This window comes from Eleutherodactylus coqui, chromosome 1 (assembly GCF_035609145.1).
Source record: "Eleutherodactylus coqui strain aEleCoq1 chromosome 1, aEleCoq1.hap1, whole genome shotgun sequence".
Taxonomy (NCBI): Eukaryota; Metazoa; Chordata; class Amphibia; order Anura; family Eleutherodactylidae; genus Eleutherodactylus; species Eleutherodactylus coqui.
This window is the reverse complement of record NC_089837.1, coordinates 123,219,048-123,291,136: the sequence shown is the minus strand read 5'-3', so window position 1 is coordinate 123,291,136 and position 72,089 is coordinate 123,219,048. Positions and strand designations below refer to the sequence as shown.

Below are 72,089 nucleotides of genomic sequence, written 5' to 3'. Positions count from 1 at the left end.
GCCTGTGTCCTGAGAGGGGGGTTGGATCTCAGTGGCAGGTTGGGGCACAGGGGGAGAGGCAGTGGTGCAAACCGGAGGCGGTGAACAGCCTTCGTCCCACCTTGTGGGGTGCTTGGCCATCATATGCCTGCGCATGCTGGTGGTGGTGGCTCCCCGGCTGATCTTGGCGCGAAAAACCTTGCACACCACAGTTCGTCGGTCGTCTGCACTCTCAGTGAAAAACTGCCACACCTTTGAGCACCTCGGCCTCTGCAGGGTGGCATGGCGCGAGGGGGCGCTTTGGGAAACAGTTGGTGGATTATTCGGTCTGGCCCTGCCTCTACCCCTGGCCACCGCACTGCCTCTTCCAACCTGCCCTGCTGCTGCACTTGCCTCTCCCTCTGAAGACCTGTCCTCAGTAGGCTTAGCAAACCAGGTGGGGTCAGTCACCTCATCGTCCAGCTGCTCTTCCTCCGAATCCTCTGTGCGCTCCTCCCTCGGACTTACTGCAATTACTACTACCTGAGTGATAGACAACTGTGTCTCATCGTCATCGTCCTCCTCACCCACTGAAAGCTCTTGAGACAGTTGCCGGAAGTCCCAAGCCTCATCCCCCGGACCCCGGGAACTTTCCAAAGGTTGGGCATCGGTCACGACAAACTCCTGCGGTGGGAGAGGAACCATTGCTGCCCATTCTGGGCAGGGGCCCGAGAACAGTTCCTGGGAGTCTGCCTGCTCCTCAGAATGTGTCATTGTAATCGAGTGAGGAGCCTGGGAGGAAGGAGGAGCAGCAGCCAGAGGATTCAGAGTTGCAGCAGTGGACGGCGTAGAAGTCTGTGTGGTCGATAGATTGCTGGATGCACTTTCTGCCATCCACGACAGGACCTGCTCACACTGCTCATTTTCTAATAAAGGTCTACCACGTGGACCCATTAATTGTGAGATGAATCTGGGGACCCCTGAAATTTGCCTCTCTCCTAATCCCGCAACAGTCGGCTGCGATACACCTGGATCAGGAGCTCGGCCTGTGCCCTCACCCTGACTTGGGCCTCCGCGTCCTCGCCCGCGTCCACGTCCTCTAGGCCTACCCCTACCCCTCAGCATGGTGTATTACGAGTAGAGCAGAAACAGAACGCTGTAATTAAATGTGCCGCTTATTAGCCTGTGGTTGGAGGCTGACTTCACTTACGGAACGCACAGCAGAGCCAGCAAACAATTTTGCGCACGCCTGCACTGTGACGTAGGTGCGTATGACTCAGTTAGTGGAATTCACAGCACAGAAGCAGTCAAGTGGCCAAAGGCCACTAGTAGGCCCTAAGTATTTTGCTTCTATTTTTTTAAATGCAGAGCTGGTACAGCAGACAGATACTGTATGCAGCGCATATTATGTATACTGTTTCCCTCTGGCGGGATGACGGCGGTGATGTAGCGGAACGCACAGCAGAGCCAGCAAACAATTTTGCGCACGCCTGCACTGTGACGTAGGTGCGTATGACTCAGCTAGTGGCATTCACAGCGCAGAAGCAGTCAAGCCTGCTGTAACGCTTAGCTGCGTATTAATTAGGACTACTACCCCCAGCAGACACGCAGTACACTGAAGACGGTCACAGGCAGCCCAAATATACTATTTTTCCCCAATGTTTTTGAAAAAGCCCACTGCCTATATAGCCTGTATATCTCTTTCCCTGTACCACTGTCCTTGCCTCACCAGTATTGGCCCTATACTCTGTACAATGACTGCAGACTGAGGACGCAATGCTCTGCACGCCCGATATACAAAAAAAAAAATGTGCAACACTGCTCACAGCAGCCTCAACAGTACTGCACACGGTCAAATGTGGCCCTAAGAAGGACCGTTGGGGTTCTTGAAGCCTAATATAACTCCTAACGCTCTCCCTATAGCAGCAGCAGCAGCATCAGCAGCACTGTCCCTGATCTCTGTCAGAATGCATCTGTGGCGAGCCGCGGGCGGGGCAGATTTTAATACACGGGTGTCACCTGATCTCCCCAGCCACTCACTGAAGGGGGTGTATAGGGCTGGAACATCACAGGAGGAAGTTGTAATGCCTTCCATGTCTTTCTATTGCCCAGAAAAGCGCACTAATGTCTCAGAGATGAAAGTGAAAGTAACTCGAACATCGCGTGGTGCTCGTCTCGAGTAACGAGCATCTCGAACACCCTAATACTCGAACGAGCATCAAGCTCGGACGAGTACGTTCGCTCATCTCTATACAATAACATAAAGTTTCTACACATGCACAGAGCAGGGGAAACAAGCTCACGGACACTTGGTGGGATGATACACATGATTGGAATACAAAGCTTGAAGGATACAACTTGTTATTAAAAAAACAGACTTAAAAAAAGGAAGGAGTGAGGGTTCTCAGGTAACTCTAAAACGTAACTTTTAATTACAGTCTTACATAAAAAGGATTCTGTTTAGTCAAAGTCCTAGCTTACAGACACACAAACAAAAAATGTTAAAATGTCTAACCCCTAGCAACTTCTGGGGAAAGAACAGCCTATGAGCCACCCTTGAAAAAAGTGTATAGTTACACAGTATCGGGAAATCAGGAATTCCCGACACTTCTCAAGTTTAATATCGTATACAACTTGAGACAGAGTATTTAAGTTTGGCTCAATGGAACTAGCTAGATTCTGTGTAACTATACACTTTTTTCAAGGGTGGCTCATTGGCTGTTCTTTCCCCAGAAGTTGCTAGGGGTTAGACATTTTAACATTTTTTGTTTGTGTGTCTGTAAGCTAGGACTTTGACTAAACAGAATCCTTTTTATGTAAGACTGTAATTAAAAGTTACGTTTTAGAGTTACCTGAGAACCCTCACTGTGACGAAATAAAGAATTATCCAGGCGTTCCCCCTGCTACTGCGAAACCTAAAAAAGGGAAGGATGTGTTGACTTATATGTAATGGACGATTTACATTGGACGATTATCATTCAGACTCACTCAAATTACCGTGCTCTTGTGGGAATCTGAACAATAATTGACCTGTGTAAATGCATACAGTGACTGAACGAATTAACAGTTGTTCAGTCATTCAGTTTCTGCATGCATAAAATTCAACAACACGCTGTTAACCCTTTCCAATCCATTTATTTTCTTCTCATCCATTCTCCCCAGCTCCAAATAAATCAGAGCTGGGGAGAATGGATAAGAAAAAATAAATTTCCCCTGCACCCTCCTGAACTGATAGAGTTCAGGAGGGTGCAGGTGCTCACTGCACCATGGAGGGACCTGCTTACCTGTCCGGCGTCTTCTGCATTCTCCTTTCTGCCTCCCGGCTCGGTGATCATGTGACCGCTGGGGTCAGGTGGCACCCAGGGGTCACATGATCGCCGGGCCGGGAGGCAGAAGGGAGAATGCAGAAGATTCCGGACAGATAAGCAGGTGCCCCCACGGTGCAGGCTTCCGACTTGGCGTTCATGTGACCTCTGGGGGTCAGGTAACACCGGCGGTCACATGATCGCCGGGCGGAATCTCCTGCATTACATAGCGCTAATTGAGCGCTATGTAATGTGTACAGGAGAAGGCAGAAAGGGTTAAAAACCCTTTCTGCCTTCTTCTCGAGGGTCCTTGTTGAGGATCGGGTGCAGACGCACTCCTGCACTGCAGTGTCGGGCCTGCCCCGACATCGGAGCTGTGCAGGGAAATTATGATGTCGGGGCAGGCCCGACATTGGATTGGAAAGGGTTAAGTGAAAATAGCAGTTGTTCAGTTCTGAACGACTATCTGCTTACTGCAAATGTAGCCAAGTGGGAAATAAACACTCCCCAGTCCACTCTGCCTCTATTCCAGCAGCGCCCTGAGCAATGCTAGTGATACTTGGGGCATTAGGAAAGCAAAGATCTCCACAGAGATCGGAGCTTCAGAGCATGGCAGTTCTGTAGAAACTGTTTGCATAAGAATACAAGGAGAGAACAACAGAAAGGACTCTATTATAGGCATTTACTATAGGCCGCTGAGGAGATATGGATGAACTCTTTCTGCATCAGAGGGCCAAGTTCTCAAAAAAGTACAACATTGTGATCATGGGAGATTTTAACTATCCAGACATTTGTTGGGAATCTCTAAGACAAATATAATGGATCCAACAAATTCTTATCTACTCTTGCTGACAACTTTATCTTCCAAAAGGTAGAAGATAAAACGAGGGATCTGCTATCTTTGACCGAATTCTTACCAACAGGAAGAAATTGGTTGAAGTACGGGTGGCTGGGACCTTAGGAGGCAGTAATCATGCTATCCTTGAATTTTGGATAAAAAGGGGAGGAAGACCAGAGAAGACTCAGACCTCAAGGTTGGATTTCAGAAAGACAGATTTTAATGAACTCAGAAAGAAGAATCCAATGGCTGGATGTTCTTAAGGACAGAAATGTCCAAGAAGGTTGGGAAATATTGCGAAATGAGATTCTCAAAGCACAATCATTAACAATCCCTAAAAGAAGGAAGAATGGGAAGCATTTAAAGAGACCAGGATGGATGAACACAGAACTTAAATACATGCTTAAAAGAAAGAAAAATATGTTTATCAAATGGAAAGAAGGGGGAATATCTAAAGAAGGATATAATAATACTTTTGATTTATATAGCGACAACATATTCCGCAGCACTTACAAAAACAGGGGGATACAGAAAGACAAAAATACAAAAACCACGGTTACATGTAGTTATCAGTTGATGGAAACAGTAGGGATGAGGGTCCTGCTCCAATGAGCTTACATACTACAGCTAATAGGGTGACATAGAAGGTAAAGGGGCTGGAGATGTGCATGGTATGGCGAGGTGGAGAGTGTGGGATGCTATACACATAAACAATGGTCAGACATTAAGCCTTGTGCTGGCTGAATTGGTGTCACTGCAGGGGGCGGATGATGGCAGCTAGCAGGGATTGCAGTCACTAGGACAGAGAGCATGTTATTAGGCGGAGTATAAAGGGGTTTGATTTAGGAGATGTGGTATGTCTCCCTGAAGAGGTGCATTTTTAGGGCACTCCTGAAGTTTTGTAAGTCATTCATTGCCCGGATATTTTGGGGGAGTGCGTTCCAGAGAACTGGTGCTGCTCTAGAAAAGTCTTGGAGGTGTGAATGAGAGGTTCGAATTAAAGGTGCACTCAGCCTGATTTTGTTAGTGGAGAAGAGGGCCCGGGCTTTGTGGTGAATTGAGATGAGGGAGGCAATGTAGGGTGGCGCGATGCTGTGGAGAGTTTTATGGATGAAGGTAGTGAGTTTAAATTGAATTCTGTATTTAACGGGCAGCCAATGCAGTGACTGGCACAGGGCAGAGGCATCCGAGTAGCAGCTGGACAGGAAGATGAGCCTGGCTGCCGCATTCAGGATGGATTGGAGAGGGGAGAATCTGGTGCAGGGGAGGCTGATCAGCAATGAGTTGCAATAATTGAGCAGAGAGTGGATAAGGGCAACAGTGAGCATTTTTAGCGTGTCTACAGTAAAAAAGGGTCGGATTCTTGCGATGTTCTTGAGGTGCAACTGACATGTTCAGGCTACAGATTGAATGTAGGGGGTAAAGGAGAGATTGGAGTTGAATGTAACCCCAAGACAGCAGCACACTGAGATAAAGATGCCTGGATGAGATCGGTTAGTAGAGGGCAGAAACACCAGTATATCAGTTTTTGAGAGGTTCACTTTTAGGTAGAGAGAGGACATAGTGTTAGAGACAGTGGACAGACAGTCGGTGATGTTTTGGAGGAAAGGTGCAGAGATGTCACGGGAAGAGGTGTCTAACTGGGTGTCGTCAACGTAGAGGTGGTATTGGAGCCCAAATCTCCTGATGGTTTGTCCAATAGGGGCTGTGTAGATGGAGAAAAAGCAGGGGCCAAGGACCGAGCCCTGGGGGACTCCAATAGCAAGGGGAAGAGGAGGGGAGGCAAAGGAGACACTGAATGAGTGGTCAGTTAGGTAGGAGTAGAACCGGAGCAGTGTTCTTTATGCCGATGGAGCAAAGCATATTGAGGAGGAGTTTTGTGATCAACAGTGTCAAATCCTGCGGAGAGGTCGAGAAGGATCAGTAGGGAGTAATCGCCCCTCGATGATTTGACACATTTGTAAGGGCGGTTTCTGTTGAGTGTAGGGGGCGAAAGCCAGACTGTAGGTGTTACCATACAGCGCGGCGCGTCGCTCCGGCGTCGGCTCCGGCGGCCTGGAGCCCTGTGTCGAGGTTATCCCAGCAGCTGTGGGCGGCGGCATGGGCGTGTCCGCCCGTAGGGTGCCGCCCGCCCTCCTCCGTTCTTCTTATACAGCAGTGGGCGGAGTTGCCTCCTCCCACTCTCCGCCCCTGGGCGGAACCTGGTGGTTAAAAGACTGGCAGTGAAGTGAGCTCATTGCCAGTTATTGGTTCTGCATGCACCTAGCCAGTCTGTCTGCGGTTCACCTCAGCCAGTCCCTAGTTGTCGGTCAGCTCCCTCTGGTCCCCTATTACTCTGTCTGTTTGTGTTGGTTCTGTTTGCCTCTAATCTAGTCTGGCCCAGTCAGTACTAGTTGCTATCCAGCACCCTGCCAGTTTGCCTGTGAGTCCCATCTCCAGCCTTGTAAGTTTTGTTGGTCTGATTCATCTGCCTCCTCTGTCGGCACTCTGTTCCCCCCATTAGGTAGTTTCCTGCTTGTCAGTCGCCAGGTCCCTAGCCAGGGCAGGGACCGCCGTCCAGTTGTCCGCCTGGGGTTAGCCAGGGCCGAGGCAAGTAGGCAGGGACAGTGGGGGTGCGGGAGATCAGGGCACCCCAACTGGCGCTCGGGGGGCAGAGTGCCGTAACATAATAACTGGCCCTTAAAATACTGTTTTTCTTTTCATGGCGGCGATCAGCGCCCTTGCAAACCAGCTGCAAGACCTGGTGCCGGTGATCCGGGATTTGTCAGCTCGCATGGTGGCCCAGGAGCAGTGGGCGTTGTCGCAGGAGCAGAATGCCGTTACCAGTCCCGAACCCAAGTGCCCTCTTCCCGAGGTGTTCTCTGGGGAGAGGAACAAGTTTTTCGTTTTTCAACAGGCGTGTCGCCTGTTTTTTCGGATGCGTCCCCGCTCTTCCGGCTCGGAGGTCCAGAGGGTCGGGCTCATAATGTCCCTGCTGCGGGGCTCTGCCCAGACTTGGGCCTTTTCCATTCCCGAGGGTTCCCCCTCCCTGCATTCGGTGGACTCCTTTTTTCAGGAACTCGGGGGCATCTTCGATGAACCGGACAGAGTGGGGTTGGCGGTTTCACGGTTGCTGGCGCTGCATCAGGGGTCGCTTTGTGTGGAGGATTATTGCTCCAGTTTCAGACGCTATGCGGGTGATACTGCATGGAACGATAGCGCCCTGAAAGACGTTTTTATGCAAGGTCTCTCGGACGCGGTCAAAGAACTGTTGATCTCCCATCCCGTTCCCGGGTCCTTAAAGGAGGCTATGGAGTTAGCAGTGAAGGCAGATAGGAAGCTCAGGGCTGGGAAGCAAGATAGACCGACCCATAGAGTCAGGGAGGTCATTTGTCCTGTCCCCTCCCCGCCCGTACCAGTCTCTGTTCCCGAACCTATGGAACTGGACCTGCTGGACCCCGAGGAGCGACGCCGGATTCGGTTATTACATCATCTCTGTCTCTACTGCGGGAAAGCTGGACATCGGGTGATAACCTGCCCCCGGAGGCCTCAGCGTCCACAGTCTGAATCGGCAGAAAGACTTCCAGTCCTAGGCGATTGCAGGGAGGGTCGCCTAGGACCTCAGGTACGTCCTAGACTTCTGATACCCTGTCAGGTTAGATTCCGGAACTTCTCCCGCCTAGGGCAGGCGTTTATTGATTCCGGAGCAGCTGCTAACCTGATAAGCATGCGTCTCGTTGAGCCCCTGAGGGCTGAATTTGTGGCGCTAAAGACGCCAATTCGTTTTGCTAGCATTGATGCTACTCCTCTTGCTTCGGGCTTGGTACGATGGAGGACCCCAGGGTTACAACTCACGGTGGGGGGTCGCCATTCGGAAGGTCTATCGTTCCTGGTAATGGAGAAAATGTCGGTAGACATGATACTAGGGATGCCGTGGCTGGCGTTGCACAAGCCCCAATTCGATTGGGCCACTGGGGAGCTAACCCAGTGGGGGCCATCCTGCCATAGCCATCACGCTTCCCTTCCTCCCTGCCCAGTCGATACCGCACTCAGTCCCCGAGGTCTCACTTACCTTCAAACCCCGTCCGCCCGCCCTGCTGCTGATGTCGCCACCGATGCCCTGCATAGGGGACGGAAGAAAGGGGTGGGGTCTCGTAGGCAGTTGCGTTGTGAGGAGAGTCTGTCGGTATTTGAGCCGTACAGGGTGGGACAGAAGGGGTACCGGTCCTCTGGAAATCGCAAAAGGAGGGGTCGCAGGGGGTTCCATAAGTCGTTGTCGAAACCTGTTGTCTCTTCGGTGATGAGCAGAGGAAAGCAATCTTCTTCTGTTGTTGGTTTGAGTACAGAGAGTGAGCAGGAGCTGTTACTGATGAGACTAGGGTCAGGGCTAGTCTGAGATTGGGAAGTTATTTCCTGATGGATATCGTCGATTTTCTTTTAAGTAAGCAGCCAGCTCTTCAGCACTGAGATCTGTCATAGGGGGCTGCAGTTTAGGGCTGAGAAGGGAGTGAAAAGTATCGAACAGCTGTTTAGGGTTGTGAGATAGTGAGGAGACGAGAGAGGGGAAGTAGACTTGTTTGGCATGATGGAGGGCTAGGTTATAGGTTCTGAGCATGAATTTGTAATGGAGAAAGTCTGTGGATGTTTGCGACTTTCTCCATAGCCATTCAGCACATCTAGAGCACTGCCAGATGAAGTGCGTTTGATGCATGAGCCGAGGTTGCCGAGGTCTTCATCGGATGGCTTCAGTTACAGGGAGTGCCGCTTCATCTAGGGCATGTTTGAAAATGGTGTTGTAGTGTGCGGCATCTAGGTTGGGGCAGGAGGAGAGAGAGATAGGGGACAGAGAGGACTGTAGAGACTCAGCAAAGTAATGAGTGTGAATGGCCTGAAGGCACCTATATGTACGGTAGGTAGGAGGGTCTGGGGAGATACTAGGAAGCTTGATAGAGAAAGAGAAGAGGTTATGGTCAGAGAGCGGGAGAGAGGAGTTAGTGAAGTGGAAGCAGAGCAGAGATGGAGGAAGACCAGATCAAGAGTATTACCATCCTTGTGAGTGGGAGAGGCTGTGAGTTGTGGAGACCAGGGAGGAGGTGAGTGATAGAAGCTGAGAGGCAGATGGGGAGATTGGATCATTTATGGGGATGTTAAAATCACCTAAGATAATGGGATGGAATTTCGCAAGATAGGAAGTGGCGGAGCCAGGCGGCAAAGTGCTCCAGAAACAGGCGAGGAGCACATTGGGTATGGTAGATGGAAAGCGCAGCCCCCCTGTCTATGAGCGGAGAACTATTGCGATTCTCCGCTCGTGGCCAGCAATTCGCAGCATGCTACAAATTGCGGCGATTCTCAGATAGGCTCACAGCGGAGATCCGTCTACTGGCTCCTGCTCCCGAGCAGCATCTCCCGTGGCTATTTCACAACACCCGTGGGCAGGCAGCCTTAGATCCAAAATCGATTGTAATGGGTAATCTGTACCTGAGATCAAGAGACAGACTACACTTGGTAGGAATGCAATGCAAGGAATGGAAAATATCTGGAAAAGCAAGGATATTAGCATTGCAACAAAAAACAGACTGGTCAATGCAATCGTCTTTCCCATAACGACGTATGGTTGCCAAAGTTGGACACTCAGAAAAACAGACAAAAGTAAAATTGATGCGTTTCAACTATGGTGCTGGAAGAGAATGCTACGGATACCTTGGACTGCCATGACAATGAACAAGGTAGTGTTAGATCACATCAAACCAAAAATGGAGGGCAAAACCATCAAACAGCGACTCTCTTTTTTGGACAAGCGATGCTCCGGGTCCTCTTCTGTCGGAGGTCTCTCCTGCACAGCTTTAGAAACATGTGTTGGACCTCGCTTTACAAGGGAACTATGCAGATAAACCTCAATGTTGGACGAGGTCCAACACTGGAATGGTTAAGAGACTATCCAAAGTGCACTGCTATGCAGGAGGACAGGATACTATTGGTTGAGGGAATCTCCCCAACCCCATCCTGAGGTGTCCAGTCTCTTGATTATAATATGCATTAAGAAAATCCAGTAGCGCACAACGTTTCAACCCAGCAAGGGTCTTTCTCAAGTACATAAAGGATTTTCTTAATGCAATAAAGAGGCATCCATTGATGCATTTTTAAATAACAAGTAACCATCTCTGGCGCTGCTCGCTACTTTATTCTTTTGAATCTTGATTATAATATGGCTGGTATATCCTTGTATTGGCAGTATTTTATAGGCAATATTTGGGTGCTCAATAGTGTATATTCACATGCAACACATTTTTTGCGGACATTTTCTGTTCATGTAATGGGGCGTGATGTAACACGAGTGTATGATGAAGAAACAACTCAATTTAGACGAATTGAGTGGATTTTACAGTCATAGAAATTTCTGCAACAAATCTGCACCTAATGTTTAAACAGAGTGGTAAAAAGGTTGTAAAGACTCACAATCTCTTACCGCCATTACTCTAGAATGTGAGTCACACTGATTTGTTGGAAATCTCTAACCTGCTGAACACCAGGTTACCTGCCTGCTCCTTGACATTTAGGGAGGCCATTGGGTACATTGTAGACACATACAGCTTGGCACATAATGTACAGCTAAACAATAGGAAATCCTCTGGCACACACAGCCAAGGGGAAACAGAGCCCATTGAAGGCTCAATACAATGACATAAGGAAGGCACAGACAGAACAAAGCTGCACGTAGGCCAGGAACATTGCATCACAAAATGTACTATAGACACGCACATGGATACACAGGGAGAAGTAGGGAGTGAGAACAAAACGTAATCAAGAAATATTGCTCACATGTTTTATCTTAGGCCAGGGGCACACGGGTGTAAGTGCATTTACACTTGCATTTGTGCAGTAGGCGTTGCATATTTGTGCGCGCAAGTGCGTGTTTTAGGGATCCCCATGGGCGTATTTGTGAACATTTTTGCATGTGGAAATACGTTCACGCAAACCGCAGAGCATAGAATCCATTGATTTCACAGACGGTCCAGCTGTTCCCTGCTCGCGATACAGCCGAGCGCTCGGAGTGGAGGATGCAGAAGACACGTGGGGTGTTCCCGCTTGTCTTCTGCATCCAGCTGTTATACAGCAGAGCCCTCCATGCGGGGTATGAAGAACGCAGCTGGACCGCTCTGTTCTTCATACCCCGCTTGTCATCAGGGAGTGGGATACAGTTGAAACAATAGTATCAGCTGTATACGGCTGTGAATCCCTGATAAGGTTTATCGTTGTCTTACAGCGCGCTGAAAGACAACAATGAGCGGTGGCTTAACGAAAACTGCACGATGTCGGTGCAGTTACACACAACGATTATAGCTCAAAAGATGGCTTTTGAGCGAATTTTGAGCGATATTCGTTGCGTCTAAATGGACCTTAAGTCAATTAGTTCAGTATGTGCCATGTTAATGCGCAGAAAAATAAAGCATGCTGCATATTTATTTGTGTAAACAAAAGGTGCGCGCAAAAGACGCTTATGTAAAGAAACATAATGAAATGAGCCTATTCACTGCCTATTGTGCGCTCAAAATTTGCACATGCAAAACACTGCACAATACGATCGCGTGACACCAGCCTTAATGCGTTTTTTACAGAGACTTTGCATAGTTTTTATATAGAAAGCACAAATTTATTAAAGTGGTTTGTCATTAAAATGAAGTTTTGCCATCTGCACCTTGTTCCCCGCTGCCAACAAATTCTTACTGCTTTTGTGTTACATATTCTTCCCCTTTCCAGCAATTGCAGGATGGGCCATGTGATCCAATTCACGCACTTTTCCCATATCTGCCAACAACACTTGGATATCTGTCTTCTACTTCTGTCTGGGGCAGTTGACGCTATGTCACTAGTGACGTCAGTGCATTGACTGTTTTGGAAAGGTAGAGTCTCCGACCGTCTGTGAAAGCACATGCGTGCGCTGTACTGCTAGATACAAGCGCATGCGTGGTTTAGTCAGGAGCCTGGGTGGGACGGAGCTGCACAGCAATGATAAGGGGAAGCACAGAACCTGGGCTGTAAGGGCAAAAGTAGCGCTGGCATAGAAGTAAGCCCTGCTACTGCTGAGAAATGACTGCTGCACTGCGAAAAAGCAGCGGTGCCATGACAGATGAAGTAAACAAGGAACGCACTAAAAGAAATGGCAAAAGGGTGAGAAATGCCAATCTGAAGAGCATGCACTGGGGGACATGCTGACCGCGAATGCATGTCTTGCAATATATCCCAGTTGGTGATAAAACCCCATTAATGTATTTGTTGTTACTTTTCAGCTTAAATATGTTGATATACAGGGGCGTAACTATAGAGGGTGCAGGGGATGCGGTTGCACCCTGGCCCAGGAGCCTTAGGGGGCCTATAAGACCTCTCCTCTCCATATAGGGAGCCCAGTACTATGAATAAAGCATTATAGTTGGGGGCCCTGTTACAGGTTTTGCATCGGGGTCCAGGAGCTTCAAGTTACGCCTCTGTTGATAAATATATATTGATGAAGCTCCTGTATAAACATTTCCTTCTTTTTCCAGTTGTTTCCTGTTGCAAGCTACTTGGAGGAGCAATACTGGCATACTGCGAACTCCACAGCATTCTCAATGTAAATACATTCTAGTACAGTTCAGTTGACCAGGCTGTGTTCACATCTGCATCAATACTTCCCTTCAGCGCCTCCGCCACAGACCAAGAAGGAAAATACTCTCTCTTAAAGCGGTGAGTGTGGTGCCAACTTCAGACATAAATAACTAGAATTAATCTTTGCTAAAAAAATCGTAGATTATTAATAAAGACCAGCTCATAAACGTGTTTTGAGGTATATGATCCTCTTCCTCAGTACTTGCTGGGGATACACATCTTGATCGCTAATGAATAGAGATGAGCGAGCACCAAAATGCTCGGGTGCTCGTTACTCGGGACGAACTTTTCGCGATGCTCGAGGGTTCGTTTCGAGTAATGAACCCCATTGAAGTCAATGGGCGACCCAAGCATTTTTGTATATCGCCGATGCTCGCTAAGGTTTTCGTTTGTGAAAATCTGGGCAATTCAAGAAAGTGATGGGAACGACACAGCAACAGATAGGGCAGGCGAGGGGCTACATGTTGGGCTGCATCTCAAGTTCCCAGGTCCCACTATTAAGCCACAATAACGGCAAGAGTGGGCCCCTCCCCCCCCCCCCCCCGCACTGTCAGCATAAAAATCATTCTCCTCTGCCATAGCTGTAACAGCTGTGGCAGAGAAGAACGATGTTTGCCCATTGAATTCAATGGAGCCGGCAATACAGCAGGTTCCACTGAAAGCAATGGGCTGCCGGCGATCGCAGGATGAATTGTCGGGAAGGGCTTAAATATATAAGCCCTTCCCTGCAATTCATCCAGAAATGTGTTACAATAAAAATATATACCGGCGTATAAGGCGACGGGGCGTATAAGACGACCCCCCAACTGTCACCTTATACGCCGGGAATACAGTGGAGCAAAGAATAAAAATCATTACTCACTTCTCCTGGCGTTCTGCGGCGCTGCTGCAGGCTGTCGCTCCCTCCTGGTCCACGGCAGAGCATTGCTTTCTGGACACAGGGCTTGAAATCCCCGCCTCCAGAAACACACGTGCCTTCAGCCAATCACAGCCATTCAATGACATCATTGTCATTGGCTGTGATTGGCTGAAGGCACGTGTGTTTCTGGAGGCGGGGATTTAAAGCCCTTCGTAGAGAAAGCAATGCTCTGCCGTGGACCAGGAGGGAGCGACAGCCTGCAGCAGCACCGCAGAACGCCAGGAGAAATATATTTAAGCCCTTCCCGACAATTCATCCCGCGATCGCCGGCAGCCCATTGCTTTCAGTGGAACCTGCTGTATTGCCGTCTCCATTGCATTCAATGGGCAAACATCGTTCTTCTCTGCCACAGCTGTTACAGCTGTGGCAGAGAAGAATGATTTGTCTTCTATATGTTCTCAATGGGGTCGGCGCTGCTGCCGCCGGCCCCATTGAGCGCATATAGAGAAGGGCAGATTTTAATACTCGGGTGACACCTAATCTCGCCAGCCACTCACTGCAGGGGGGTGGTATAGGGCTTGAACGTTGCAGGGGGAAGTTGTAATGCCTTCCCTGTCTTTCTATTGGCCAGAAAAGCGCGCAAATTTCTCAGGGAAGAAAATGAAAGTAACCCGAACACCGCGTGGTACTCGTTACGAGTAACGAGCATCTCGAACACCCTAATACTCGAACGAGGATCAAGCTCGGACGAGTATGCTCGCTCATCTCTACTAATGAAGTATCTCCCAAAAAGTTATTTCGGCACTTTTTTCATATCGCCATACTTTGTCAAAACTATTAAAGGGCTTGTCTCGCGATAGCAAGTGGGGTTATACACTTCTGTATGGCCATATTAATGCACTTTGTAATATACATCGTGCATTAAATATGAGCCATACAGAAGTTATTCACTTACCTGCTCCATTGCTGGCGTCCCCGTCACCATGGTGCCGTCTAATTTCAGCGTCTAATCGCCCGATTAGACGCGCTTGCGCAGATGGGTCTTTTCCCTTCGGCTCGGTCCGGCAGCAGCGGTGTTTTGGCTCTGCCCCCTTGCATGCGTCATCGCGTGGCTCCGCCCTGTCACGTGTGCCGATTCCAGCCTCCTGATTGACTGGAATCGGCACACATGACGGGGCGGAGCTACGCGATGACGTGTAGAAGGGGGCGGAGCCAAAACGCCGCTGCTGCCGAACAGGCCCGAAAGCAGAAGACCCTTCTGCGCAAGCGCGTCTAATCGGGCGATTAGACGCTGAAGTTAGACGGAGCCATGGAGACGGGGACGCCAGCGCAGGGAAGGTAACTGTATGGCTCATATTTAATGCACGATGTATATTATAAAGTGCATTAATATGGCCATACAGAAGTGCTTAACCCCCTTGCTTTCGCGAGACAACCCCTTTAATTGTCTATAATCAAATATTTTCTGTTACATATATCAAAGTCAACTCCCACATTTAAGTGCTGTACATGCATGTCTGCTCCTGTTAACCCTTTCCAATCCATTTATTTTTTCTGTGAGAAAAAATACATTTTCCCTGCACCCTCCTGATCTGACAGAGTTCAGGAGGGTGCAGGGAGGGACCTGCTTACCTGTCCGGCGTCTTCCGCATTCTCCTCCTGCCTCCCGGCTCGGCGATCATGTGACCGCTGGGGTCAGGTGGCACCTGGCGGTCACATGATCGCCGGGCCGGGAGACAGAAGGAGAATGCGGAAGACGCCGGACAGGTAAGCAGGCCCCCCCACGGTGCAGGCTCCCGGCTCGGCGTTCATGTGACCTCTGGGGGTCAGGTAACACCGGCGGTCACATAATCGCCGGCCAGAATCTCCGTGCATTACATAGCGCTAATTGAGCGCTATGTAATGTGTAAAGGAAAAGGCAGAAAGGGTTAAAAACCCTTTCTGCCTTCTCCTCGGGCGTCCTTGATGAGGACCAGTGCACAAGTGTATCTGCACCCGATGTGTCTGACGATCGGGTGCAGATGCACTCCTGCACTGCAGTGTCGGGCCTGCCCCAACATCGGAGCTGTGGAGGAAAATGATGATGTCGGGGCAGGCCCAACATTGGATTGGAAAGGGTTAACAACCTCTAACTCATAAATATATGATGGGGGCAGAAAATGGGCCAAAGCACAGCATGAGGTCAGTGCAAGTGCCCCTTGGAGTTCAGAGACCGCAAGCTGAGAACCTAAAGAGTAAAGGTTCTTTTTGCTGGTTCTACTACTATTCAACTTCCTAACTTTATGGGGGCCACCTCATGCTTCAGAACTAGACATATGCTGTGTTCTCTTAATATTATTGTAACAAAGTTGTAGTATGTTACATTCTACACAGTAGAATTGCTGTTTGTGGACACTGATGCATACGTTCTACAAGCATTTTTTGTATATCATTAAACAACAACAGAATCTGTATATGTCAGAGGTGTATTTAAAAGAAGTGCAGAGATAGGAGTTGCCCCTGAGTCCTGCTACCTGAGGTGACTTCAAGGCCCTTCTGCAAGGAAGTAAGACACCAGTATTATATTGACTCCTATGGAAGCAAGAGTTAATGGAAGCAGGACATTTAAAAGGTGCTTCTGGCTCAAAGCACCTTTAAATGTCACGCTGTTAACCCCTTAGTCTCAGCGGGGATGAGGGAACTCCCCAAGGGTTCCGTTAATACCCATGGGGAGTTCCTTCATCACTGAACACTGTGACAGCACTGTCACAGTGTTCAGTGATGAGGGGACTGCAGCGGGGGTGAAAGAATCCACTGCCAAAGCTGTCACAGCTGTGGCAGAGGACTGCGATGCTATGGGATGCAATAGGATGATGGCATCCCCCGTAGGAATTTTTGGGGAAGGGCTCAAAATATAAGCCCTTCCCTTAAAGAAACCCTAACTGCAGGAAAAAAAATCACAGGGACAAATCATTGAATGGCTGTGATTGGAATCTGCGCTTAGCCAATCAGCATGATTATTTTGCTCCCGTGGAGCCAATTCCTTCGGGTCTGTAGCAAATGAGAGAAAAAAAACAAACTCCTGCGCTCAGGGGGACCCATGCAATACCACGTATGACTGCCTAAACAGGACACGTGTAGGTGTATGGACTAATGTGGTCCATAAGACGTAAAAGATGGTGACACAGCCCTCTGTGATAAATTAAACTTAGACTTATTTATACAGAGCTCCAGACTTCAGTGCAACATGTTTTGAAGCTGAGACACTCCTTTCTCAAGCACAAGGTAACTGATTGAGGTCTGTGTCGCTCCAGTGTGTCACCAGATTGCTGAATTCCACACTAGACCTCTCATGTCTTATAGAAGATGTCACATCTTGAGGGAGAAATCAGTTACTCCATTCTTCAATGCAGGGTCTGCTCATTCTGAGACACAAACGGTTCTCGCACCACTGAGAGATGTTATAGTTGTGCATGTTGCAGTAACCTCATTAGGGGAGATTCCTTTAACCACCCTCAAACTGGTAAACGGTACATGATAAAAAGTAGATTTGTGTGCCGATCCTCCTTCGTGGTCTACCTTATCGTATGCCCATGTGGTTTGGCGTACGTTGGAGAGACCATAATGGAAGGGAGGACGCGGATGACCAAACATAAAAGTACAATACGAACAGGCAATAAGGAACTCCAATTTGAAAGCATTTCATTGAAAAAAGGCACAGCATCAGCCAGTTTAGGTTTCGGGTAATCGACCACGTCCCACTTCTCCCCAGGGGTGGTGATCGTGAAGGGTTGTTGAAAAGAAAAGAATTGATGTGGATTCACAATTTGAATACATAGACCCCAGGAGGTCTTAATGTAGAATACTACTATATGCCTTATATTTAAACTAGATATTATCTGTGGGGTTATTTTCTTGATACATGTCTAGTGTTATTTTTTTTATTGCGTTTCTATATTTTTTTTAGATCCTCCTCACTTTTGATGGTCTGCCCTCTTGTCATGCTGCCGCTCACAATGCCCTTACTGCTGGCTGTGGAGCTTTTTTCTTCTGATGATTTTTTCTTTTTATGATTTATCTACAATAAAGTTTTTGTTGGATGATTTTTGTATTATCTTATATTTTTCGATTTTGGGTATATTTTTTTGCTTGATATTGGTACCATGACGCTTTAATATATACAATTTTGGTATGGTTGCTGTTTTTTATAGCTACGGATAAATGGACTACTTTTTGGAGTCTGTTCTATTTGATCTGCTATACTCTTTTTTTAAAATTTGGGTACTATTATTTTACATTGGGCTTGTATTCATCCAAACATTCCAACTGATGATTTTTTCAAGTTGTAATAACCCTTATGTTATTGGTATATGGTTCTTTTACTCACACATAGCTTCATTATGTGTATTTATACATATACGTTTCCCTTACACAGTAACCTTTGTTGATATATATAATAATTCAGAATACTATTGATACCTCTATGAGACATACTAGATTGGTCACAGCTTTTTCCAAACTGATTGCTGGGATAGTAATGTCGGGCTGAAATCCAAGACTGACGCGTTGCTATGGTGACCTATTTTACCTAATCTCGTGATACAGGAAGATACTCCCACACATGTGCGATTACCATTACCAGCGGACCCCAGCCCTGTTGTTATTGCGGGATCCTTGGAATTGCACGCATGCGCTCTGGCATTCATGGGATGCTTGTGAAGGACGGAGCGGCAAGGGAGGTAGAGACCATCATCACATGTCTGTCAGATTTAATTGTGTTTTCTTGACTGATACAGATGATTTACGTTGCCATTAATGAAAGGAGGGGGGGATTTTTATGATGATTGGTCTGTCAGTATTGTCATGTTACTATTTATGTGGGTTCATTGTGTCAGTTTTTTATGCTTGAAAAAGGCCATTGGCCGAAACTTCGCATTTTTATAGATGGAATGAAATAAGTTTTGTTCTATATTACACCATTGATGCTGCCACTACCTTTCTTTTATACAGCCAATCAGAGGCAGCGCTTCCAGGAGGTGGGGGGTTTTAAATCAGAAGAAATGATACAGAAGAGCACCGGGGAGCTGGGGAGAAGATGTGCCAGAGCCCCGACAGCGCTGCTAAGTGATGTATAATTGTTTTCCAGCAGCTAGGACTTATTTTCAGGGAAGAGCTTATATTTCAAGCCCTCCCCCGAAAATCCCAGCGGGGGTTGCCTCCATCACATTGCTTTCAATGAAGTGGCAGCAGCACCACAACATGCTCGACTGACCAAGCCCTAAATTTGTTAAAGTTTTAGGCCGGGGTGGGAAAATGCTGCAAAGTAAGATTTAGTTTCAAAAATAGATGGTGTCTGATTGGTACAAATGTATTCTGCAGCGGGACAACAACCTCAAACATCCAGCTAATGTCACTAACAACTATCTTCAGTGTAAAGAAGAACAAGGAGTCCTGGAAGTAATGATTTGGCTCCCATAGACCACTGATCTCACCATCATTCAGTTTGTCTGAGAGAGACAGAAGGATTTGAGCTAGCCGACATCCACAGAAGATCTGTGGTTAGTTCTCCAAGATGTTTGGAACAACTTCCCTGCTGAGATCAGTCAAAACTGTGTTCAAGGGTATCTAGAATAACTGATACTGTTTTGAGGAAGAGGAGGAGAGGAGGAGGGAGTTTAACAGCAACTCCTACTGCTAAACAATGTCATGTGCCTCTAGTGAGGCATTTTAAGTCATTTACATTGTTTTGCTGAGCAAGGGATTTCGGGGCTGTGGCGTATGTGCACTGCAAGACACTGCAAGCAGCCGTGTAAAATCGCAAAAAACAGCAGCAACTCAGTCGCGATTATTCTTCATTCACGTGATTTTAAGGTCTGATAGCTGTGATATTTTTAGCACGGCTATCGGAGCACTAAAATTACACTTGTGTGAAGGAGGCCTAAGATTTGTAGCTTAAATCGAATAATGTTTTTAAAACATATCATTCCTACTGCCATTTTTCACACTTCACAAAGTAGCAGGTCAGCAGTGGAAAAATATAATTTATAACAATGAATTATTCTTTAACAAACTAGATTAAGCCAATGTTTCCACATTGATGAGTTAGATTCCACTGCGGGCTCCGCGCGACCCTACTTTTTTTCTTCTAAAGCTGTATTGCAGGTGGACGCGGCGAGCCGCCGTTGGACATGTACAGTGCAGATTTTTTTTTTTTAAATGTTTATTTTTCCCGTGCCGTCATTAGCCGATAACATTGGTCCCCGCAACTTATCCAGATTGTCAATTGCGGTTTGGCCCTGAGTTGGACGGCTTCCATCGACTTCCATGGAAGCCGTCTGTGCAGAATCTGCACTAAAATAGAATATGCTGTCGCTTTTTCCTCCACAATTCGATTCCGCAAGTGTGCAGGAAGAAGCGATTTTCAATAGCATATTCTGAACAGTATTTGCTGCAAATCCATGGTGCAGACGCCAACTGCAGATTCTGCAATGCAAATCCGTTCATGTGCAGCCGGCCTCAGGTGATTATTCAGAGCCAGCCTTGCCACTCCATCCTCAGGCCCAAAAAACACGCCCCCATAACGGATCTGAGTGCTGGAGAACTAGCCGCCTATTTTAAAGAAAAAAACAACAAAATACGAAAAGAAATCTCTGAAAACTGCACAGCTAGCCCCAATCCCAGTCTCCTCAGCACTGCATCCATCACCATTCACTTTCTATGTTAGAGCCAATGACAGAGGCTGCTTTCCGCCGCTCGTCCCCCCACCTGCGCTACCGACCTTCTCCCTCTCACCTCCTCCAGACCCTTTCCACAGGTGTCAATACCCACCTCACCACCATCTGCAACCTCATCCTAACCTCTGGCGCCTTCCCCTCCTCATTCAAATACTCCATCATATCCCCTCTGCTAAAAAACCAACCACTGACCCGACCGACAATGCCAACTACTGATCCGGCTCCCCTTCATCTCCAAATTACTAGAATGCCTGGTCCACTCCGGCCTCACACGCTTTCTCTCTGACAACTCTCTCCTCAGCCCCCTCCTGTCCGGTTTCCGCCCTCTACACTCATTCGAAACAGCCCTCACAAAAGTATCAAATGACCTGATGACGGCAAAGTCGAGAGGCGACTACTCTCTGCTGCATTTGACACTGTTGACCATGACCTCCTTCTTACTTTGCTCCGCGTTATCGAACGAAAGGACACTGCTCTCTCCTGGTTCTCCTCCTACCTCTCTGACCGCTCTTTCAGCATCTCCATTGCTGGCTCTATCTCCTCTCCACTTTCTCTTCCTGTTGGAGTCCCCCAGGGCTCGGTCCTTGGTCCCCTTCTCTTCTCTATCTACACAGCCCCAATTGGACAAACCATCTGCCAATTTGGCCTCCAATACCATCTCTACGCTGATGATACCTCTTCCCGAGACATCTCTGAACCATTCCTCCAAGATATCACCGACTCTCTAACACTATGTCCTCCCGTTTTCTCAAACTTAGCCTTTCTAAAACTGACCACCTTCTCTTTCCACCTTCCAACCAACCTTTCCTCAACATCTGGATTCCAGTGTCTGGCACTATTATAACCCCAAGACAGCATGTCTGCTGCCTTGGGGTCACACTGGACTCTGACCTCTCCTTTACCCTCCACATCCAATCTCTGGCCCGAACATGCCACCTGCACCTCAGAAATATTGCTAAAATCCAGCCGTCCCTCACCATGGACACGTTAAAGACACTTGTTGTCGCCCACATCCACTCCTGACTCGACTATTGCAACTTGCTATTCATTGGCCTTACCCGCACCAGACTCTTCCCTCTCCAATCTATACTAAACGTGGAAGCTAGGCTCATTTTTTTATCCAGCCATTTCTCAGATGCCTCTGCACTATGCCAGTCGCTGCATTGGCTGCCCATCCACTGCAGAACTAAATTTAAACTCCTCACCCACAAAACTCTCCATGGCGCTGAGCCACCATACATCACTTCCCTCCTGTCTGTACACTACCCCGCACACACTTCGATCTGCTAACAAACTCAGACTAAACACCCCTCTAATATGAACCTCACATGCTCGCCTACAGGACTTAACAAGAGCAGCACCCATCCTCTGGAACGCTCTACCCCAAGGCATCCGGACAATTCCTGCTGCACGAAATTTCAGACACGCCTTAAAAACACACCTCTTGAGGGAAGCATACCAAATTTCTTGACCTAGTCCCCCTGGCCCTCCCGATGAATCTTCACACCTCCCCCCCTGCTTATTGTATATGACCTCGTCCCTGACCTCCTTACCATGCTACCCTGTTTGCTTCTTAATAACTGATTTCCACATGTAATTCCTGTACTGCCTGTGTTCCCCCCATGTCTACTCCCCCCCTTGTACCTCCTATATCACCCCCACCCCGTTTGTTTCAAACTGATTGTATATCACGTGTAATTGTTGTATTGCCTGTGTTCTCCCATGCTTGAAAGTGCTGCGGAATAAGTTAGCGCTATACAAATAAAGATTATTATATTATTATATAGTGTTCAGAGAAGTGACTTCTGTCCCACCCCTGGTCCCTCGCACCTGCTGTATAAGGCACCGCTACTATTCACAGCCACCCAGCTGCCCCCCATCTCTCTTCCTTATACACAGCTACTACTCACAGCCACCCCGCTGCTCACAATTGCCTTTTCCTCCAGCCCTACTCCATTCTCCTTCTTACTTCTCCACACCTATCTGTCACCCACTCATGGCTCTCTCCGCTTCAACTCTTCCTCTCCCCGAGCGTGTGAATCTTTCACTTTCACTGAAGTGCCGCTTTTCCCTCCAACTGACTGTCTTAAGCGACGCTTCTCCCTCCAACTGACTGGCTGAAGCACTGCTTTTCCCTCCAATGTACTGGCAGAAAAGCCGCTACACGTCACGAGGCTATGACTGGCTGACATCGCAAGACTATGAATGTCGCTTAGCAACACTTGAATCTCCCTAACAGCACTTCAGGCTAAAGTGCCACTATACTTAACATTGGAACTTTGAGGTGGCCGACGGGTCACTCAATGTAGCCAACTCAAATTAAAGGTATTTATGGTAGTGGTGAGGATCTAACGAATCGAATAACACCAAAATCATCCTCCTAAGGTAAAGTAAAAGGGTCCAAGTGTGGTGCAAAAAAGCATGTAGGCCTTTTTTTAATATTAGATGTCTTTGTATACATAATTACACATTTATGGCATTATTCTTTGCTTATGAACGGGATATCTTATTTCCGAGGCTCCAAGACCTTGGAATTAGAACATCAGGTAAACATTTTCAGCTACTAGAAACATGAATACGCAATTAAAGATGCATGCATGTGTACGAACTGTAAATTTGCTATGAAATACTTGTTGAATTATGATTGGATGTTGCTGGGCACAGGCAGCTCGTGATCTGATGCTAACAAGTGCTGAACATTTTGCTATATAAACTATACAATAATAAAATGCTTCAGAAGAGCTTGGAAACATCACTGTGGTATTTCTCATTGTTTTCTTCTCTGATGCATTGGATAATAATTAGGCATACCTGATTGAAAAGGCTATGATACCTGTTGGGCATCACTTAAATTAAGTGATTACTCCAACAATACTGCATGTATCAGAAAACTCCTATTTTAGAAAACTCTGTCAAGTACCCCTACTTCAGGGAAAGTAGATATTAATTGCTGTTCTGAAGAACAGCAGAACAACAGTTACCATTTAAGATAGTGTCTCCATAACGCAAATGTGAATGGAGCCTGACACATTTGTTATTGGTCATGTGCATGCCGACTGTCCAATTTAATCTGGGTATACAGGCAGGTAGGAACTATTAGGGGTTGATCCAGAGTCGGGAAGGAATTTTTTTTCCCCAAAAGGGCTATTTGGCTTCTGCTCTTGGGTTTTTTTTTGCCTTCCTCTGGATCAACACCACAGGAGGATAGACAGGCTGGACTAGATGGACATTGTCTTCATTCGGCCTTACGAACTATGTTACTATGTTACCTCCAGTAAAATGTTGTGTATTGCATAAAAAAGGACTGTCAACTGCCCCTCATTTGCTGCGACAAAAATCTGCATCTGCCTTTAATCCGGCTTTCAACATAAATGGCACATGGTAGGTGGTGGGCTATGTTACAAATTTTGTATTGGAGTTCAGGAGCTCCAAGGATAGTTATATATACATTGGCTTTTCTGAACAGTTATTGTTTTCTTCTTTTCTGGGATCCCAGATTTGCATGTTTTGACCTACAGATCAACACTGACTGCTTCATCACTTTAGTCACTTGCCTGGCATGAAAAGTTTTTGGGAAGACACATGATAGAGCAGCTCTGGAAAGCGCACACTTTAAAATGCAATTAAAACTAATGGATTTATTTGGATAGTCTCTTTATAACCTGCTGTGACTGGTGGGCTAATACATCATTATCACACCACAGTGAGTAATAAAAATGATAAATTCTGTTCCACCCTGCTGAAATTGGGCTAAAAGTAGCTGCCTTGTTTTTGCTATGGGGAATTATTACCAGCAGCTAAAAACCTTCCTTGCTGTAAACATGTACGCATGGTGTCATAAAGTGAAAGTCTTGAATGATTGAAAGATGAGAGTGAGAGTAAATACAGTATGGAGCTGGAGTTGTTTGCACTGAAATGACAGATGCCCTTTTGGTGTAAATTAATGGGTCTGAGCTTGTGCTTGTAAGCTACTGCTGTGAGATAATGAGAGTCTGCAGGAGCCACAGTAGCAGGAGCCTCTTTGTTGCTTGCACAAATATGACACCTTCAAACTTAGCAACAAGAGCTTTGTATTAATCAGTTCTACCTCCTCTGGTCATAATGCACATTTTGTACTGCAGCTATTATATGTCGTGGTAGGGGTAGGTGACACTGGAATCAGGGTACAATGCAGACAGCGGGCTTACAAATATATATATATATATATATATATATATATATATATATATATATATATATATATATATTTCTTTAAACAAATACACTTGCAGATGAAGTTGGCAATAGAAGCTTCTGTTAATAGATAAGCAATATGTGGTTATTCAGAAACGTTAGATAATCTAACTGATTCTAAGAGCATGCTTAAGGCTGCCTGCAGAAAGGCGGAAATTCCGCAGCGGGATTCCCCGCAGAATTTCCGCCCCTGAACGCCTGCATAGGATGGCATTACAGCACGCAATCCTATGCAGACGGCCGCGGTTTGTCTGCGCGAAATCAAACAAACCGCAGCATGTTCCAATGCGAGCCCCGCACAGAAACGTCACTCTCCGGCCGCCGGCTCCGCTCTGCGCATGCGCTGGCTGCCCGGCAGTCGGCACATGAAAGAGCCGGAGCTGCGGGAGCGGGTGAGTCCGTGGTGCTCTCTGCAGGCGCTCGGGTCCCGCTGCGAGAATTCTCGCTGCCGGATCCAACATGGCCGTCTGCAGGCGGCCTTACTTTAACAAGGGGTATGGTAATCTTTTATAAATCACAAGAATCAGTGTCAGGGAGAGAAAGGGGGGACGCCAACTGATCCCGTCTCTATTGCTGTTTGGACATGGATCGACTACTCCAAGTGCTCTTTCCTCTATGACTGCTTGTCACGGGGTTGCAAGTCCTTAAAATACAGGTGGATTTGTACCCAACTTTCTGCACATATACAAAACGAAAACTCAAATCACTCCCTGGTCCGGTCTAAATGCCTCCAGCACTCTACAGCACTTGCTGCCAGCACCAGGCTTTATATCACAGGTAAGCTGGAACACAGACTATGAATTATGAACACAATTTTCGGAGTTTTTTTTTTTTTTTTAAACATACAAGGCTTGACTAATAAGTTGCAGATTTATTCTAAAAAAGACTAGCAGTGCTAAATATTGATATGTACAAATATATACAGAAAAAGATGTTACAGTGAAGATAAGGTTTACAGAAATATGCAACAGACAGTACTTAAAATAAAAAAGGTAAATAACAGAAAGATACCATATTTGGGGTGCTCAGCCCAATACTCTGATTTGTGCGAAGTCACAGAAGCAAGCGGGAAAGCCTTACGCTGTAGCATATCTCCAAATCTGACAACTGCGTCTTTCTGAGCCCCTAGTTGTAAAAGCTTTTCCAGAACACACCAACCCCCGCCCCCTCTACGCCCATTCAGAGAAGGGAGGGGTATATGCTTTGTACCTGTGAAAAACCATAATTCCCCATATCGGGCATATCTCCACAGGAGATCCTACGATTGGGAATATATGCCTGGCATATATCTGGTCATGATTTTATCTACTCAGCCAGCGCTCCCAAGCATGACCCAGGAAATTATACCCAGGTATGTAGATATGCCATTTGGGGATGTTCTGGGGCCTGCACCTCCATAAGTTTGGATGCATTTTACTCAGCTGGCCCACCCAATTTCAAAAATATAACTTATATTGGGCTAGGACCTTTACATGACCAATAACCCTTCTTAAGATATTTTCACATTAATCTGACTCTTGGAGTCAGGGTGTCTGTGGGAAATGCCAGAGGCGTTGATCCTCCCTGGCAGGGGAGTAATTAGCATTCCCCTATCACTAGCTTAACTTTATTGCCATCAGGACAAAGAATTTTTCTAAGGCCACATGTGCCTCAGATGCATGGCAGATGTGAGGGAGAAAGGGGGAATTAAAAATATTAAATTCAACTTTCCCAGTATCCAGAGAGGCAAGTTGTTATGGAAAGTTGACACTTTATCAATATCATTATACCACAAACAGCAATACGCTTCAGCTGTGGAACACGTGGTAGTACAACCAAATGTTTCAACCCAGCAATGTTGCTCACCCACTCGCAGTCCAAAAGTAACACAAATGTTGTCCAATAACTTGTCTGCAACTGGTAGATGAATATGTGTTCCTCTGGTGCCGGCTTGAGCTAGTGCATTTTAACTGACAAGCCTACATTTAAGTCACTATCTATGTGCAAACTTCAGGCCTTTTGCTGAAGGGCCACCTCACTTACATATCTTCAGCGTTATCTGTACTGTAATATAGGTGATATGTATTTGGATGTCTGTTGGGGGTACGCTGATTCGCAGATCTGCAGGACGATGTGAATCCTTAGTAGCAGTGTCTCTATCTGTAGTCCCTGCAGCTTTATTCTCTCTGTGATATTGGTTAAGGCGCATTATGTAGCTTTGCTTGTCAAACTCCAGTTGCCTTTTTTCTTATGTCCCAGTCCCAGTCACATGCAACACTTCACAGAGAAATACACAAACTGCAGTAATGTATGCCAGCCAGTAGAAGTTGCCCTTATACCATTCAAATTACATAACTATAGGAACCATGACAAACTTCATTACAGCACAAACTCGAACGTGGGCTACCCCCTTACATATACATAAGTTGCTTTCATTTCATGGTGTATAGTGGGTCAGATGTAGCAGAAATGTCAAAAGGGGCAGGTTCTGATGATATGCAAAAACCACTATTAATTTGAGTGATATGTAGTGCTTTTACAAAAGGGCCTCCTCCAAGCAACAGCTGTAGAGCTACCAAATTATGCTATACAAGACAGCAGGTGTGCTTCTTGTTTCAAAAGTAATGTCATTAATTTTACAAGGACAATATCCACCAGGTGAACACAACACTCGAGCACAGGCCTCCTACTCTTCCTCAAAAGAAAAGCAATAGAGTTACCAAAAATTACACCTAGGGAAATAGTGGATGTCATAAAGTTTGCAAAGGACAAATTCTACCATGTGAACAGAACAGCCAAGCACATGACTTCTCCAAGGAAAAGCTGTAGAGCTAGGATGATGATAAGGAAACATGGCAGAAACAGAAGAAGAGCAGCAGCAGTTCCACCAACACCACAACCAACCGCACCTTGAGGGCAGAGTATGCTCCTGTTGGAAACATGAGAGCTGTAGATGCATATTTCCATATTGACATATTTTTCATTTGGGGGGAAGTGGAAGGAGAAGCCATGGCGCAAGCTGAAGAAGGAGAGCAGTACCACCACCAGCAACAGCATCTTGACGGCAGCGTGTGGTCTTTAATATGAATCTATGCTCAGTCATATGTGATTAAAAATTGCCAAATTTGTTAGACTTCCCCTGCCACCAGTAGTGGTACTGCTGCAGCAGTTTCTTGCTCATCCACCATGAGCTACAGAGCTGTGAAACATTGTGGATGAATCCCTGTAGCCATTGTAAAATGCTCAAGTGGCTTAACAGCCTGTCTTGATATTGCTGAATTTTGAGGTCCCTCTCCACTGCCAAAATGAAATTTGTCATTTTGGCCTTGTGTTGGGGATCAAGAATGGTGGCTATCCAGTAATGATCTCATGTTTTGTGGGCTATGTGATAATCCTTCTGCAAGTACTGCAGCATAAAAAAACTCTTATGGTTTAAGGTGTCTAAAGGTGATGGCCAACATTCTTGGGGGTCAGATCAAAGAGTGTTCTCCGGCTGGTCCCACCATTCATGTAGAATAGTTGCGGTTAGTGATGGTTTGAAGGAACTTATATTATCCCTATCCCTTCCTCCTCCTACTCTTCCCCCTCTATATTTCCCCCTCCTACATACTTTTCCATGGGTGGAGAAACATGTTAGAGAAGATGCCCCCCTTTCTGGCCAAAAGCTATCCTCCCTGCGATGTTGAGTAATGGTGGACTGGCCACACAGTTGGGAGATTGGTCTCCCTTGCTTCTCTTCCTCGTCCTGTGACAACAACACATTATTGTCCCTGAGGCCCTGTAGTGTCTGTTCCAGTAGGCAGGCTAAAATGGTACTTGAAGCCACTTTGCAGGCTTCAAATGACCAAACTGTAAACAGTGCCTGCTAAGGGCATACACCATCTGGTACTTTGTGATCGCTCACTACTGCTGGCTTAGCATCTGTAACATAGGAAACATGGAATTCCATTATGTAGGCATGTCAGAGAAAAAACAGTTAGGTGATAACTAGAGATGAGCGAGCACCCAAATGCTCGGGTCCTCGTTATTCGAGTCGAGCTTTTCGTAAAATTCGAGAGCTCTACTCGAGTAATGAACCCCATTGACTACAATGGGAGACTCAAGCATTTTTGTATGTGGGCTGCCAGGTCCCGAGCTTTTTTTTTTATTGGGGGATCTCTCTCTCTCTCTCTCCCCTGCCAGCCAAAAAATTTGCCGTTGCCATGTACGCTGCATCGCGGCGGAGAGGGGCCAAAACAGGCACGTCACAGCGGGGAGGAGGCAAAAACCGGGGCGGGGTCGAACATGGCATGATGCTTGTTCGAGTAACGAGCACCATCGAGTATGCTAATACTCGAACGAGCATCAAGCTCGGCAGAGTACATCTGCTCAACTCTAGTGATAACCTGAACTGTTGCTGCACTTCCACCAGATGAGAGGAGGCTGGGTGTGAATGCCAAAAGTTCAAGCACAATTTTCTGGACTTTTCTAACACTGAATGTAAACCTGGGTAGTTATTTAGGAAGTGTTGCACTACCAGATCCATCACATGGGCCAGGCAAAGTACATGTGTGAGATTGCTGAGGTGAAGGACTGTCAGCAGGTTGGTCCTAATGTCACACATGACCTTGCCTAGTTTCAGATTGTGCGAGGTCAGCCATGTGTCAGCCTGTGCCTGCAGGGCCTTTACTATCTATGTGCACCACTGAATTGAGGCTGGGTTTTGACACTTACGGATATCTGTGTTGATGTGGAGGGTGTTGAATGATAGAATGAAGAGGTGGAGGAAGACAAGAAGGAGAAGGAGGGGACAGACACAGATGAATATCCCGCAAGTCTTGGGTGTACCATGAAATGTGAATCCTTACTTTCAGTTTCATGCTCCACTTACAGAACCTACAGAACATTGACCAAGTGTGCTGTCAAGGATATATAATGTCCCTGGCCATATTTGCTGGACCACATGCATGTGGTCAGGTGCACCCTGCGACTAACAGAGTCCTGCAATACCAAGGCCCCGTTATTACTCACAAGGTGGCGCAGGGACAGCTTTTTGGGCAAAAAAATGGCGTCTGGGAATCTGATGCTGTGAGTTAGCATGAAGCATTGTGGTACGAGGACTTATAAGCTATTGTTTCTCTGTTATCAGCCCAAAGGCTGAAGCATATTATAAAATGTCCTGTTTATTATATATGTATCTACTAGAGATGAGCGAGCACCAAAATGCTTGGGTGCTCGTTACTCGAGTCGAACTTTCAGTGATGCTCGAGAGTTCGTTTCGAGTAACGAACCCCATTGAAGTCAATGGGTGACTCGAGCATTTTTGTATATCGCCGATGCTCGCTAAGGTTTTCATTTGTGAAAATCTGCAAAACACAAGAAAGTGATGGAAACGACACAGAAACGAATAGGGCAGGCGAGGAGCAACATTTTGGGCTGCATCTCAAGTTCCCAGGTCCCACTATTAAGCCACAATAGCGGCAAGAGTGAGACCCCCCCCCCCCACTGTCAGCGTATATATAATATATAAGCCCTTCCCTACAATTCATCCAGAAATGTGTAAAAATAAAAAATATATATATACTTACCTGGTCCCGGCAGACGGAGTTCAGCGCGGCAGGCTGCAGTTCTCCTGAACTGCTCTGAACAGCTGTGAGTAGTATTCAGCAGCCGGGGATTTAAAATCCCCGCCTGCTGAATGAGATGCCTCTGATTGGTCACAGCCTGACCAATCAGAGGCATCCCTCACTCACACCCATTCATGAATTCATGAATGGGTGAGTGAGGGCTGCCTCTGATTGGCTCAGTGCAGGGACAGCTGAGAGCTGCCCCTGAGCCAATCAGAGGCAGCCCTCACTCACCCATTCATGAATTCATGAATGGGTGTGAGTGAGGGATGCCTCTGATTGGTCAGGCTGTGACCAATTAGAGGCATCTCATTCAGCAGGCGGGGATTTTAAATCCCCGACTGCTGAATACTACTCACAGCTGTTTAGAGCAGTTCAGGAGAACTGCAGCCTGCCGCGCTGAACTCCGTCTGCCGGGACCAGGTAAGTATATATATATTTTTTATTTTTACACATTTCTGGATGAATTGCAGGGAAGGGCTTATATATTTAACCCCTTCCCGACAATTCATCCTGCGATCGCTGGCAGCCCATTGCTTTCAATGGAGTTGGCTGTATTGCCGGCTCCATTGAATTCAATGGGCTAACATCGTTCTGCCGGGACCAGGTGAGTATATATATATTTTTTATTTTTACACATTTCTGGATGAATTGCAGGGAAGGGCTTATATATTTAAGCTCTTCCCGACAATTCATCCCGCGTACACCGGCAGCCAATTGCTTTCAATAGAGCCGGCTGTATTGCCGGCTCCATTGAATTCAATGGTCAGTGCTCGTTTAATCGAGAGGAGTACCGCGTGGTGCTCGTCTCGTGTAACGAGCATCTCGAGCACCCTAATACTCGAACGAGCATCAAGCTCGGACGAGTATGCTCGCTCATCTCTAGTATCTACCAAATGAAATGTAACCTATTGCATACTAATTTGAGCCCTATTAACTTCCCTTCCTTTTTGTATAAAACATAGTTGACTGTACAAACAACCTGCTGAGCTAAGTATCTAATCCTCTTCTATGTGATACTGTCTCCCATATTATAGTGGATACATGGGAATACGGACACATCAGATGATTTTTCTTTGCTTTATTCTTTCCTTATGCTCGTACAATCAGGTACATGATACAAACAAGATGTTCTTGTTTGTATCATGTACCTGATTGTACGAGCATAAGGAAAGAATAAAGCAAAGAAAAATCATCTGATGTGTCCGTATTCCCATGTATCCACTATCATTTGAACAAGCCATAGGACCGAATGGCAGAACGGATGTGAGTATGATTTTCTCTGCATGCACAGACTACAAGCACCACAAGCAGCTAAGAAGGTGAGACAACTTCTTATTATGTCTCCCATATTGTAGCCAATGAACGCTGTGTAATTGGATACCAGAAGCAATGCAGCTGCAAATCCCTCACTAACACTTTTGCCCTCCCTTTTTCCTTACTAAGTGAAAGTAAAATATACTTTCTGCTTTCTTTTTTTATATTAACCCTTTCCAATCCACTGTCTGACTTTTTCAGTCATTCTGATTGAAGGCCATACAGCTCTGATGTCGGAAGATGTCCGATAGGGTATTCTTACTGTATATTACTAGCTGCTCCGTTGTTGGGAGCCTCTCCAGCATGTCCTATACTGCAGTACTGACTCTAGCCAGCAGATGGCGCCATTGTATAATGGCATAAAGAGAACCCCCCCCTAGGAAACTCTCAATCCAAATTGGATTGCAAAGGGTTAAAGATAACATGAACCAATAAGTGTTAGCTTTTAATAATCCAAACCTACATACTATATAAACTGATGTATGGGATATAATAGCCACTCAAAGATTTGTGATCATAGTGTCCTTCTGAGTGAAGTGTCGGCACTAATAAATATTCATTTCCTACGTACCCTGGTTGTTGCATCATACATCAGCATCATATTGGGAAAGGCATACTAAGTATTTCCATTGCAAGCAGCTGTGCAATGCTTGCATTCAGCATCTGTGTGTGAGGATGGTTAAGGTGGTATTTTTTTTAGATTCCCATATCTGGCTGCTGACCTGTGTAGGAAGCATTTTAGGAAATTTGATTTTCCCGCAAATTTTGCCAAAAATCAGTTCAGACTCAATTTTGCTAAAATGAGAGTGATTTTATTACCCTTCTAATCAAGACAAGCAACACTAATTCATAGGAGACCAGTGAAGAGGAACTGAGGGGACCACAGAGGTGGAAGGGGGAGTTATTAAAGAAGTACTCAAGGCAGATGTGCCTCTGCTTCTAAGTGTCTCCACAGGATTGCACCAAGCACTTAAAGGGTTTTTCCAGGTAGAATACTATTGATGATCTATCCTTAGGGTAGGTCATGAATAGTTGATTAGCTGGGGTCCATCGCTCGGGACCCCAACTGATCAGCTGGGATGGAGTTTGCTGTCAGCGCCACAAATACACAGAGGTTGGAACGGAAGCAGCAGAAGTCTCTGTAGTGGCCAGCACTTGTAACTACAGGAACGGCTCTCATTAAAATCAATGCGAGTCATGCCTGCAGTTACAAGCATTAGCCACTACACAGAGGTCAGTGCAGAGACTTCCGTTGGTTCAGCTCCGACCTCTGTGTATTTGCGGTGCTGTCAGCAGGCGCACAATCAGCTGATCGGTCGAGTTCCTAAGCGATAAACCCCAGCTGATCAACTATTGATGACCTGTCCTAAGGATAGGTCATCAATAGTATTCTCCCTGGAAAAGCCCTTTAACCCCTTGAGTGGCACGCCCGGAAATTTTCGGGGACGAGGTCCACTGCCGATAGTGATATAGCCCGGAAGATTTCCGGGCTATGTATCACTATGGGAGCTGCAGAGCACAATGCCACAAGCTGTGACATTGTGCTCTGCCTGAACAGACCCAGAGAGAACAAAGCAAGGACTTTGAAAAACAAGCAGGAAGATATTGCCGATCTGCCGGCAATCTCTTGCTTCTAAGTCCTGCTTTGTTTACAGGTTGCCATAGAGACCATTGGCTTGTCAGAAGCAAGCCGATGGTCTCTGTGGCAGGGAGAGCTGGTGCTTAGCTGTCAGAGGACAGCCAGGCACCAGCTCTTACAGCAGAGATCAGAGAAAACCTCTGATCTCTGCTCTGTTAACACTTTACATGCTGCAGTCTGTGTGACTGCAGCATGTAAAGGGCTGTCACTGCAGCATGTAAAGGGATGTCACCATCAGACCCCGGAATGTGATCAGGGGGTCCTGATGGGTCCCTGTGGAAGTCCCCTAAAGGGGCAAAAATAAAAAAAAAGTAAAAAAAAAGTTAAAAATTATTAAAAAAATAAAAATATAGTCTCCCTTTACTTTGTAAAAAATTAAAAATAAAATTACACATGTGGTATCCGTGCGTCGTAATGACCCAGAGAAGGAAGTTAGTACATTATTTAACCCTTAATGACACGGCCCCTTTTTTTCCCATTTCTTTTTTTCCTCCCCCGTTTAAAAAATCATAACTCCTTTATTTATCCATCGACGTCGCTGTATGAGGGCTTGTTTTTGTGGGACGAGTTGTATTTTTCAATGGTGCTATTTAAAGTACCATATAATGTACTGAAAAACTTTTACAAAATTCTAAGTGGAGTAAAATTTAAAAAAAAAGACATTCCGCCATTTTTCAGTGCGCCTTGTTTCTACGACGCACAAACTGCAACAAAAATGAAATGATAACTTTATTCTATGGGTCAGTACGATTACTACGATACCAAACTTGTATAGTTTTTTCTTTTTGCTGTAGTACTTGTATTTTTTTTCAAACACATTTAATTTTTTAAAATTTTCTGCTGCATCTTCTGCGCGCAATAAATTTTTTATTTTTCCGTCGACGTAGTTAAGTAAGGGCTCATTTTTTGTGGGATGTCCTGTAGTTTATGTTGGTACCAATCCAGAATACATACAACTTTTTGTTCGCTTTTTATTTCATTTTTTCTGGGAAACAGGGTGACTGAAAAAATGCATTTGTGATGTTCTTTATTTTTTTTCGGACTATGTTCACCGTGCGGGGTAAATGATGCACTACTTTGATAGATTGGATATTTACGGATGCAGCGATACCAAATGTGTATTTTTCTTTTAGGATTTAGATTTTTTTTTATTAAAGATATGGCAAAAGGAGGGTAATTTAAACTTTTATTACTTTTTTATTTTTAAAGTGTGAAAAAGTCATAAAAAAGAAAAAAAAAGAATTACAGATTTTGTTAATCTTGCCACTAGAAAAATGGAATAAAAAGCGATCAAAATTTTACATCTTTCTAAAAATTAGATAAATGAAGACTGGAGTTCATCCCGCAAAAAACAAGGCCTTCTAGGGCTCTGGCAATGGAAAAATAAAATTAAAGGGGTTGTCTCGCGGCAGCAAGTGGGGTTATACACTTCTGTATGGCCATATTAATGCACTTTGTAATATACATCGTGCATTAAATATGAGCCATACAGAAGTTATTCACTTACCTGCTCCGTTGCTAGCGTCCTCGTCGCCATGGTTCCGTCTAATTTCGGGGTCTTCTTGCTTCTTTAGACGCGCTTGCGCAGATCCGTCTTCTCCCTTCGGCTCCGCTCGGCAGCATTGGCGATTTGGCTCCGCCCCCTTGTACGCATCATCGCGTAGCTCCGCCCCATGATGTGTGCCGGTTCCAGCCTCCTGATTGGCTGGAATCGGCACGTGACGGGGGCGGAGCTACGCGATGATGTGTACAAGGGGGCGGAGCCAAATCGCCAATGCTGCCGAGCGGAGCCGAAGGGAGAAGACGGATCTGCGCAAGCGCGTCTAAAGAAGCGAGAAGACCCCGAAATTAGACGGAACCATGGAGACGGGGACGCTAGCAACGGAGCAGGTAAGTGAATAACTTCTGTGTGGCTCATATTTAATGCACGATGTATATTACAAAGGGCATTAATATGGCCATACAGAAGTGCCTAACCCCACTTGCTTTCGCGAGACAACCCCTTTAATACGGCTCTTGAAATGTGGCGACACAAAAGCAAACCTTTAAAAAAAAATGCTTAAAATGTACAAAAATAGAGAAACATAAAAACTGTATAAACTTGGTATCGCCGGAATCGTGTGAGTCAGAGAATAATGTTATCACATGATTTATTCTACATGTTGAACGCCGTAAAAATGAAATCCATAAAAACAAATGGCAGAATTTCTTTTTTTTCCCCCAATCTCCCTACAAATGTTTTTACAAAAGTTATGCAATACATTATACATACCCAAAAATAGTGCCATCAAAAAGTACAACTTGTCCCGCCAAAAACAAGCCCTCATATGGCTGTGTCAATGGAAAAATGAAAAAGTTATGGCTCTTGGAACGTAACTGCAAAATTAGTTGAAATTCAATGATTAGACCATTTAAAAAAACCTGCCCTGGTGGGTACGACAGGGTGGTAGGAAACCCGCCACTCAAGGGGTTAATATTGATTTGCCCAGCACCATTGTACAAGGTTGTCCAAAGGTATGGAGACACCTGAATAAATGGAAAACAGTGATAGAAAATGCTATCCTGTGTGCAGCATGTTGCTAACAGGAAGGGAACAAATCTGTGAGGGTCTGTGTCCAACATGGTGGCCATTTTGAACTCCATTATCTTGGAACAAAGTTGATTTTTGTAAGCCAAATCCAGAGGGATGCATGTGACATATGAATTTAAGGAGGAATCCAAATCTGTTCTTAAATATGACATACCTTTATTCCTGCCAAAGTTATTATCAATTTTCTCTTTGTTACATACACAGATATGGCTGCAAGATTCACACACGAGAATCAGACAGAGATTGTGCAGTCTCCGAGTCATTGCAGCTGATTAGAGTTGAGCGAATGTACTCTGCCAAGCTTGATGCTCGTTCGAGTATTGGTATACTCAATGGTGCTCGTTACATCACGCCGTGTTCGACCCCGCCCCAGTTTTTGGCTCCTACCCGCTGTGACGTGCCTGTTTTGGCCCCTCCCCGCCGCGACGCAGCACGCACGTCAACGATAAATGTTTTTGGCTGGCAGGCAGGGAGGAGAGAGAGAAAGAGAGACAACCCCCCTATCCCCCCCAAAAAAGCTCGGGAGCCGTCGGCCCACATACAAAAATGCTCGAGTCTCCCATTGTAGTCAATGGGGTTCGTTACTCGAGTAGAACTCTCGAATTTTACGAAAAGCTTGACTCGAATAACGAGGACCCGAGCATTTGGGTGCTCGCTCATCTGTACAGCTGATTTCAATGGTCAGTACCCTAACAGACCACCTATCTGCCATGTTGGCAAATAGCTTACTAAATTTCACCAAACAGGTTCTACGTTGGACCTGCCATAAAGTGAATGTAACAAAACTACCAAAAATAAAGCAACAACAATGGCTGTCCTGGTGTCTTTACGCAGGGTCCCCATAAGGTACATTGCCTTTAAACACAGATTTGGATTCCTCATAAAATTAGCAGAATCAGATGTACCCCTTCCCATTTGAAAATATCAACCTGGTTCCAAGATGACGGCTTTCAAAATGACTGCCATGTTTGACACCACCCCTTTTGGATTTGCACCCTTCGCCTTAGCAACATGCACACACAGGATGACATTTCCAACCACCATTTTCCATTTATTCTGGTGTCCCCATATCTTTGGACCACCCTGTAGATCCTCATGACTGATAATAATTATAAACTTAACACCAATTTATTCCACAGCGTGGGACCACAAACAATACGACAAACACCTGTGATATTCAGTTATTAGGAATCAATCGGGGAGGGGATGATAGGGAGGTACAGGGGCAAGAGATATATACGGTGGGTAAAATGGAAAATGTGAGGAGCCATAGGAAGGGGCAAGGGGCATATTGTGGGATAGTGTGGGAATAAGTTCAGGAGTTTTGGTATGCCTAAGCCACTACCTTTCATGGAAGTTTCTCCCAATCACTTTCAACTGTGAACATGCAATGTGGTTACAAAACCTAATTTCAAGAGCTTTGCGCGAGTGTACAATTTTTTTTAATGGTTGCTTACCTTTGTCTTATACTAATAACAATAGAGTACTTCAAACAGATCAATATGAACACCTCGCAGACTATTGACTTGACTCTGTTAAACTGTAACTTGTAACATAACATGCAACACTTGCATTACGACCATTTGACTTGCCCTTAGTTCTAACACCACTGGTATCATTATTCCAATAAGTCATCAGGGCCTGAACACATAAGGAGCCTCACACTATGATTTCCCTCCACCATGCTTCATAGTCGGTTGTGTAGTCTTCTGTTTTTTTTTTGTTTTTTTTAAATGGTGTTGTGCATTTTTTCTAAAAAGCTCCACTTTTGTCCCATCTGTCCATGGAACATATTCTCATAAGCATTGTGGAACCTCCGCTGGTCTTGAACAAACTTGTGATGGACTGCAATGTTTTTTGTTTATTTTTTTATTTGTTTTTTTTTAGACAGATGTGGTTTCCTTGTGGTTTTTTCCATGAACACCTTTCACACATGAACAGAGGTTTTTGTATAGTCTTCTTTAAGTATTTTGCCCTTGGGTTCTTTCTTTCTTTGACACTCTGAACACAGAACTGAACCTGTCACAAGGATTTCTGGTCATGCTACAACAGCTGATCACATCTAGTCCAGAGATGGTGGTGCCACCAGGTGTTTGAATTAATATCTGTTTAGAGATAATAAACCTCTCACACTCTTATCTATGGACTAATTAAGGATTTACTCTCCAAGCTCATGCTGTATTCAGTGTTATTTATGTCAACATATCATGCCTCGTCTGATGAAAAGGCCTAATTCTACAGTTTTTTTTTGTTTTTTTTTAACCAATTGCCAAATGCTTTATTTTCGCAGCTTCTTGTTATGTTACTGCAATGATATTTTCTTTTTTTGTATAAATTCTTTATTAGAGATGAGCGAGCGTACTCGTCCGAGCTTGAGTATTAGGGTGTTCGAGATGCTCGTTACTAAAGACGAGCACCATGCGGCACTCGACTCCATTACATTTCCTTCCCTGCATGTTTAGCGCCATTTTCTGGCTAATGGACATGCAGGGAAGGCATTACAACTTCCTCCTGTGACGTTCCAGCCCTATCCCACCCCCCTGCAGTGAGTGGCTGGTGAGATCAAGTGATCGTCCAGTACTTAAAGTGGTCCCGCCCGCGGCTCGCCCAGACACGCTGGCAGAGATTAGGAAAGGTGCTGTTGCTCATTCAGGGATAGTGTTAGCGTCTTCAAGAACCCCAACGGTCCTTCTTAGGGCCACATCTGACCGTGTGCATTACTGTTGTGGCTGCTGGGAGCAGTTTTGCACAATTTTTTTTTTTCATCTCGGGCTGTGCAGGCCATTACAGCTATAGCGTAAAATATACAAAGTATAGGGACAGTGCTGGTGAGACAGGGACAGTGGTAGTGTAGAATCCTGTCTAAAAGAACCCCAACAGTCCTTCTTAGGGCTACCTGTGACCGTGCGCATTTTACTGTGTGGCTGTTGGGAGTTGTAGTGCATCGCTATTACCCAGCTAGGCCTTTTTGCAGCCTTGCGTATAATTTTTTTCTGGCTGCAGTTTGCGTTACATAACCTCTCAGCCTCCAACTGTACGCCAATAATTCCATAATTTTTTATACCGCTCTGTGTCTGCCGTCAACTTGACGCACAGCGTGCGGCGACAGCCCCTGATAGAGGAAATGTCATATAGACGCTATATAGCCTTATTCTTTTTCAAAAAAATTTAAATAAAAGCTCCTTCGTTGGGCTACCTGTGACCGTGTGCATTTTACTGCCTGGCTGCTGGGAGTTGGAGTGAATCACTATTGAACGGCTAGGCCTGTTTGCAGCCTTCCTTATTTGTTGTTTCTGCCTGGAGTTAGTGTAACATAACCGCTGTCAGCGTGAAAGTGTACGCCAATAATTCCATAATTATTCACACCGCTCTGTGTCGGCTGTCAACTTCACGCACAGTGTACGGCCACAGCCACTGAGAAAGTCATATACACGCTATATAGCCTGTATTCTTTTTTTTAAAGAAAATTAAATAAAAACTCCTTCTTACGGCTACCTCTGACCGTCTGAAATTTACTGGGTGTCTTGTGGGAGTTGTATTGCATCACTATTGCATGGCTAGGCCTGTTTGCAGCCTTCTGTATCCTTTTTTCTGCCTGAAATTAGCGTTACATAACCGCTGTCAGCCTCCAACTGTACGCCAATAATTCCATAATTATTTACACCACTCTGTATCTGCCGTCAACTTCACGCACAGCGTACGGCCACGGCCGCTGATAGAGGGAAAGCCATATACACGCTATATAGCTTGTATTCTTTTTCAAAAAAATTAAAATAAAAGCTTTCGTTGGGCTACCTCTGATCGTGTGCATTTTACTGCCTGGCTGCTGGGAGTTGTAGTGAATCACTATTGCACGGCTAGGCCGGTTTGCACCCTTCCTTATTCTTTGTTTCTGCCTGGAGTTAGTGTTACATAACCGCTGTCAGCCGCCAACTGTACACCAATAATTCCATAATTATTCACACCGCTCTGTGTCTGTTCTATTCGTAATACACCATGCTGAGGGGTAGGGTTAGGGATAGAGGACGTGGACGCGGGCAAGGACGTGCAGGATGCATTCTGGCCACTACGGATTACTGGGTGTACACCCTGCTCGACCCATGGTACAAGGAGAACCTTTCTACTTTCATTCCCGAAGAGGAAAGGGGTTCGAGAGTGATGCTATACCACAGGACCCTGCGGACAAACTGATGGTAAAATTCCCATCAGACAGCACTAGTGGCCGAAGGCGCAGTTCCCAGGGCAAGGAAGCAGGGGAGGCGCAGAGATCAGGCAGCATGTACAGCACAGGCAGGGGAACACTCTCTAAGGCCTTTGACAGCTTTCTGGCTCCCCAGCAAGACTGTGTCACCGCTCCCCAGTCAAGGCTGAGTCGGCGGGAGCACTGTAAAAGGATGGTGAGGGAGTACGTAGCCGATCGCATGACCGTCCTCCGTGACGCCTCTGCCCCCTACAACTACTGGGTGTCGAAGCTGGAAACGTGGCACGAACTTGCGCTGTATGCCCTGGAGGTGCTTGCTTGCCCTGCCGCTAGCGTCTTGTCAGAGAGGGTGTTTAGTGCGGCTGGGGGAATCATCACAGATAAGTGTACCCGCCTGTCAACCGACAGTGCCGACAGGCTTACACTCATCAAAACGAACAAAGCCTGGATTTCCCCAGTCTTCTCTTCTCCACCAGCGGACAGCAGCGATACCTAAACAATACGTAGGCTGCACCCGCGGATGGAAGCATTGTTCTCTATCACCATCAAAACGTGGACCTTTTAGCTTCATCAATCTGTGTATAATATTCATCCTCCTCCTCCTGCTCCTCCTCCTGAAACCTGACGTAATCACACCGAACGGGCAATTTTTCTTAGGCCCACAAGGCTCAGTCATATAATTTTTGTAAACAATTTTTATACGTTTCAATGCTCATTAAAGCGTTGAAACTTGCACCTGAACCAATTTTTATTTTAACTGGGCTGCCTCCAGGCCTAGTTACAAATTAAGCCACATTAACCAAAGCGATTAATGGGTTTCACCTGCCCTCTTGGTTGGGCATGGGCAATTTTTCTGACGTACATTAGTACTGTTGGTACACCAATGTTTTGGGGCCCTCGCCTACAGTGTAATCCAATTAATTTTTTGCCCACCTGCATTAAAGCTGACGTTACATCAGCTGTGATGGGCACTGCAATGGGATACATTTATGTACAACCGTTGGGTTCCAGGGAGCCACCCATGCTGTTGGTCCACACGGAGTTGTAACTGCATGTGTCCACTTCTAAAGAACCCCAGTCTGACTGGGGCATGCAGTGTGGGCCAAAGCCCACCTGCATTAAACATGACATTACCTCAGCTGTGATGGACAATGCAATGGGATATATTTATGTACCGCCGCTGGCTTCCTGGCACCCACCCATGCTGTCGGTCCACACGGAGTTGTAACTGCATGTGTCCACTTCTAAAGAACGCCAGTCTGACTGGGGCATGCAGTGTGGGCCGAAGCCCACCTGCATTTAATTGGACGTTACATCAGCTGTGATGGGCACTGCAATGGGATATATTTATGTACAGCCGGTGGGTTCCAGGGAGCCACCCATGCTGTCGGTCCACACGGAGTTGTAACTGCATGTGTCCACTTCTAAAGAACCCCAGTCTGACTGGGGCATGCAGTGTGGGCCAAAGCCCACCTGCGTTAAACATGACATTACCTCAGCTGTGATGGGCAATGCAATGGGATATATTTATGTACCGCCGGTGGCTTCCTGGCACCCACCCATGCTGTCGGTCCACACGGAGTTGTAACTGCATGTGTCCACTTCTAAAGAACCCCAGTCTGACTGGGGCATGCAGTGTGGGCCGAAGCCCACCTGCATTTAATCGGACGTTACCTCAGCTGTGATGGGCACTGCAATGGGATACATTTATGTACAGCCGGTGGGTTCCAGGGAGCCACCCATGCTGTGGGTGCACACGGAATTCCCATTGCAGAGTTGTACCTGTCTGTGACTATTTATAAAAAAACGCGGTCTGACTGGGGCATGCAGACACCTTGACAGAATGAATAGTGTGTGGCACATAGGTTCCCCATTGCTATGCCCACGTGTGCAGCTCCTGATGGCGGTGGCACAGGATTATATTTCTCATTGCTTCTGTACAGCATTGTGGGCTATCGCCCCGCCCCTTTTAAAGAGGGTCGCTGCCTAACTGTGCCAACCCTCTGCAGTGTGTGCCTGCGGTTCCTCCTCATGGCAGACGCACTTATAAATAGACATGAGGGTGGTGTGGCTATGAGGCCAGCGTGTGGCATGAGTGCAGTTGAAGGCTGCGCAGGGACACTTTGGTGTGCGCTGTGGACACTGGGTCGTGCGGGGGGGTTGGGCAGCATGTAACCCAGGAGAAGTGGCAGCGGAGTGTCATGCAGGCAGTGATTGTGCTTTGTTGGAGGTAGTGTGGTGCTTAGCTAAGGTATGCATTGCTAATGAGGGCTTTTCAGAAGTAAAAGTGTTGGGAGGGGGGGCCCACTCTTGCCGCTATTGTGGCTTAATAGTGGGACCTGTGAACTTGAGATGCAGCCCAACATGTAGCCCCTCGCCTGCCCTATCCGTTGCTGTGTCGTTCCCATCACTTTCTTGAATTTCCCAGATTTTCACAAATGGAAACCTTAGCGAGCATTGGCGATATACAAAAATGCTTGGGTCGCCCATTGACTTCAATGGGGTTCGTTACTCGAAACGAACCCTCGAGAATCGCGAACATTTCGTCCCGAGTAACGAGCACCCGAGCATTTTGGTGCTCGCTCATCTCTAATCATTAATCCATCAACAAGTTCAATGTTACACTGTTAGTTGCTGGTCTTTTTATTTATATATTGTACACAATATAAATGACCATTACACAGAAGTAATCTTACAAAGAAACATTAAAGCTCTTAAAAGTAGAGAATTCATTACAATCAAATACAAGTAGGAGAGCATGCAGCATACAGTAACATGGATGACAAGCTCACTATTGCTAGCCTATACTGTCAGAACAATACAGCATGCATTTTCTAGTTTAAATGACAGATTGAAGCAGTTAGTCCATGGAAAAACACAATGCACAGTGACATTGTCTGATGCTGTTTAAGGACTCACAACTGTCCAGATATGAGAAATTCAAGTTCCATCTAAATGTTTATGACACTGCTAAAATGTGGCCATTGAGGGACAAATGGTTGATTTGGCGTGATAGCTTAACTCACCGTGCCTCACTTGGAAAGAGATATAAATATTGAAAGAAAATATCTTATGTCACATATGCTATCAATACCAGAGCATATTACAGTAACATGATACTATTATTCGAGAACGAGCGCTAGAGAAACTGAACCAGCACTTTAACAAAAAGAATATCATAGAGTATATTTACCTTCCAAACAAATTTTTATGGCTCATTTGCATCTAAAATAAAAAAATGAAGGACCTTGCAAATGTTCTGCATTAAAAATTTTATTACCATTTTGTACCTACAGCTCCTATGCAAATATATTTGGCTCCATGGTAATAGACTACAAGTTCTTTGTAGTCTCATCCTGTAGTTGTATTCTTTTTACTCTCAGATATTTATTAATAAGGAGTAGAGGATGGCTGGAAGGGAGTATGACTTTAAGATCAGACTACACAGTTTGTAGTCTGTTACCATGGAGACACACAGATCTGCTAGAAGTTAGGCTCAAAAGAGTAGAAGATTTTTCATTAAAACCATTTGCTTCTTTTAGTATAAAAGTGAACATAGGTTAATAGGCTGTCTGCTTTAGACACTCATTGTAATTATGAGTGCAATAGAGAGGCAGAGATAGGTCATTAATAGATGAACGGCCGGGGTCCGCCGTGCAGGATTCCTAATGGTCAACCAATTCTCATGCTGCTGTCAGTACAGATAGCACAAGAAGCAGATTGTTCTGTCTGTAGTATAGTGGCCCGGGTTGGTATAAGTTTATTTGCAAAAGTCTGTCCAGACAACCCCTTAAAATAAGCAAGTAAGTACAAAAAAGATTGACTACCTCAGTTGCACATAAAATATTAATACACATTGCATATAGAATAGACATATATATATATAAAATGTTCTGTACAATAAACAAACATCAAATAGACAGCTGAAAAGATGTGCAGTACATGCTGTAGTTAAAACGTACTTTTATACATATCTTACATATAAACAGTTAATACAACATTTTTGTTGAACCCCTTAAAAGTCTACACATCAATCACTAACATATCTGTCAAATCTATTGTGGTGGAATGCAGAGACCTGATTCTTTGTGATTAGCTTATTGTTAAGAGAACCTAACAAGTACCGTATATACTCGAGTATTAGCCGACCCGAGTATAAGCCGAGACAATAAGTTTTACCACAAAAAAATGGGAAAACTTATTGACTCAAGTATAAGCCGAGCTATACTTGAGTATATACTGGGTAAAAAAAAAACCTCCATACTCATCTCCCAGCCGGCGTCTGTATTCCCAAGCAATCTGGAAAGCTGCTTCAATTTCTGTGTTCCCAGCAGCGGTGTGGCAAGCTGCTTGGATTCTTCTCGCTGCCATCCCCCGCAGTCATCTCTGCTTGATTGGATCGAGCACTAGCTATGATTGGCCGCAAGCTGCTTTAGAATTCTTCTGCTGTCATCTCTCTGCTCGGCTCTGTGATTGGATCGAGCGCCAGCCAATCACAGCCGGCGCTCAATCATTCACAACCAATCACAGCCTGACGCGGGGGATGACAGAGCTGAGCAAAGTTGACAGCGGGGAATGACAGAGCCAAGCAGAGAGGACGGCGGGGGATGACAGAGCCAAGCAGAGAGGATGGCGGGAGATGACAGCGGGGAGAATTTAAGCAGCTTTCTGCACCGCCGCTGGGAACACAGAAATTGAAGCAGCTTTCCGCACCATCGCCAGGGACACAGACGCCAGCTGGGAAGTGAGTATGGAGGGTTTTTTAACCCTTCCCTGACTCGAGTATAAGTCAAGGGGGGTTTTTTCAGCACAAAAAATGTGCTGAAAAACTCGGCTTTTACTCGAGTATATACGGTAGCTCCTGTCTAAAACAACAACCTCTTTATGCCTGATCTAAAGTTAACAGCATGAAAACATACAACTAGGAGATTGTTGAAAATCCTATTGCAATGTCTTCCAATCCTGAGTTAAAATCTGTTGAAACATTGCTAAAATTTACATTCCCTTAGTACTATTAATAATAGTATAATAGTAGTGCTAAATGTAACACCTATCAGCTGCCAACAGTAAGTTTATGGACTTATAGGACAAGGGTTGAGGATGTACTTTTTATACTTACCTGGTTCCCTGTTCCTTCCCTGTCAACCCTGGAAACCAGCACTTGGCCCAAGCATTGGACTCATCTCTGAAGTCACTGGGCACAAGGATAGTGAATACACGCACTGACTTCAGAAAAGATTCTGATACACGAACGAAGTGCCACTTTCCAGGGCTAGTAATGAGGGAAAAGGGAGCCAGCTAAGTATAAAAAGCACATCCCTGAACTTCTCGGCCTTTGTCTTATAAGTCTGTAAACTTAAGGCCCTTTTGCACACAAAGATGGCTTTTGAGTGATCATTTTGCATGAACTACTAATTTGTACTAATGCCAATTAGTAGCTTATTAATGCGTGTGAACTGCCAGGAGCTATACAGTGGGTGGTCTGTTCTCTGAATACATTCCTTTTGTTCTGCCACAGGGCTGACAGCTAAGCCAATGTTATCAGCTCTCCCCGCGGAGAACACAGCGTAAAGTCTGTGCTTTCAGCTCTTCTGCTGAACGATGGATTTTATGCCGAACATAAAATCATCGTTCAGCAGAAAAGTGAAAGATGGGCACATTTACAAACAACGTTTATTCCTCAAAAGATGGCTTTTGAGTAGAGATGAGCGAGTATACTCGCTAAGGGCAATTGCTCAAGCGAGCATTGCCCTTAGCGAGTACCTGGTCGCTCGAGACAAAAGGTTTGGGTGCCGGCGCGGGGGAGCGATGAGTAGCGGCAGTCAGCAGGGGGGAGCGGGGGGAGAGAGAGATCTCCCCTCTGTTCCTCTCCGCTCTCCCCCGCAGCTCCCTGCCCGCCGCCGGCACCTGAACCTTTTGTCTCGAGTGGGCAGGTATTCGCTAAGGGCAATGCTCGCTCGAGCAATTGCCCTTAGCGAGTATACTCGCTCATCACTACTTTTGCGCAATAATCGTTATGTGTAAAAGGGCCTTTAGTTTATGGTGCTTATAGGTGATGATAGGTTCCCTTTAAAACTATCACATTAGCAAATGTTTAACAATATTAGAGAATAGTGCTTATCTGTATTTTATATCATATAATTGTCTGGCAGGAAAAGTCCTACAAATTACATATTTAATACAATAACGTTCTGTTTAACAGAAAAATACTGAATACGACTTATAATACTATGTACAGTACAGTATATACAGTATATGTAACATATAGACTGCTGCTACTAAGATTCTGTCATATAACCACTTGTACTGCAGTCAGCTTTGAAATCATATATGCAATGACATTTCATCTCTTTGTAATAGTTCCGAATTTTGCCTAGCAGCATGTCCCTGAAATTGTCCCCCATAAGAAAGTAGAACACGGGGTTTATCACACTGTTCAAGAAGGCAATGGGTCTTGTAATAACATATATGGAATTGATTGCAATCATTGTCTGGTTACTCAGCTGCCATCCGTCCGTACGTGATGCAAGCCTGATATTTCTCATGATGTGATATGGAGTGAAAAGTATAAAGAACACAACCACCGCAAAAGACACCAAAGTGAGAGGTCTCTCCAAGGAGAAGGACACTGAAAGAGTTTCATTCCTGGTTTTCAAAAAGCGTGCCATTTTCATGTAAAATATACACATGGTACAGAGTGGGATGAGGAAGCCAGTTACTGTAAGACACACACTATAAATCAGGCTGTAGGATGCCATTCCGGAACTTGCATAGCTGAGGCATAGGCTGTTGTCTCGCAATTCGACAAAAAATAAAATTGGTGCTATTTCTAACATGACCACAGTCCAAACACCAATAGAAATCATAATAGCTGTTCTCTTCTTCTGCATAATATGATCTCTAAAAGGGTACTTGATAATCAAGTACCGGTCAATACTGATAAAGGTGAGGAAAAGAATGCTAGTGTAGAGATTGGCATGCAGCAAGTATCTATTGCTATAGCATAAGAACACTTCAAACATCCAGCTCCCACTGGAGTAGCTTTCAATCAGTAGAGGAAGGGTGCATAGGAACGCAAAGTCTGATAAGCACAGGTTGAAAAGGTATACATTTCCGCTGTTCCACTTCTTCAAACAGAAAATATATCCAAACATCACTATACCATTGCCAAGAATCCCAAATATGAATTCCAGTGAATACACGGTGGATAGGTAGTACTTCTCAAGCAGGCAATCAATTGATGAACAGTTGGGGTTATCGTAACCCTAGAGGGAAGTAACAAGCAGATATGTAAGTTTCAATTAAACCGATTTTATGGCATATTAAAAATATACATTAACCCTCTCCAATCCAGTGTTGGACCTCATCCAACATTGAGATTTTCCTGCATAGCTCCCATGTTGGGCGAGGTCCGAAACATGTTTCTAACACTATGCAGAGGAGAGCTCCAACATGAGCAAAGTGTTAGAAACCAATGCTACACACATGGTATGCAGTTATAGGATGCCTAGATAGATAGATAGATAGATAGATAGATAGATAGATAGATAGATAGATAGATAGATAGATAGATAGATAGATAGATAGATAGATAGATAGATATGACATAGATAGGATATAGATAGATATGAGATGGATAGATATGAGATAGATAGATAGATAGATAGATAGATAGATAGATAGATAGATAGATAGATAGATAGATACGTATGGGATAGATAGATATGAGATAGATAGATAGATAGATAGATAGATAGATAGATAGATAGATAGATAGATAGATAGATATGAGATAGATAAATAGATAGCTATGAGATAGATAGATAGATAGATATGAGATAGATGGATAGATATGGGATAGATAGATAGATATGCGATAGGAGATAGATAGATATAGATAGATATGAGATAGATAGATATGAGATAGATAGATAGATATGAGATAGATAGATAGATAGATAGATAGATAGATAGATAGATAGATAGATAGATAGATAGATAGATAGATATGACATAGATAGATCATCATGACGGGTCATTTTCATATGTTTTATTGAGTAACTCCAAGGAATCCACAACATGCTCTCCCACCCAAAATAAATAAGAGTTTGGGAATGTGCGGACGGCAAGGAAATTGGACCGGAAAGCATTAGTTACAAAACATGCAAAAACGAATCCTATCTAAATTCAAAGCACAGGTAGTGAATATAAGAACATATGATATCATGGACAACTATGTACCGTATATGGGGGCAACCTCTGTGTGGAAATGTGTATAGAAATATTATCTGGCTAACACCTGGTGGTTTATTCAATGACTGTATGATAGTATTCACTCTATGGTAGTAGTATTTACCACAGGTGTGCATTACATTTAGTATTGCCAAAAATATGTTCTAAGAGTCCTTTTACATGAAGCAATAATGCGTATCTGTTGGCGAGTGCTAATCCGCACGATTGGCACTTCTCTGACTAGCCTTAACATAGGCCAATTCAGACTCTACTAGGGGGTGAATGATCATTTATACTGAACAATCCTTCATCCACATAAGGCATCATCATTGTTGGCAGATCAATTTCAGATTGGGGCCTGTATGCTGTCGATATTATTTCATAGACAGCGCATGACCTTATTATAAGGCTATGAAGACATGCTCACTGACATTTTCAAAAACTCATTGCATGTCATATTCTTTTCCATATCATGGACAGTGTGTGCCAATGTATGTCAATGTGCTGCTTGTGCAATGTGAGTTGTGTCCGGAAAGTGTGCTGGAGGCCTAATTTAGGTGGATTTCATAAACTATATTGGGGCCTTTCATATGGGTGGAATTATTCTGCGTTCTACACCCAAATTGACCCATCTCCTCGTAGATTTTGATACGCAATTGAAATAACTTAAATTAGCCTGCAATTCCACATCAAAATCTGCAATGAGATTTGCAGGTTTTGGTGCAAAATTAGTAGTGTCGAAATTAGCAGTGGATTTGTGTGCCTAATCATTCTGCCCCGTGTGAAAGTGCCCATTTACTGCTGTTAAAAAAGAAACCCTTCAGGTGATATTAATGCAGTGATTTAATTACTGAAATTGTCCCTAAATTTTATGGTGAAGCGATTTCTCCTGAATGACCGGAATTCTACAGAAATAAACTCTTTATGCTTCTGTATAAAAATGGAGGAATATGGGTGTATAATAGAAGCCTATTACTCCTTTGTGCAGACCACAACCATAATATAGCTTTGTGCATGATCCCTGAGGGTAATTTCCATAAGTAACTTTATTTGTCAGTAATCATCTATATTACTACCGTGTTTCCCCAAAAATAAGACCCTGTCTTATATTAATTTTTGCTCCCAAAAAGGCAATGGGTCTTATTTTCAGGGGATGTCTTATTATACTTACCTAGCAGGCTCGGTCCCTCCTGCTGCTCTCCGGAGCTCCGATGCACTTCTTGCAGACCTGGGCCGCCCACAGAAGATCACTTCCTGGTTACAGGATTCCTAAATTCCACCTCCAGGAAGCGATGGCTGTGATTGGCTGAGCGGCGCTCGAGAACCAATCAATGCAGCACTCAATTGATTGACTGAGCAGCAATCGAAGAACCAATCACAGCCATCACATTGGGAAGGCGAGATTTATGAATTGGCTGACCCTTGGCATTGATTGGCAAATTCATAAATCCCATCTCCACAACGTGCGCTCCGGTGAACACCGGGAGGGACGTGAACGGAGCCTGCTAGGTAATGTATTCCTTTTTTTCTAAATGTAATGCAGCTAAGGCTTATTTTCGTGGTAGGGCTACATTTTTTTAAAGCCTCCCCGAAAATCCCGAAAAATCAGGGTCGGACTTATTTTTATGGTAGGCCTTATTTTCAGAGAAACAGGGTAGTTATGATTTATTTGTTGCTTAGCTTTCTGGCATTGATTGTGTAACTGTGAAACATGTGGTTTGCTTACAGCAGTAATACGTGGAATTGGACAAGTTTCCATTAGTTTGCAAATATATTAAAATATGAGATTTGAAATCTCTGTCACTTAGTCAAATAGTACATTCAGGTCACTCTCACGCCACAGACAATTGAAATCTGCTTGTACCTACAGCACGTACTAACCTATGTGATTACACAATAGCAAAATAATCTGATTTCCTAATTCACTTGAGGTGGATGTGTGTAATGTCCATGCATGATTTACATGTCATAGATGCCCATCTCAGCTCAGGAAATCAATTGAGATAGAATCTAAATTACAAACCTACAAATGCTCTCTCTCTCATATGAGCACAACGTAAAGACATGGGGCAGATTTAAAGGGGTATTCTGGAGACAGGGCAATTTTTTTTCAGTTTTCACTCATCCAATGGATAGTGTTGGGGTCCGATCTCTGCAGTGACCAGAATGAATTGACCGCTGGCTGCACATACATGGTACCGCTTGATTCATTTCAATGGGGCTGATGGAGACAGCAGAGTACTATACTATGAGAGTGATTTGCAAGTGCATTAATAAGATGGTGTTAAGGCCCATTTACACGCAAAGATAATGGTTCAAAAGATAGGTTTTGAGTGATTGTTTTGCGTAAACTGCTAATAGACACTAATATCCATTTGCAGATTATCCCCTTTATTTGCTTGTAAATGGGCCTCTGGGAGCTGTATGCAGAGAACAGCAAGTGGTCTGTTCTCCTTTTTTCTGCCATGGGCTTTCCGCTGAATGCAATGTAAGCAGCAGCTCCCATGGAGAATAAAGCACCATGGACAGCAAACATACTATGCAGTCTGTGTTATCTTCTCTCTTGTTGAATGATGGATTTTATACTCACCTAAAAATCATTGTTCAGCCGAAGAGTGAAAGATGGGAGCATTTACACACAACGATTATCGCTCAAATTATGGCTTTTGAGCAAATTTTGAGTGATAATCAAGTTTCAGAACTCTCCTCCATACAACAGACCTTATTTAATGGTACAGTAGTTTTGTATTTAATTGTACCTTTAAAATAATGTAATCCTGGTTTGTTAACTTAATAAAAGTGTTATTCCATTGTGTCTTAGTTATATTTAAGTAACAGAGAGTCCATCCAAGGCTATTGCTAGACTTCTGGGGCATCTTAAAGGGAACTAACTTTTCAGACAACTTATAGGCATATACTAGCTTGTGTTAGTCTTCTGATTTCTGTAATATACTTGCATTAACAATTTTGTTTCTTTACCACTATAAATCATATCTGAAATGGCTGCTACTATAGGTCTCCCTTCCAACTTTTATATAATCCACTGTCTGTAGTTAGGTACAGAACTTCTGAAGTAACAAGGATGTTTTCTTTGGAATGGGAGGAGGCACTATCTTCACAGGGATGCTCTCATGCACTCAAAGGCTGCAGGCTGACAGATCTGCAGACACTGTGATGATCTCCACAATCTCTTTCTCTCCTGGGGCTATGTGTCTGTACGTGCACATATATGCACATTATATTTGGTTTACTAAGCTTTTGACCAGAATGCCAGAATCATCCTGGGAGAGCAGAGGAGTGGACATTCAGATACTGTCCCCTGCTTATTGGTTCCTTAGATGCAGCATAGGAAGTCAGGACAAAGCAGTACTGCACAGGGAACTACTGAAGGAATGCTAGGCTTGCACAAGCACATAAAAATGGATTACAAACTGCAGGGCAACACAAAAATGGGGAAGACCTCCTGAAAATCAGAACTTACAGACATGAAATGGGGTACCAACAGCAGAAAATGAGAGGGCGAGGAGAGCCTGTTATATTTTAGAAAATCTGTTGAAAACTCGAGTATGCTTTAAGGTACTAGTTGTCTAATGGCACAGGGGGTGAGGAGGAATTATCTAGTGTAGGGAGTTGGGTGGGCAATCTCTCGTAATTTGTTACTTCAACTAGGCATAGTATGTAAAATTTTATTTTCATGGGTATGTTTCCCACCTTAGCCCCACGAAGACATAATGTTGCTCATTATAAGGACATGGGTATAGCACGCCGAAATAATAGTGAGATAGTGACCAAATATACCACTAGGAACTGAGCCTGTTTTATAGAAAATAATGCACTGTCGAATAGGACACACCATTCTGGAAATGGATCTGACATAGAAGTCACTGTTTGTTTTGACTGGAAACCATGATGCTAATGTAAAATGAGCCTAATGGTCCTTTCACATGGGATGATTATTGATCTAGATCATTCCTTCGAACACTTGTTCATCCAACAATTGGGCCATGTAAAATGACAATCAGCCAATAAATGAGCCAACATTTATTCATTGACTGAGCCTTCAGCTTAAGTTAGCATACAAATGCTTACTGATCAGTTGTGCATCTCCCCGTGTGAACAGCCAGCCAATAGGTAATTACAATTGTTTATCCCCATAATCAAACTCTCAGTGCATGTGAAGGAAAGTGAAGCAAGCACCAATTGCCATATATTTCGTTGGGGACTCAAGAACTCAGCCCATATAAAAGGACCATAATACTTTCATTGCACAACCGAGTTCACTTGACATTGTTGGTTATTTTAGCAGTGTGACCACAAAGTGACAGTAGAAAATAGATCCATTTCTCGTTAACTCTCCATTCTCAGATGTGGGAGTATCCAAATGGCATCAAACTGTAGGACTTAAAACTTTCTTATACAAAATGAATAACATTGACACATTGTCTACAAATGCTGGACATGAGCCATCAAAAATGGTGAGAGCTTATTGACACTGAAGAAAACTTGGGAAATTTTGCATCTCTAGTGGTTTGGCAAATAAAGCCCTTTGTTATTCACCTGCTTCCTAGTGTTTGTTTAACACTTTATTGCATAAACACAATGACCTAAAGATGACTAATGCTTCGTTTCCACATAAACTGAACGGCCAGAGAAATTAATAAGATTACTGGCAGAATATTATTCATTTAGCTAATAGAACCACAATGAAGACACAATATACAGTATTTAATGACATCTTGGCACTGAGTACATAATTTACAGTGAACTTATTAAATATGAAAGGGCTTTTCATTGGCTTTCCTCATTAGGAAATCTTACCACACGCATGGCTCACAGCCTACCTGGCCTTATGAAGAGCTCAGTGTGGAACTTGCCAAAGTTAGAGATTTGCCGAACAACTTTTAAAAATACTCCTCACTTCAGAACTGGGTTCTCAACCACCACCTTAATTTACCCTTTACCTACATTTAACCATGGAATATAGAAATGAATGTCTCTTACAACGCAGTACCCTCATTAAATGGGGTTGTCCAGGATTAAAATTGTCATATCACTTTAGGACAACTTGTATTCATATGATAGTCAATGTAATAACTAGTAAATGTGTAAATCAATTTATTTACCTAAAATTGTGCTGAAAAATCCTTATAATATGCTGGCCACTAGTGTTTTCCTTTCCTTTCAATTTGCTGTCCACTGCCTGTTGTCAAGTGATGCCTGTCTCTAGTAACAGAGATAACAAGACTGAATATAGGAAGTGGAGGAGGGTGATGACTGATGTTGCCCTTTTTTAAAAATAGTGACAATTCATGTTAATCATACTAAACTTTATAAATACTTTTGTAGTTATTTCAGAGCAACTGGGAAACATCAGGATTATAGTCAATCAGGGGAATTTTGAAGAAATAAGTCAGCTTTCCAGAAGGGTTTTCTTTTTTAGACTTCCAATAAATGGCTATCATTTTTTATGCTATATAGATCACTAGTACGGTATCTGTAGATACTATGGACCCATCTTTTCTTTGATGTACCTCTAATTTTATATTAGATTATTTGGGTTTTTTTATATTATGGATTTCATAAGAATTTGCCAGAATCAAATTTTGGCATGCGCGGTCATATGCTGCGCAATGAAGACATTACTTATATAAAAAGCATTACTTCTGGAGAAGAATACAGAGTCTCACATCGTAGGAAGGCATGGATTGCCTATGGTTTTGCACTACAGACCTGTAAGATCTCTATAAGCTGATGAACAGGACATAAACGTGGCTTAGCCCTGTGCATGAACCCTAATTCTATCATAAATCTGACACACATCCCCTTTGTTGTAAGTCACAATACTTAAAGTTTATGATGCCTTTAGCTTGATAAATGTGCCCTAAGGTATTCAAGTATCTATAAACGGATAGAACTAATCAGGAACTTAACTACAAAGAAACTGCCTGAAATGCCACAACCTTGTACAACTCCTTTACTTTTAGGATGTGCTAAATCCTATAAATAGGTTAGAACATACAGTACAAGCTCTGTTTTTATGGGCAAGTAGTATACCACAATAGATGGCGATAATAGGCTCCATAAAATACAGTATAGTCCATACCATTTAATAGAAATGTATATTACAGGTACTTTTTCTACATTTTTGCATTACTAGAGTTGTTATAATGTCCAATAAGAAGCTTAATTCTAGATAGGCTTATCCACAGGAAAGCATATACCCCGAGCGATGTACAGATGTAGCAAACATTGACTTGACATTTAACGCTTTATGTTAACTTATCTATAATGTACCACAATGTTGTGAATCGAGTTATCGCAATGCACCAGTCATGTTAATTATTGCTGCATCTGTAGCTCATGTTTAAAATGTGCAATTAATAGTAACATAGTATGTAAGGCTGAAAAAAGTCATATGACCCCGTATTTACCATAAAGTTTGACCCTGGACAAACTTTGCAAAAATCACTTCTCCCTTATAAATTATATTTAGTATATGCTTACAGAGGTTGATACATAGATGGATGGATAGACAGACAGACAGACATTCAGATAGACAAATAGATAGGGATGGACGGATAGATGGAGAGACAGACAGATAGTGCAATCTTTGGCTAGATAGATAGATATGAGATAGATAGATAGATAGATAGATAGATAGATAGATAGATATGAGATAGATAGATATAATAGATAGATAGATATAATAGATAGATAGATATGAGATAGATAGATAGATAGATAGATAGATATGAGATAGATAGATATAATAGATAGATAGATAGATATGAGATAGATAGATATAATAGATAGATATATATAATAGATAGATAGATATGAGATAGATAGATAGATAGATAGATAGATAGATAGATAGATAGATAGATAGATATGAGATAGATAGATAGATAGATAGATAGATATGAGATAGATAGATATAATAGATAGATAGATAGATATGAGATAGATAGATATAATAGATAGATAGATAGATAGATAGATAGATAGATAGATATGAGATAGATAGATATAATAGATAGATATATATAATAGATAGATAGATATGAGATAGATAGATAGATAGATAGATAGATAGATAGATAGATAGATAGATAGATAGATATGGGATAGATAGATAGATATGAGATAGATAGATAGATAGATAGAGATATGAGATAGATAGATAGATATGAGATAGATAGGTATAATAGATAGATATAATAGATAGATAGATAGATAGATAGATAGATAGATAGATACTGTAGCTAACTAGATAGTATGATTGAATATCCAATATCATTCCTGATGAACCTGCTTCAATATTACGCCAGCAGCTTATTAATTGCATTCAAATTATATGTCATTTCTAGAAGACTAACTAAACTATAGTTCATAAGGTTCTAATATGAATGTTCTTTTCAATCCTTTGAATCGTTTTATAATAAGCAAAGAATAACAGAAAGTTGACTCATTTGAATGTTCTATGTCCAAAAGAATTGAATGCTATTGTAATATTCTATAAGTAACTGAAATAACAGCTACAAACAGCTCCATCAACATTCTGCATCACTTTCAAGTGAGACTAGAAAATGTGACTTTAGTGGCAGCTTTTATATGAACTGTACTTCGACCTGTGCAATAATAATAAAGCACATGCGCTAGTAGCGACTAACCTTACTGAAGTCAGACAATAGTATATTATATTACATTACATGTGTTAGCTATGTAGCAAAGTTTAACTGAACGTGCTAAATGCAGCTTTTCAATGAGTGTCGGTTTAAAGTTTGATGCCAGTGTGTATTTACAGCGTTAAGTGTCAAGTTAACCTTTGCTAAATCTTTAAGACAAAACACATGTATGAACAGAATAGAGCATCACCTACCATTGTATCCGATGATCCTGATGCTTGCAGTCCACTACCAGCCTGTGACACTGTGCAGTTCTGTGACTTCTCTGTATGTAGCGCAGAGCAGCTGTAATAGGCTCATTTGCATATCTTGAGTAACGCTAGTTAATAATTCAAAAATAAGTAACGAGTCTGTGTGGCCAAACTCACATTGTGGTTAGCAACCAGCAGGAAGAGATGTGGTTTAGAACATCCATCCATAATTAATCTTTTATTTTTAAAGGCAGATTCAATTTAGTAAAAGAAAGAACAGATAGAAAAGTGATCATTCGCATTTCATCAGTTTCCCCATAAAGATTGCTTCTCTGCATTTTATAGGGTAAATGAAGCAGTGATTACATTACAGCTACAGTATTCTGAGTACAATACCTGCGTAAAAAAACATAACGTGAGTCATCAGTATCTTTTTACAATCCGTAATGATGATGAGTAGTGGTTGAATGGCATATATTTTTACTACTAACAGTCTAATGTCTTCTCTGTGTGTTTATCCGTAAGTAGGCTGCACACTATATACCGCATATAACAGTTTATATGCACTTCATAAGTTTATTATTGTTGTAGTACTATACAGAAAGGGCATGATAAAGTACTGATATAACATCATGATAAAGTGTCCAAATAATATTGTTATACAATGCACAAATAGTACCACCATAAAAGTCTATAACATTGCTACTAGAGATGAGCGAGCATGCTCGTTTTAAGGCTGATGCTCGATCGAGCATCCGTCTTGTCGAGTAACTGATTACTCGTCCGAGCACCATGCTGCCCTCCGATGCCCCCCTGCATGATGCTTGGTCAAGTAATCAGTTACTCGCCTTAAACGAGCATGCTCACTCATCTCTAACTGCTACAATAATATGTCCAAATATTACCTCCAGACATTTCTAATCTTACATAATAGTGTCATGCTATGTTTAAAGGGGTTGTACCAACATTGTAAGCTATCCCCCCAACCAGCAAGTTATCCCCTATCCACAGGTTACGGAATAACTTGCTGATTGATGGGGTTCTTATTGCTGAGACCTCCGTCAATCTCTAGAGTGGGGATCCATTCACTGTCAATAGGGAATAACTTGCAATTTGGTACAACTGCTATAAATTGCACCCCAGCCATAGTGTACTATACATTGGTGGATACATATTAAAACTAGGGCAAAAGAGAAGTGGACCATACTGTGCATTGGTCCGTGTGAAAAACAAGTGCGTGAATATACCCATTGACTAATATGCTGTCCCTGTGAACTCCATTGGACACACTGAAAGCACTTGTGTCCAATGGAGTGATTGAATTGCTAAATAAAGTTTGAGCATTTTTCTGTATAGCTTCCTTCTAGTGTGGACTATGAGGGATAATATAGAATGATAGATAGATAGATAGATAGATATTGAGTACTTCAGTACTTTACTCGCATGAACAATATTGTGCAACTGCTGCTGATTTTAGTGCATGCTAATTGTCATGATAGTATACTGACTTACCAATGCAGGTCACTGTGATTCTTCAGTCTTTTCACCTTTAGTGATCCAAATGTGTTTCACGTAAAGACACGTGAATGCTGGATTGATGAATATTCTGCTGACCACAAGTGACCAATCACCAAGACCTTGAGTTTGCAACTGACCACAAGAAACATCAAAGATTATATAGTGTATATCCTGCTTTTTCAGTGCAATTGTCCTGTGGGTGGAGAGGTAGTTGAGGGGAAGAAGTAGGGATAGTGCTTAGAGGAAATGACTTTCCTAATCCAGGAAATATACAGAAGTACAGTAGCAGAGCTGAATTAGGAATGTAACTGCTCCTTTTGTACTCTGTGATAACTTACTGATTGAATTACAATGGCTTACTTATATTTCATGGCAGACACATACACAAAAGTGTATGCTTGCCAGAAATGTTAGCTTTTTTATAGTTTCATGCCTACGTGCAATGTTGTGAGGTTATATACGTGCAGACCTGCTATATATTTTTTGTGAGCATGATATGGAGGTACTGTATATTAGTCCTATGTTAGTCAAGATTATTTTATTTTACCTTTGCTTAGTTTTTCATGACTGTGAACTTTGCTTCAGCTTGCAAATGACTCTCTTTTGGATCACAAGCAGCCAAGGGGTAAGTGATGGAGAGCCTGTATTTCAGTACATTGAGCAATGCAGGCTCTTCTGTGTACAGGTAATGCCATTTAGAAGCAATGCTTCTAGAAAAGAATGCTTACGTGCATAAGAAATGGGATAGAACATGCCAAGATATTTTTCTTTTGGACTTGTACATATAAAATTACAGGCATAGGAAGGTAGAGTAGAGGTTCATGTATCTCTGTGTGCATGAATCTTAAAAATCTTAAAGGCTATGGAAACCTTTGTACATGAAAATCAATATACATATATCCTACTAAGTCTCTGCAGAAAATCATCAGGTATCTAACTGTTTTTTTGCATTGAGCTTTCCTTCTTGTACATTTAGAAAACATCATACTTGTTTTGCAGACTCTCTTACATTCAAGTTTCTGGCTGGTACTGATCAGTTAGGCCGCTTGCAGACGAGCAGGTCAGATCCGGTGGCGAGGATTCTCACCGCTGGACCCGACCCCAGCGCCTGCAGGGAGGAGCGCGTACTTACCCGCGCCCGCCGGCCCCGGTTCTTTCATGTGCCGGCTGCCGACATGCACAGACCGGAGCTGGCGGCCGGGTGAATGACATTTCTGTGTGGGGCTCTGCGAGCCCCGCACAGAAATAGGACATGCCACGGTTTGTTTGCCGCGCGGCCAAACCGCGGCCGTCTGCATATTGTAATGCACTCCTATGAAGGCTTTCAGTGGCGGAAATCCCGTGGGAAATCCCGCGGCAGGATTTCCGCCCGTGTGCAGGTGGCCTTAGTCTCTTTCATGAACATGCACAAGCTCAGCTCTCCCTCCTCTCTTCTCTTTCAGGGCTGAGTAGCATAATCATGCCCACCCAGCACTACACAGGAGGAGCTGAGCAGATTGACATATAGTTTTATGGGAAAAGATTCAGCATAACATATATTTTATTCACTTAACCCCTTAGTGACGGAGCTAAATTTTGGAAATCTGAAATGTGAAACTTTAACATAGAATAACTCCGGAAAGGTTTTGCATATCCAAGTTATTCTGACATTGGGTTTTTTTTGCCACGTATTGTACTTCACTTGGGTGGTAAAAATAGACCAATAGAATTTGTGAATATTTATTAAAAGTGCCAAAATTGGGAACATTTGGGAATTTTTTTTTCACATTTTCAACTGTAATATCTCAAATATGTGCAAACATACAGTACAAATGTTTGCTAAGATATATATTTCCATCTGTTTACTTTATTCTGGGCGCACATTTTTAGCCATTTAGGAGACGTACATATTTAACAATACTTAACATTTTGAGGAACATTTTGTTTTCTTACACCAAGCCAAGATTGCAAAGACTCATAGGTGTTAGAATGATAGCTACCCCCACAAATGACCCCATTTAAAAACTACACCCCTTAATGTATTCACTGAGGGGGGTCATGAGTATTTTGACCCTAAAGTTTTTTTTCAGGAATTAATGCAATTTAGAAGAGAAAAAATAAAATTTTATATTTTTGCAAATATGTCATGTTGAAGACATATTTTTTTTCTATTGTGCACATGAAAATGAGGATTTACACCTCAAAATACATACCATCATTTGTCCTGTATTCAGAAACATACCCATTGTGGCTCTAATCTTATGTCCATATGCACAATGGGGCCCAAACCGAAAGTACCAGTGGCATTCAGAACAGACATTTTGCTTGAAGGTGATTTTAGGGCCCCATTGCCTGCTTGTAGAGCCCTTGAGTGGCCAAAATGATGGAGGACTCCCAAAAATGACAACATTTTGAAAACTAGACCCCTTAACAAATTCAACTAAGCATATACTGTTTATTTTGACTCCACAGTTTTTGAATGAATCTAAGCAAAGCAAAAGGAAGAAATTAGGATTTTCATTTCTTTGGCAATCGTGTCATTTTAAAAACAGTTTTTTTTGTACAACACGTATAAATGAAGACTTTCACCCCAAAATGGATACCCCTGTTTTTCCTGTGTTCAGAAACATACCTGTTGTGGTCCTAATCGTATATCTGTATGTGCAACGAGGCTCAAACCGAAAGCAACAGCCGGTGGCTTTCAGAATAGTCATTTTGCTTAAATGCGTTTTAGGCCCCATTGCACACTTGTGGAGCCCTTACGCCGCCAAAACGATAGAGAGCTCCCACGAATGACCCCATTTTGAATAATTAGACCCCTTAATGAATTCATCTAGGAGTGTACTGCATATTTTGACTCCACAGTTTTTGAATGAATCTAAGCAAAGCAGAAGGAAAAAGTACGATTTTCATTTATTTGGCAATGACGTAATTTTAAAAATAGTTGTTTTTTTTTACAGCACACGTATGAATGAAGACTTGCACCCAAAATGGATCCCCCTGTTTGTCCCGTGTTCAGGAATATATGCATTGTGGCCCTAATCTTATGTCTGGCTGCATAAGGGGGCCCAAACCGAAAGAAGCATTGAAGTTCAACTGTTTTTAACTTTTACGTGATCTCCATTATCCATTGGATAACAGCGATCACATGACTGGGAATCACTCACTGTGGCCCACAGTCACTGCTCCAGGCTCTCGGCTGCCTTTAGTTGCTAGGAGCAAGCAGATTTTAAATTTCCCGGACCCTCCCCAGCTTCTGCACTTGCGTCTGCCATTTTGCCAGATACATGGAGGGGAAAACAATAAAATCTACATAGGGGTTTTCTATAGGCCACCAAATACAAAGCCACCAAAAATCTATTGCTAAGTCAAATAGAAGAAGCTGCAAAACACAATGAGTTAATTACTATGGGAACTTTAACTATTCGGATATAAATTGGGAAACTGAAACCTGTAGATCTCATAAAGGAAATGAGTGTTTGTCAATTATTACCTTCCTCAACTTGTACAGGACCAACTAGAGGGAAGGCCATTTTGGACTTAAATTAACCAATAGACCTAACAGAATGACAGAGGTGCAGGTCAGGGAACACCTGGGAAATAGTGACCATACTGTAATACATTTCCACTTGATTTTTTATTGGGGAACTACAAAAATACGAAACTTTAGGAAGGCAAAGTTCAATCAGCTTAGAAATGCCCTTAACCTTACTGACTGGAACAATGTCCTTAGAAATAAGAGTGTATACAAAAAATGGCAACATTTTAAAAACCATCTTTAGTAGTCTATGTGAGTCGTTCATACCTTACAAGAATAAAATGGTTAGGTTTAGGAGGAAAGCAATGTGCCTCAATAAATATGTAAGGGGCCGTAAACACCAAAAATTATTTCATCTATAAAACAAGAAGGCAGTGAAGAAGCATTGAAACCTTTTAATGAGAAAAAATAAATGATGTAAAAAGCAAATAAAAGCAGCAAAGGTGGAGATAGAGAGATTAATTGCTAAAGAGAGTAAAACTAACCCAAAACTGTTTTTCAACTATAGAAAAATAGCAAAAAGGTTAGAGTGGAAAATGTTGACCTTTTAAAAAGTAATGACGAAAAAATATTAGAGGGTGATGAGAAGAAAGCAAATCTGCTATTTATTTATTTTTGCCAGAATATTCACTCGGTAAAATTGAATTGCAAGTAAAACGCAGAGTAATAAAGTAAACCCTCCATTAAATAACACTAGTTTATCCCAGAGCCACCTTAAAAAAATTAAAATAGGCAAATCGGTGGATCTCAATGGCGTACACCGCCGGGATCTAAGGGAGTTAATGATGTGATAGATAGACTGTTGCTTCTTATATTTAAGGACTCTATAGTGACAAGTAGAGATGAGCGAGTGTACTCGTCCGAGCTTGATGCTCGTTCGAGTATTAGGGTACTCGAGATGCTCGTTACTCGAGACGAGCACCACGCGGTGTTCGAGTCACTTCCATTTTCTTCCCAGAAAAGTTTGCGCCGTTTTCTGGCCAATAGAAACACTGGGAAGGCATTACAACTTCCTCCTGTGAAGTTCCAGCCCTATCCCACCCCCCTGCAGTGAGTGGCTGGGGAGATCAGGTGACACCCGAGTATCTAAACTAGGGTCGGCCGCGGCTCGCCACAGATGCACGCTGAGAGACATTAGGGAAAGTGCCGTCTTGCTGTAGCTGCTATAGGGAGAGTGTTGGACTGTTATCTTCGTCTTCAAGAACCCCAACGGTCCTTCTTAGGGCCACATCTGACCGTGTGCAGTACTGCTGAGGCTGCTTTTAACAGTTTTGCACATTTTTTCTTTTTTGTATATCGGGCGTGCAGACCATAGCATCCTCAGTCTGCAGTCATTTTACTGAGTATAGGGGCAGTACTGGTGAGGCAGGGACAGTGGTACAGGGAAAGAGATATACTGGCTATATAGGCAGTGGGCTTTTTCAAAAAAATTGGAAAAAAAATCTTTGGGCTACCTGTGACTGTGTTCAGTTTACTGCGTGTCTGCTGGGGGTAGTAGTCGCTCATTATTACCCAGCCTAGCCTGTGACCGTGTACAGTTTGCTGCGTGTCTGCTGGGGGTAGTAGTCGCTCATTATTAACCCAGCTAGGTGTTGCTGCAGGCTTGCGCATAATTGTTTCCTGGCTCTGCTGTGTCCATTACATGATCGCCGTCATCCCGCCAGAGGGAAAGAGTATACATATATATGCTGCATACGGTGTCTGTCTGGTTTTTCACCTCACCATTTTAAAAAATTGAAGCAAAATACTTAAGGCCTACCACTGGCCTTTTGCCACTAGACTGGTTCTGCCCTGTGAATTCCAGTAGCTCAGTCATACGCACCTAGGTCTGACTACAGGCTTGCGCATAATTTTTTCCTGGCTCTGCTGTGTCCGTTACATGATCCCCCTATACTGTGCTCCCCCTATACTGCTGCTAGTGATATGTTACTGGGGCCTGTCTAGACTGCTACTACTACTGAAATGGAACTAATACTGTGCTCCCTCTATACTGCTGCTAGTGATATGTTACTGGGGCCTGTCTAGACTGCTACTACTACTGAAATGGAACTAATACTGTGCTCCCCCTATACTGCTGCTTCGGAATTGTTACTGGGGCCTGTCTTGACTGCTACTATTACTGAAATGGGCGGTTGGGCAGCATGTTACCCAGGAGAAGTGGCAGCGGAGTGTCATGCAGGCAGTGATTGTGCTTTGTTGGAGGTAGTGTGGTGCTTAGCTAAGGTATGCCTTGCTAATGAGGGTTTTTCAGAAGTAAAAATTGTTGGGGGGGGGCCCACTCTTGCCGCTATTGTGGCTTAATAGTGGGACCTGGGAACTTGAGATGCAGCCCAACATGTAGCGCCTCGCCTGCCCTATCCGTTTCTGTGTCGTTCCCATCACTTTCTTGAATTTCCCAGAATTTCACAAATGAAAACCTTAGCGGAGCATAGGTCCCATACAAAAATGCTCAGGTCGCCCATTGACTTCAATGGGGTTCGTTACTCGAAACGAACCCTCGAGCATCGCGGGAAGTTCGACTCGAGTAACGAGCACCCGAGCATTTTGGTGCTCGCTCATCTCTAGTGACAAGGTCTGTTCCACAATTTTCAAAAAGGGGTCAAATGAACCTGAAAGCTACAAGACAGTAAGTCTTACTTCTATTATGGGTAAAATGTTTCAAGGGTTTCTAAGAAGTACCTCAAGGAAAATAGTTGAATAACTCCATATCAGCATGGGTTTGTGAGGGGTTGTTCCGGTCAAACCAATCTATACAGCTTCTATAAGGAGGCAAGTTTTAGACTGGACCGGGAGAATCATTGGATTTTGTGTTTCTTGATTCTTCCAAAGCATTTGATACTGTGCCACATGAAAGGTTGGTATAAAAAATGAGAATACTTGGTCTGGGCGAAAATGTATGTAAGTTGATAAATAAGTGGCTCGGTGATTGAGAGCAGAAGGTGGTTATTAATGGTTCATACTGTGATTGGGTCACTGTTACTAGTGGAGTACCACAGGGGTCAGCAATGGGCCCTATTTTTAATATATTTATTAACAACATTGTGGAGGAATTGTAGAGTAAAATATCTCTAGTACCCCAGAGTTGGGTACACTAGCACTTTCTGTGCCGACAATAGCCTTACAATCAAGTCCTAATGTAATCTATAATAAGTGTGAAACGTTATGACATTATTGTTTATATTACTCACTGTATTATGTATTCTGGCAATATTCTCCAGCTCCTGGAGTGTACAGGTCACCTAGCAGCAGTCAGGAGTGTCTAGCCAGGCCTAGCAAGAATAGAGGGCCCAAGATTGGTAGTTTGGACCCCTACTACAGGTTGAGCTAGTGTGGCAGTATAAAAGATAGAGTGGGTGGAGTTAAGTAGTCTGATCTAGGACCCCAGTCCAGGATAGCCTGCGGTAGAGACCAGGGAGGAGCAAGGAGAAAGCCAGTGCGGTGGGAAGTTGAACATCTAAAGTAAGAGTACTCAAGAGCAAGAACATTTTAGTAACAGAAGAGAGAGAAGAGGAGAGCAGAAGGCGATCTCAATTGGCCTTTCCAAGGCACCGAGCAGAAAGGAAAGCAAGTTGGTCAGAGTCCGGCTCAGCCAAGGAACAGAGCTAAAATTCAATGCACAGAGGATAAAAGTATTTTTCTGTTTCAAGTCCCTGAGGATCTGGAAAAGTAATTAATGCCTGTAGCAGTAACCATTTCTACTAAGGTCTGTCAATGTTAACTGCGTGCAAGTTTGTCTCTCATTTGCTCTTGAAGAATTGAAGAATAAAGCAGTTTTGGCTCACTACATAAACTGACTCCTGGAGTCACTTCCCACCATCTATTCCATCTTCAACATCTGCACTGAGGTACCAAACTAAGCACTCCCAGTAGGACATAGCTTGATCCCCCATTTTTGTTTAGTTCTCCACTGTTTTATAATTATTATTTTTTTGTTAGCAACGTGTCCTTACCCATACACGGACTGGCGTCACGGCAAAACAAAATCTTTCCCTACCTGACGCCGTGGGTAGTGACCCACTGGGGTATCACTATCTTGCCCTGCCCAGCCCCACAAGCAGCACGCAGTGAGAACTGCCAAAATTTTCCACTGTGTAGCAGCATATCTAGCCCACATTTACCACCTTGGGAGGAGGAGTAGTAAAGCCATTGTGACTACCATCAAAGGAAAAGGACTTCAGGTTTTTAATTAACTACAAACTGAATTGGAACAACCAGAAACTTAATGGAGGATAACTGCAGAACTAAGTGGAGAATATGAAAGGTCTGAAGAAGGTCAAGAAGGGTGTCCTCTTCCCAATCAGTTTTTTTGTTTTGTTGTTTGTTTTTTTTAATTCATAAAAATTGTTTAGACATTAAAGGAGAGATAACAGACATCATAAAACTGTCACATCCTTTAGCTCAGTGGACTGATTAATCTCTTTTATCAGGTTGTTTAGTTTTATTTTAAGTCTTGAGCGCCAGACAGTCTCAGTTATACTTGTGCCCCATCCAAACCAGTTTCAATTAGCCCGATGAAGGGTTGATAATAACCACCCGAAAGCTTGCTGTAACATCATGTATTTTTGTTAGCCATTAAAAGGTATCATATCTACAAGATTACTTGTTTTTTCTCACTGAGCCAATCAGAGGCAGCTCTCACTCACACCCATTCAGGAATTCATGAATGGGTGTGAGTGAGAGCTGCTTCTGATTGGCTCAGCGCTGAGCCAATCAGGGGCAGCTCTCACTCACACCCACTGCAGGCCGGCCGCACTGAACTCCGTCTGCCGGGACAAGGTGAGTATATATATATATTTTTTTTTTTTACACATTTCTGGATGAATTGCAGGGAAGGGCTTATATATTTAAGCCCCACCCGACAATTCATCCCGCAATCGCCGGCAGCCCATTGCTTTCAATGGAGCCGGCTGTATTGCCGGCTCCATTGAATTCAATGGGCAAACATCGTTCTTCTCTGCCACAGCTGTTACAGCTGTGGCAGAGAAGAATGATTTGTCTAGTATATGCTCTCAATGGGGTCGGCGCTGCTGCTGTTGGCCCCATTGAGCGCATATAGAGAAGAGAACAGGAATGGCAGATCGCAGATAGGTGCGATCTGCGATTTCTGTTCTATAATTTATCGGACGAGCGCATAAAAAGCGCTCATGTGTCCGATACCATTGCAAAGCAATGGTTTTATAAAATCGCCGGACGCATGCGCATGCGCAAATCGCACGATAAAACGCCCGTGTGACTAAGGCCTTATGCAGTATAATTCATCAAACAATTGCAGGTTGAAGCCCTTTATGGGAACTAAAACAAAAGTTAAAATAAGTAAAATAAAAACTTTTCAATCAAAAAAAGTAAAAAATATTTAAGTTAAGAAATTCTCCCTTTTCCCAGTCATCTCATAAAAAAAACTGCAAAAAAATGCCGTAAAAAAAAACACCACCACCAGAATTGTCCTTTTTTGGTCATCCTGCCTCCGAGAAAAAATTGAATACAAAACAAAGAAAAAATTGTATTCACCACAAAATTCCACTAATGAAAACTATAGGTCACCTTGCAAAAAATAGGCCCTCCCACAGCCGTATCAACAGAAAAATAGGGAAGTTATGGGACAAAACATGGCAACAAAAAGGAACTTTTTTAACTTGTTTTATTGAAGAATAATAACAAATCTATTCAAACAATTGCAGTTTCAATATTTTGCTCATGCATTAAATAAAATAAATAGGTATTTATGAATTAAAGTTTGTGTTGTGATTAGCTACTATTTACAATCGGAAAGTTTCTATCACACCTGCTGATAAATCATAGGGAAGTAAGAATACACAGGAGGGTGAAAATACAAAGAGCTGTATCACTATAATAACCATTGTTTCTATCTAACATAACCGTGTATTGGGTCTTTTAGGAATTTAACAGCCTTTTGTGTAAAAATCGTACTAGAAGAATTGCGCCATATATCCCAAAATTTTCAGGACACATTCTATTTTTAAAGATCATTTTTTTTCATTATATTGTTAACCACATCTCTCCAATGCGCCATAGTCAGAGGTCATCTGTCCAACCAGTTCAACGCCACCGCTTTGTGTGCAGAAAAAAAAGTATTTTGCCGAATAAAATTCGCACATGGTGTTGCCATTCGGTGTCCAGAAGTCTCAGTAAACAAATCTCTGAGACTCTCAGTACTGAAATCCACACAACCTTAGGTCTCATGCAGACGAGCGTGTTTTTTTGCACACCTACATGTGCAAAAAGAACCCTGCTGCTCACATAAGTGGAAAATGCGTGAATGGGCAAAGTTTGGGCATGAAACTTTGCCTGTTCACTGGAGCAGCTGCTCCACAAAGGTGCCCTCATCACTGAACACTGTGACAGCACTGTCACTGTGTTCAGTGATGAGGGGACTGCAGCGGGGACGAAAGAATCCCCTGCCACTGCTGTCACAGCTGTGGCAGAGGACCGCACTTCTATCTGCCGCCCCATTGGAAGCAATGGGATGCAGTCAACTCCCACAGGGATTTTCGGGGAAGGGCTTGAAATATAAGCCTTTCCCCGAAAATACGCACTAGCTGCTGGAACAAAATATATACATAACTTAGCAGCGCGGCGTGTATTCTCCCCAGCTCACCGGTGAGAAGACCCGAACAGCGTTTGCAGGTGAGTTAAGATTTTTTTTTTTCTACAGCTAGGGATGACTTTCGGGCTTATATTTCAAGACACCCCCGCTTCCCCAATAAAAGCAATGGGATAGCATTGTGCTCCTCCACCACAGCTGTCACAGTCGTGACAGCTCTGGCAGTGCATTCTTTCCCGTGCTGTCACAGTGTTTAGTGATGAGGGGACTTCCCGCAGGAATTAACAGAGGTTCCATTAACTCCTGCTCCCGTAGGAGTCAATAGAAACTCCAGGAAAATGCGCACCTAAGATGGCCAACATCCTATCTTTTTTAGGTGCGCACTGTTTTGTGCTTCAAATTCTTCGTATATGAACACTTCTATAGGAACCCATTGGTTCTTTCGGAAGCGTGCATTATGCGCGGGCAAAACACATGCTCATGTGAATGAGGCCTTACTGAGCAAATCAGTCACTTTGCACCAAAAGCTTTGAATCTCAGTGCATCCCTACATCAAATATATAACATCAGAATCAGGTGCAGTACAGCTATCATATTGGAATTGGTTCTACTACCCATCAGGTACAGTCTTTTGTGAATAATGTAGCATTGATGCAAAATGTATAATTGAATGAGTTTGCTAGGCCAACTGCACACGAACGGATTTGAATTGCGGAATCTGTGGTGGACATCCGCACCGCGGATGCACAACAAATAACGTTCTAACATGTTATTTCCATTTTATTGCGGATTCCGCACGGACGACTTCCATTAAAGTCAATGGAAGCCATCCAACCCGTGGGCCATCTGCAGTTGATATTGCAGATAGGTTGCGTGTACCTGTAAAATCGCCTAGCGACAGCACGGAGAAAAAAAAAACATTTGAAAAAATAATTCTGTGCTGCGCGTGTCCAACTGCTCGCCGTCCAAACCATCTACAGTACAGATGATGAAGAAAGAAGACAGGTACGCAGGGTTGCCAGCTGGGGTCAGAGCTGGATTCTGCTGCAGGAATCGGGCTCTGCCGTATGCAGCCGGCCTTATTTACTGCTTGAGATACTGATAAATGAGATTTCAGAGCATTAAAGCAATCCTTGTTAGTAAGTGATGGAACGAGAGATCTTCATTTATCCTCTACATTTAGGAGTATTGCTGAAAATGTAGACTGAATCGTGAGTGTATAGAAGAGAAATTAACCCTTTAGCCCCTTGCATACGGAGTATAGGATAGGTCGAGATGGTTAGACAAGGCTCAGGATACTGGGGACATATAGTACTGTGTGACATAGCTGAAGAAACCTATAGAAGCTCAATCAGGGTTTATCATATGTCTTTTGTAGTTGCCCAAAAGATACAGAACCCTCCCTGTGTGAAACCATGCTCAGTTAGGCAGTAAGTAATGTGTTGGGCTATTAACTGCAAGTCATAGATTTTTCAAAACCCACATGAAAAAATAGATGTGATAATAATGTTATTCTATACTCTATCTAATATTTAGAATCAGGAATTTGTAAAGCAGTGAGAGTCCTCTATTAGCCCACAAAAGAGTCTCAGAAGGGAGGTCCCTATACCATCACTTGCTTGGCGAGATCCCATATTTGGATGGCTGATTTATGAATTAGTAATAAATATTTAGAATATATCCGGTGATTTTCCAGAACCGTCCACCACAACAAAGTAGAAGAGAAGTAGTACATCAGATGGTGCTCAGTGTAAGAATCCATCCAATACCCAATGTTTTAAATATCGCATTTGACCTGCTATAAAATATAATTTGAAATCAGGCAGTGTCATTCCCGCATCACTTATGGCACTGTAATGTTTCTATTCCTAATTTTATTCTCTAATCTCCCCAAATGAAAGCTGACAACATTGATTTACTGTGATAAAGAAATGCTATGCAATTATAACATCTAAATTATAGAGAAGCTTCAGGAGGGCGATCATTTTAATAAGGTTTATTCTCCCAGCTACTAATAAAGGTAAGGAAGCTCCATATTTTAACTTTATCTTTAAGAAAGAGGATTAACCCTTTCCAATCCACCGTCTGACGTCTGAAGACATTCTGATTAAAGGCTATATAGCTCCGATGTTGGAAGATGTCCGGCAGGGTATTCTTACTGTATATTACTGGCCGCTCTGTTGTCGGGGGCCTCTCCAGCATATCACATACCGCAGTACTGGCTCTAGCCAGCAGATGGCGCCATGATGTAATGGCAGAAAGAGAAAGCCCCTAGGAAACCCTGAATCCAAAATTAGATTGCAAAGGGTTAAAGGAGCAATAATAAGTCTATAGGAATATTAGTTATATAATTGTGCTAAGGGGGTTTCTCATCTGGGATCTTTTGCTTGCGGATCGCAACTGTCTGGACTTTTGTTGCTCCCACAGCAACCTCAGCTTCGGTCTCCTGGCCCTCTAACCGCAGCTTGCAGCTTTCGTCGCCCCCTCAGCGACCAGAGTTTTTTGGCTTTCAGCTTTAGCTGCCGCACAGTAACAGGAAATTCGGCCTCCTGGCTTTATACAAGCATCTGATAGCACTGTATACCACAGCCATCCATTTTACATGTTGTTTGCACTTTGCAGCTTTATGCACCACTCCATTTGTGCCAGCGCATCCTCCAGCATATGTGCCAACGGTGTTTCTCGCCTGGGATCTTTCCCTTGTGAATCACAGACGTCTCGGACCAGAATGGGCACCACGCATGTAAGCAGGCTCCAGTAGACTTGACTCTTTTAAAACTAGCACCTGCCAGCATTTATTCACAGCACACAATACAGCATATCACAGTTCATACATAATGTCCTGGCTTTACAACCCGGTCTTTAACCCCGCCCTGGGTGTCTGGATAGGTGACTGGCCCAAGCTGGTCCGGCCCTCAGGCTCCAAGTTCCTAATGCGGCGCCTTTATACTGCCTCTCACTGGTCTACACTGGACCTCAGGTTTGTAGCCTGACCAGCTCTACTAAGCTGCCTCTTCCCCCTTGAGCCTTTCAGGAACTGGCTGTTTTGTAGCCCCTCCTGCCATACCCAGGGTGTTAACTCTTTCCATGTTTTTTGCAGGTATCAGAATGCCTGTCTAGCACCCTCTGCGGGCCCTTCTAATTACTGCACTACTATATATATATATATATATATATATATATATATATATATATATATATATACACACACACACTCACGCACTCACAGATATCTAAATTGTCTAGTTCCATGCTCCTGTATTTCGCTGACTGTCTCCACCCTGTATTTTCCTGATAAGTGTCCCCATATACACCTGTCCCTCCCTCTTTGCGCGATTATTGTTCTCCCAGCCTCTAGTCAAGCTCCTCCATTTGCCTGCTCCTCTTGCAAAAGACAACTGCTTCCGTGTACCGACCTCTGGCTTTCCCTGAATACACTACCTGCCTGCTCCTCTGTACTGCAACCAATACTATCTGTGTACTAAACTCTGGCTTGCTTGACTACGCTACCTACCCATACCGGTTATTACTAGAGACTCTGAACTGGAACCGGATCGTGAGACATTTTGTAAATGATGAATATCCATTTAATAAAGATTTGTCCAAATCTGAAACTATGTAATACCTCTCACAACTAGGGCCATTCAACTGAGTCAAAAGTCTTGGTGGCGTCTAAAGTTGCCAAAGCCCAATCTCATTGTTGTTTTCAGCCTACCTGCAATACCAACTAAACCCTTCTGATGTTGTCGGGTGTTGATGTCCCAGGTATAAATGCAGATTGGTGGGTTAAAAATATCATGAATAACCAAATTTAATCTGTGTACTAGTATTATTTCTAATTATTTTATAATCTGTATTAAGGATAGATATTTGACAATAAAACCCACATTCTTCAGGGCTTTTATTTGATTTCAATATAAAAGGAAATTGCACTACAGCAGACAGTTATTACACTAGCAAACTATGCAATCCATCAGATAAACATTTCGCAATCTTCAAAAGTCTGAGAACGAAAAAGAAGATATTTTATATGCATTAATACATTATATACATTAATACATTGTCTGGGACTTTAGAGATTTTTTTTCTATTGATGACCTATCCATATGATGGTCCAACAATAGATAATAATAATCTTTATTTATATAGCGCCAACATATTCTGCATCACTTACAATACAGGGGAAATAAAACAAGACCACGGTTACATGAAGTAATCAATTGATGGAAACAGTAGGAGTGAGGGTCCTGCTCCAACGAGCTTACATACTACAGATAATGGGTTGATACAGAAGGTAAAGGGGCTGGAGATGTGCACGGTATGGCGAGGTGGAGAGTGAGGGATGCTATACACATAGACAATGGTCAGACCGTATAGTGGCAGAATCGGGATGACTGCAGCTGCCGGTTGACTACGGCTAGCAGGGATTGCAGTCTGTGGGACAGGGAGCATGTTACCAGGTGGAGTACAGAGGGGTTTGGTTTAGGGGATATGGTATGCCTCCCTGAAGAGGTGCGTTTT

The 72,089-nt window shown here is 43.6% G+C and overlaps 1 protein-coding gene across 2 annotated transcripts; it reads right to left on the bottom strand.

The window, feature by feature from the left end:
* Nucleotides 1-42,476: 42,476 nt before the first annotated feature.
* Nucleotides 42,477-57,632, bottom strand: SUCNR1 (succinate receptor 1). Of its 2 annotated transcripts, none has more exons than XM_066599969.1 (3): nucleotides 57,484-57,632; nucleotides 55,975-56,206; nucleotides 42,477-47,125 (listed from the first exon to the last, which is right to left on the bottom strand). In XM_066599969.1, the coding sequence occupies exons 2-3, from the start codon at nucleotides 55,975-55,977 to the stop codon at nucleotides 46,139-46,141; spliced, it is 990 nt and encodes a 329-aa protein (XP_066456066.1). In that variant the 5' UTR covers nucleotides 55,978-56,206; nucleotides 57,484-57,632; the 3' UTR covers nucleotides 42,477-46,138. The 2 variants fall into 2 exon arrangements, with proteins under 2 accessions (XP_066456066.1, XP_066456057.1); XM_066599960.1 differs by having other exon boundaries at nucleotides 55,975-56,099.
* Nucleotides 57,633-72,089: the final 14,457 nt, after the last annotated feature.